The following is a 72089-nucleotide window of genomic DNA, read 5'->3' as shown; positions in this document are numbered from 1 at the left end:
CTGAATCCTTTCCTCCTTCCTTTGGTTAATTGATATCGTCCCTACTCTTTGTTTTGATATGGACTGAGGTTGCTTGGTTAAAACTATTTAGTTGTGTTGAATTGGGAAATAAGCGATAGAAATAGAAGTCTGGAAGTAACTGGAATTTCTTGATCATTTATTTCATAATTTTGTAAATGATAAATGCATACTTACAAGGTATTTGTAAAATTTTAGAAGAGGGAAATTGACAAACTATGACTTGTTAAGCTTCCATGTAGTAGCTTAAGGGGTATATACAAGTTTTGGTTTAAGTTGTTAATTAAAACTTATATACCAAAGGGGTGAAGAGAATTAGTAGGATATTAGTTTCCTTTTTTTCAGTTTAGAGAAAGCTTAATAATGATTGATATGATTTATAATAATTCATGGAAGTATGAGTCAGAAAAAGCATGAGGACATATATATATATATGTATATTAAGAATTATCAACGCGATTTTAATTCGAGTATACTTGCAGTATAATTGAATATGGTCTTGTTAGTGTTGATCAACTTAATAGTGACACCCATTAAGTATTTGGAAATTTTTTTTAATGACTTAAATTTTGACTTATTTGTCAGGATATTAAGGGCATCATTAGAATAGAGGTCAAAGGTTAAGAGAAGTAAGTTTTAGAATCTTTGAGAAACACTCAGGTGAGTGAGTAGCATTCCAATGAATTTCAAGAAATTCTTAATAAAAAAAATCTTTACTTAGATTTTTGTATTAATTCTTTATTGCTTATGTAAATATTCTTATCAATTCTATTTTTATATATAATTGCTTTAGTAATGACGGTATCTTGATTTTTCTAATGATTTATGCTATTGACAAGTAATAATTGAAGTACATATACAACAAATGGTATGACTTTCTAAAACAGCTATTTTTTTTAACTTTATGTTTGATACGCAAACTTTTAGTACAGTAATTCGTGCATGGAGGAAAGGACAAGGAATATGGGAATGGAAAATGACAACCAAATCCTACATTTTAAAAGTGAAAACTTTGAAATTGTTTTCAAATCTCTATGCACGCTTGAGTTTAATTAGGGGAACTGAGTTCAGAACGATGGATGCTAACGACAGTCCTATTAGCCCTTGGCATGCCTTGGTTCACCTAGCTAGCAAAGTGCTGATAGGAGGTGCTAGCCCCATGCGAAGGCTAATGCACGTGGATCGGAGGGATGATATTCGTGAGCGTAGTACTCATACTTGTTTTCATGGGCTTCATGCCTGCGCTTGTTTCGTGGCTTTTGCCACATTTGTTTTGTGGTTTCTAGCCATACTTGATTGGTTATTTACCCTCCTGGACTGTATGTCCATGCTTGTTAATCATTCTGATAAGGCCCTCCTAGAATTAAATTGAAATTTATTATTTTTTATATTAGTCTTTTGAAAGGACCTATCTAATTGTCTAGTATTTGAGCTGATTACATTCTATGAGTTGTACAATTTTTAACAAATCTATACCATTTTATTTGAATTGTTTAATTTCAGAATTTTATTGTTGAACAAGAATTGCTCTTAATCTTTAGTTCAAGTATATGTTTCAATACTGGACGACAATGTTTTTAGACTAAATCTATTTATCCTATCTTTATAGATTTTATGTGTAATTTTTAATGGAACGCTACTCACCAGAAATTTCTTTGTTCTCAGATATAGTAGCTGACCCTGCATCCCCAGCTGACCACTAAGAGTCTTTCTTACTTTTTGCAAAGAGGAAGCACAGGGTGATTATCCTTTTGATGAAACCTTGTAATGTATTTTGTAAATTATAAATTGTTGCTCCGCGTATATCATAGTTAGGTCTTGGTTTTGTTTAGTTATTATGTGAATTGTTGGGATGCTGGTTTGGTCAACAGGTTCTGTTGTGTTGTAAAAATTTCGAGAGGCCCAAGTTACAGGGGAGACTCTGCCGAAATTTCTACAAATATACTTAAAATTTTATGAATTTTTATTATATATATAACTTACGTATATCAATATTTTAATAAAATTTTTGGTTATTAAGGCTTATGGAATATGAATTCTTCTCATATTCTATGCCGATCATACCCTTGGCATCGGGGGTGTGACAATATATATGTCATACCTAATCAATTTTAAATAAATAAAACGTAGCTTTTTTCTAACAGCGATAAAAGTCGCGACTTTTGGATGACTTTAATAGTTTTAAATTAGTTTTACAATTAACAAAATTTATCCTTTTTACACTTATTTTTTCATTCAAAAGCCTTCCAAAAGTATCAACAAAAGTCCAAAAATGCTTCTAATCAAGTCTTGAACTAAAATAACACGAAATTAGGACAAAAATATCAAATCAAAGCTAAGAATACAAATTCAAAATAAAATGTACATTTTCCCAATTTAGTCAATAAAAATATATACAATTGAGCCAAAATATATTAGAATTTAAGGAAGATGTAATGAAATAACATGAAATTTTAGAGATTAACACCAATCATACTCAAAATGACAACCAAACCCTTAATTTCAAACAATACATAAGGGTGTGTCAAATTTAACTAAAATAGAGTTTTGGTCAATTCAACATATTAACCATTACAAATATATCACTTGTACTAGTATCTTAGCCAAGCACACTTATTTAATCATAGTCACTACAAGCTTAGGCAAAGATATGCACACATCCCATAAATTCTCATATAAGTGATAACAAAACAATATAATGCTCCTAAGTTGGTATACAACATGACATATTCATTACAAACCTAAAATAGGAAAGAGAAGAGCTATACACACAATGCTCTTCACTCTTTAGTTGTTCCTCCCCCTTGCCTCTACCGAAGCTCTCTCCTATAAAATATAACTATGGGATGAGATAAACATATCAGTAATAGAAAAATTTACTATTATTAATTAACATGCACAACCAAAAGCAAGTAAAGTCATTATACTTCAAAAATACTCTTTTTATCATATACAACATATCCTTTCCATAAACAGAAGTTATTTACCACTAGCATGATCAATCTACCATCTGAGCCTCCATGTCACCCCAACTGAAACTATAGGCTCTTGGACCAAGTACACCCTTACAATGGTCCGAGCTCACCTTCAGTTGTAGCATTACATGGCCAAAGATGTCCTATTCCATTTTTGAGCTATGGTCTCACCTATCATACATAAATTGAGGTATTGTTACTCCAACACCGCATCACTAATCTTAAGGAGTGTTACTCTCCAACGTCGTATCCTGTATGCATACTAAGGAAATAATCTCTAACATCATGCCTCACTAGACACTAAGGAGATACATGCAATATGGACTTTCACTACTCCTTCTTATGGGTAAACTCCTACCTCTTAACATGATGATGCTCGCACATCTCATACCAAACTTGTGTACATATCCAATTCTGACTACAATTATATAAAACTTTTACAAAACTTCACCATTTTGAAATCATTTCACATGCACAAAAATCATATTTTGTAATATGCAATGTTATCAAATCACCAGTAGTAAACATATATATCTACTCACAAACAATTAAGAAATATAATCAAATAGTGTAAATTATTTCGTTACCTCAACCCTTTGTCACAAAAGGGTTACTGTGGCTCAACGTTAGCTCGATATGTTTTATACGTGTGATAAGGCTCTCAAGTAACACTCAATCTACACAATTGAGCAATGATTATCAATTATCACTTCGACTAATCCTCAAAATCACTAGATTCCAAGTATCCAAACTCTCAAATTCCTTATTTAACAACACCAACCCTTTCAAAACACTCTAACAATCTTATTAAGCATCTAAACATACCAAAATTATCAACTCACTATCCACATTGTCCTAAAACCCTCAAATTATACCTAAGGTTTGTCCAAACCCTTAACAAAAATTATAAATCCAAACTAAACCCATAAACTTAAGGTTATAGGTTTGATTTAACTTCCCAAGACTTTATCTAAGTCAATGGGTTCGGTTTAAATTCAAGAAAACTGAAGTTTTCTTTTGTTATCATATTAATTATATGTTCCCTATGGTAATTGTATCCTTAGATAAACCATAGTAATTGTCTTAAATGTCCCTTGCCGGTCATTTATGAGGGATCATAGATGAAACAATATTAGTATGACTTTAATTAATTATAGAGATATAAATCAAAGTTGTAGGTACTTGAAAGGTTACAAAATGCTGGACCAACTTGTTATGAGAAAGATGCATGGTACAAGTCATAAGTTTATCTTATATGTAACCATGTCACTAAGCTCTTTGACTTGATATCATGATGGATTCCTATATGATGATCATTGAACTTTAACCTAGTCAAAAGTCACATTTTATTGGGTAATTATAAAGGCTATGATTGCGTTTAGTGATATTTATGTAGAGGAATATGAGTGGTCAAGATGGAATTTATTCCTCACATTAATTGAGAGATATTATTGGGCCCCTCGATGAGTAAGCTTGAGAAAATATATGGCCATACTACAATGAAAAGAGTTTTTCCATTGCTATAGTCAGTCCACTCAGAGATTGAGAAAATAACAATTAGGTAAAGGAGAATTACAATTCTATGTCTCACACTTAACTGAAATATCATGTGACAAAAGGGATGTGCTACGGTTATATGATAGGTTATATCAAATAATCAATCCTTATATGAATTGAGTAGTCGTAATGCATTGCTAGAGGCCATTTGTGAATTGTGGACTAGTAACGCTATTGGCCTATTGCTAATTTCATATGGGCCTATAAGATCGCACACAAAAATAGCCTAACTTGAGCTATAATATCCAAGTTTATTGAATTTGGAATATGTCTAGATTCAATGAATATAATACTTTATCTGAGGTGAATGAATTATATGTGTGTGAATATTCAATGATAAATATTTGTATGTGTGTGTGTATATATATATGTATATGAAATATAAAATTCAATATATATATATATTAGTGTATATATAATATAATATATTTAAATTTAATTTTATTAGCTACAAAAACCCTAATCTATATAATATAAAGAAGTGGACAAGTTTTTGAAGTGTGAGTCACTTAACGACAAAATTCTGAGAGCCACGAAAATACCCTAGATAATAAAAGGAGCGTCTGATTGACGGACGGACGAACATTAGATACAAATAGTGTTGGCACGCTATTCTTGTTAGAAAACTTTTCATGTAGATATCGGTAAAGGGAACGGATTTATATTGTTATTTCTTGAGATCCAAATATTTGAAGAAAACATGTGAGAAATTTGAAAATAAAAGGTAACTCTTTTATTTATCTTGACTTAAACAAGTTTGATCGGTTTGCAATTGTGATTGGGGTTTTAAATTTTAATTTTTCGCTGCACCTCCCAATCTAACACTAAAGACTTTATAGCATCAAACTTAACCATGGCGACGATGGCAAAAGCAGTGACTTAGATGTTACGTGAGGAGCACATGGTAAGTTGGGAGAGGATGACGACAATCTATTTAAGGAAAGTTAAGAACGATATATTTGCCTTTGATGGACAAAGTGGCAACATTGTGGGCTTGAGCAGTCATCTTTGGGGGATGAAAATGCCGAGCTAGATGTGAGGCTCGCGAATCTTAGACACCCATTTTTATAGCTTTGCATTTAGACTCTGATAATGTGGGATCTTGTTAGTAAAAGAGGAGGAGGACGGAGAAGAAAAGGATGATGATGAAGAAGGAAGGGCAAAAATGCTCTATTTTTAAAACTTTTAGGGCAAATAAGCTCTAAACATGAAAGTTTAGCATATTCAATGTCTTTGGAGAAAAAGTTTTAGGTCAAATATATCATTTAACTCTTGATCAAATTTTAATTTAATATTTAATATTTTTTATATTTAATAGTAGAGCAAAAATATTTTTTTTTTTAATTTAAGACAAAAATACTCTGAAAAAAATTTAAGGTGTTAGGTGACTAAGAAAAAAGAATTTTAGGCAAATTGCCGTTTAACCCAAAAAAATATTAATTACAAATTAGAGATGAGTTTTAAAACGTTGCACTGATTTATCCATCCCGCCCTAATTTCTCTCCACTCCTGTATGGAAATGCTCTGATTCTCTTACCTTCAGCCTAAGTCGCCGTTCTTCCGCTTGATCTGTGACGCACAACGCCACAACGACGCCGTCGACCAATCACCGTCGTCGTCTCCATCTTCACGCCGTTCGCTATGTCTCTTCCCCTGTTTCGTCAGTTTGTCTCTCGTTCAAGTAGTTTGTCGCTCTGCTCCTCCCTGGTACAGTGGTACTCATTGCTTGCTTAAGGTGTTCTCGAGTGTACTTCTACTTCTTCGCTTAAACTCTATGCGTACCCAAAGGTGGAGACAGACGAAATATAGGGACAAGTTTTGTTTATACTTTATATCCTAACCGAAGCCCATTCTGCCAGTCCCATATGACTAGGTTTTTATTTTTTTTATTTTTTCTGGCTTTATTGTGCTTCACTGTTAAAAATAGTGGATCACTGTATTATTTTGAGTATGGATGACTGTATTTTGAGTTTATGGATGAGTATCTTCTGAGTAGGGATGATTATATTCATCCTGGATGACTATTATTTTTATGTTTCCATGCGGAATCCCTGGATTTAGTATTTGAAGTTGGTTTGAGTCTATAGATGACTGTATTTTGGTTATATATTTTTCGCTTCCAGGTCTGATTTATAGTTATAATTTTTGCTTCATTTTGTTACTTTTTTTATTTTTATTTTTTGCTTCCAAGGTTTGATTTATGGTTACAATCTTTTTTCCTTCCAGGTTTAGATTTTTGCATTGTTTTTAAGATTATTGTTTGCCTTTTCATTTCAATTTTCCAATTCTCTTCCAGGTCCAGTCACAGGTATAGTACATACAGCCTAAATTGGTCCGTTCCCTTCCATTTAGATGATTTTGGTCCAATGGTTTTAGGGCTCAAAGCTTTAAACTTCTTAAAAAAAAAAAAATTCAGAGTCTGGACATACTTATCAACTCAACCTTAAAAATCTCAGGCAATCCTTGGACATGGTAGTGCATCGGCTTAACAAACATGTACCGTTCATTTCAAGGGTTGGGCTTTGGGTTTATTCTCTTATTTGTTCAAAATTTATGTTTGCTTATACCTTAATTTTTTTCCCTTGACACGACTTGCATATTTATTTATTTTTTAGTGAGGGCCAAGGGCTGCTTTTTGCAGCAGCCAGGCAGAGGTGAGAGCTCAGAGAATTACAGAGAGTGATGGAAGCTGCAGACCGCTACAAGTTTCTTCCCATACAAGTTGCTGTGAAATGTATCAATCAAACAGTGAACATAACAGGCATTATAGCTGAGTTTAGCTTGCCAAAGCGAAGTAGGGGCACTGGTAAACTTTCCATTTGAAGGACCTTGCTGCTTGAACGTTGCATATGATGTTACAAATTGCAATTTTGTATCCCCAATGGAGCAAGGACCATTCATATTTCACATTTTTCTTTTTAATTGTTGAAATTTACAAAGTGTTTGGAGGGGGTTTGGTTGGTTTAGACTTAGACTGGCAATGATGAATCAAAGGCCGGACTTATGGCTGCCATTTAGCTTACTGGTAGTAGATTGATGAATTTTTTTGTTAAGGTGTATGTTCTGAGCCAGTTTCATGATTATGTTCTGGTTGATGCCAATTACCAATATGCACTAAAAGTATTCTAATTTTAGTTGGGATGAAGTTCAATGTGATTGAACTGTTGTTAAACTTGGTTGGATTAGGTCTCTAGGAAATTCATTGTGCTGTACTGTTTTCCTTTTCATACTGCTTGTGCTTCTTTGAGCTTGTGTCTTTATGGTCATAACCTTAAAAAGGCTAGACATTTGTTGATGTTTTTAATACCTTGCAACAGTTTTTATATGAATTTCTTGAATTTGGATCCCCAATGGATCAAGAATTATTCGGATTTCACAGTTTTTATAGAACTCGTATTGGACTTTTCAAAGCATTTGGAGATTGGAGTTTGGTTGGTTTAGATTTTAACTCACAATGAAGAATCACAGGCCAGACTTATGGCTGCCATTTAGTTTACTGGCAGTAGATTGACAAATTGTTTTGTTAAGGTACATGTTCTGAGCCAATTTCATGATTATGTTTTGGTTGATGCTAATGTGTACTAAGACTCTTCTATTTTTGCGGGGTAAAGTTCAACATGGATGAACTGTTGTTAAACTTGGTTGTTTTAGGTTTCTTGGAAACCCCCTATGTTGTACAAACTGTTTACATATTTGTGCTTTTCTGAGCTTGTGCCTTTATGGTCATCTTACTTTTATTGAATTCTTACCTTAGAAAGGGTAGTTTTTGGTTTATTATTTTATTTCACGTGGAAAACTGGAAGTTCTTTCTGAGTTAGCATCTTTCTGCCCTTGCTCATTGGCTTACTTGAATAATTTCTGCAGATTACTATTGTACCTTAAGAATAATTGATGAATCATATCAAAAACCTGGGATGCTCGTTAATATTTTTGCTGGAAGCTCGCAACAGCTTCCTAATGTTGTAGAAAGAGGAGACATAGTTCAGCTTTTTAATGTTATGGTAATGATCTTCTTAGGCAGTTCAGCTTTTTAATGTTATGGTAATGATCTTCTTAGGCTTAGATTTGATAGTAGATTCTCTAGAAACATGTTTGCTTTGTTTTTCTAGACTACTGTTGACTATTGAATATTTTTTATGGATTGTTTCTGTCAATAATATTTGTTTCTATGCGCCTACATTTAAGTAAAGTTTAGCAAAATTAGCGGTATACTTGTTTTCTCTGCAGTTCTCATTCTAACTTCAAGGTCTTGTTTTCTCTATAGTTTGCCATTTCATGTGGTTTTTTTGTCATGATTTTCATGTTTGGACTGCATGAGGGGATTTAAGATTTGAAATGAATATGCAGTTAGATAATGATAGCATGAGACTAAGGGGGGAGGTAGTGTAGTTTGACTTTGTGGTGAGAAGGGTCAATGATATGAAGGAAGTTCTTGTAATATTACATGAAGGAAACTTTGGTTTTTCTTAATTCAAGGTTAGGCATTTGGATTTACAAGTTCTATGATATAACACAGGTACTTATCCCTTGTGATGGAAAGATTTTAGTGAAGTTGAGGAGTGGTTTGTTTTACCTGAAAGGAAACAAAAAATGGGACAAAAAATAATAAAAGTAAAAGTAAGAAAGCAACTATGAAAGTCAAGTCATATACTCTTATCAATAGCAACAACAACAACAAGCTTTATCCCACTAGATGGGGTCGGTTACATAAATTGCACGTTGCCATTGTGCTCTATCATTAGCCAAGTTTTTGGAAATATTGTTAACCAAGACATCTTGTTCAACAATTCCCATGAGGGTTTTCTTTCTAGGAGTGGAATGAGAATAGGAATTCACAGTCGCTTTATTAGTTGGCCTAACAAATAAGAAGGTAATATTATCTTATTATTGAATGAATGATTGAATTTCCTTGAATATTATAAATCTAAATATGTATATCTGTTTATATTTTACATTTTACATGTATAGGCTTTAAAAATTTCAGTCAATTTTTGTAACAATTCTTTAAAAAGCCTTATATTATTGGGTTTTATTTCATATAATGCACAAATTTTATCTTATAGAATGAAAATATGTTGAAGATGAAATCAAATTTTGATTGGGTGCTGCATTTAATATATGTTCTCTAATTTTGTAGGTAACAGCACATGGTGATGGTGTAAATGCTGTTTTCAATAAAAAGTTTTCCTCTTTTGCATTATATAATGGGAAAGACACTGATGATTTTGTCCCTTACCAAGTTTCTTCAAAATTTCCTCCTAGAGATAAGGACAAAATGCTCTTAGCTGAGCTTAGAAAATGGCTGCTCAATTCTCAGCTCATTCAAGGTCTAGTAGCATTTAATATGCTTTGAGAGCAGCTGATTCATTTTTAATTGGTTTAGTCCAAACTAGACGTGATGTGCATGCACGTATTGTTCAATGTGCATGGCACACTGTATTCATCATTCAACATTTTTGTTAGTGCGGCACACCTATTGGGCCTTGGGCCAAAAACCCTAAATCAATAACTAGGTTAATTAACCTAGAAGTTAGTGGTGTCTTTGGGTCTGTTAGAATCAGATTCTTTCCTTTTATTTTTCTGTTTCTTTTTATCCTTATAATATCGGCCAGATCCTCTAATCCCTTGAATCTCAGCCTAATCCTCTATTGTGATTAAGGGTCTCTTATATCTATTTATTTAGTTGCTTCTATGAATAAGAGACAAACTTTCATGGCATCACAAACTCATTCATGGTATCAGAGCAACCGTGTTGTAGTTCGGGACTCATGACCTCAACGCAGAAGGCCAGGGTGACTTGAGAAGATTGACAGCAAATACACAATAATTGTCAGCCTTGAACACCTCGGGTCACCAAGCGCCAATCGATGCCAATCCCACCACTATTACTATACACAGACTCAATGGCCATAATCACTTTCAATGGGCAGCTAGTGTTCGCCTATATGTCACAGGCAAGGGCAAACTTGGCTATCTTACTGGTACAGCAACAAAGCCATCTACAGATGACCTTAAATATGCAGCTTAGGAAACTGACAACTCCATGGTCCAAGCATGGTTAGTTAATTCAATGACTATTGAAATTAGTACTCGCGTCTCCGTCTACCAGTGAGCACAAGAAGTATGGGAAGCTGCCAAACATAAGTTTGCTTCACTCAAAAATAAGGCTGCCATGTTAGAGATAGAGAGCTTTCTGCATGATTTCAAAAAAGGTAATCTATTTGTCACAGAATACTACACGAGTTTGGTTGTTAGATGGCAACAACTTGACCTTTATGAGCCACTTGAGTGGAAGTGTCAAGGAGATGCCACACTCTATGCAAAGCTCGAGGAAGAAAAGTGGATATTCAAACTCCTACTTGGCTTATACACTAAATTTGATGAAGTGAGGGGTAGAATAATGAGTCTTGATCCCTTAGCTTTGCTGCGAGAAGTCTTTTTCACTATCAGAAACGAAGAGAGCAAAAAAAGACTAACGTCATCTGAACTCTCACATGTAGCTGACTCTCAGCTAAGTGCATTACTATCTAAAGGTGCCCCTTTCAACGACAGCCAAACTAAAAGGAACCGATGGTGTGACCATTGTAAAAAGTTGGGCCATACTAGAGAGATTTGCTAGAAATTGCATGGCAAGCCTCCTAGGAAGGAAAATCAAGAAAGCCAAGGGTACTCTGGTAGTTTTGAAAATAAGGTAAGGCTTGATTTGAACAAGGAAGAAGTAGAATTGCTCTGAAAGTTATTGGAAAAGCATAACTCTCAAGAACAAACCATTCCGTCTGGGTATATAGCACATATAGGTAAAACAATCCTAGCCTTAAATTCTAATGTATATCACAAAGCTATGTGGAGTGTTGACTTAGGAGCTATAGATCACATGACTGGTAATCCAAATTTACTCATTGATATAAAGCCATGTTCCTTAAATATCTTTATTAGAGTTGCTGATGGAAAGTCTATTAAAGTAGAAGGAATTGGTACTGCACATATTTGTGCAGAAATGATCCTAAGAAATGTTCTTTATGCTCCTGGCCTAAAGTGCAGCCTTTTGTCTGTACGAACAATTACTCAAACTTAAAGGTGTGATGTTCATTTTTCTACTGCTGAATGTGTTTTTCAGGATCTGGAGTTGAAGAAGATGATTGGCACTGCTTAGATCCTAGAAGGCTTGTATTGGTTGGAAAGTCAACCCCTAAATGAGATGAAGCATCATTCTTTCTTTGCTGTGAAGTTTTCCTCTCCTCTTTCAGCTAGGTCTGTGAATAAAGATGTGTTATTATGGCACTATAGATTAGGTCATCTTGGCTTTCGTTACCAATCAAAAATGTTTCCTCATCTTATGAATAAAGATACTTCCCATTTTTCTTGTGATATTTGCTAGTTTTCTGAACATACTAAAGTCTGTTATAAGCCTCATTCTCATCAATTTTCTAAGCCCTTTAACATTGTTCATAGTGACATATGGGGACCATCCCGTTTTGCATCCCTCTCTAATGCTAAATGGTTTGTAACATTCATCGATGACCATACACGATTAACCTGGGTTTTTCTAATGAAAGAAAAATCTGATTTACCTTCAATCTTCATGAATTTCCACAAAATGATTACAACTCAGTTTCAAACCTCTATTCTCATGCTTTGAAGTGACAATGGGAGAGAATACATGAGCTCTACCTTGAAAAACTACCTTAAGGAACATGGGATACTTCACCAAACTAGTTGTGTAAATACACCACAACAAAATGGCACTGCTGAACGCAAAAATAGACATCTTCTAGAGGTAACCTGAGCCCTGATGTTCACTCATAATGTCCCTAAATTTTATTGGGGTGAGGCTGTTCTTGTTGCCACTCATTTGATCAATCGAATGTCCTCCAAAACTTTTAACTTCCAGACTCCTATGGAAATTCTTACTAAGTCCTACCCCAACACTCCTCTTTCTACATCTATTCTTGAGCGGATTCTTGGGTATGTAGCTTATGTCCATAATGATCAAGGGGGAAAACTTGATCCTAGAGCTCTCAAATGTATCTTTTTAGGGTATTCCTCCTCTCAAAAGGGATACAAATGCTACTCTCCAAATCTTCGTAAATTCTTTATCACCATGAATGTCACCTTTGAAGAAGCCTAAGGTTATTACACCAAATCTCCCATTTAGGGGGAGAATGAGAGAGAATGGAAGTTTTTAACAACCCAAATCAGTCCTAAACCAACTCCAATCAGTCCTGAAATATCACCTAAAACTCCACATACAGTTGAAGCTGATCTGCCACAACAAAATACCACTATCCTACCTAAAATTGAGCCTATTAACATTGAACAGGGTCAACCAGAGGAAGACTCTTACAGACCTGCAGATACAGAGGACGAAGAAATTGTAAATCAAGGGGGAGAAGTCAATAACTCATCCACTGGTAGAAGTCCTTCTAGGTCTGTGCAGAATCAAGAGTCTGACTCAACCTCAAAACCTAATGATCTTGGATGGCCGATTGCCTTAAGAAAGGGGGTAAGATAGTGTACTCTACATCCTATAAGTAACTTTGTCACTTATGATGGTTTGTAAGCTTGTATGAGAGGCTTTGTGACTAAACTAGATGAAGAGAAAATTCCTATGACGTTCGAGCAGGCAACTCGGGACTCTAGGTGGAGAGACGCCATCAATGAAGAACTTAGAGCACTGTCTAAAAATCAGACGTGGCAAATAATGAAGCTACCCAAAGGAAAGAAATTAGTAGGCTGTAAATGGGTGTTTACAATCAAATACAACTCAGATGAAACTGTAAACAAGTTCAAAGCTCATTTGGTGGCAAAAGGCTACTCTCAAATAGAAGGGATTGATTCTTACGAGACCTTTGCACCAGTGGCAAAGTTGAACACCATAAGAATACTATTGTCTCTAGTTGCTAATCTTGATTCGCCGCTACATCAATTGGATGTGAAGAACGCATTTCTTAATAGAGCTCTTAAGGAAGAAGTTTACATGAGCATTCCTGAAGGACTTGCAGAATTCAAAACCCCTAGTATGACTTGCAAGTTACACAAATCTCTTTATGGGCTAAAACGATCACCTAGAACATGGTTTGAGAGATTCACAAAGGTGGTAAAAGGCTCAGGTTACACTCAATGTCAAGGGGACGATACACTCTTTGTGAAACACAAGAGCAGAAGTATCTATCTTGATTGTGTATGACGATGACATAGTATTAAATGGAAATGATGTTGAGGAAATAGAGGAACTCAAGAAGACTTTAGCAACAGCCTTTGAGGTCAAAGAACTCGACAATCTTAGATACTTCCTTAGGATGGAAATTGCTAGATCAAAGAAGGGCATCTCTGTTTCCCAACAAAAATATACACTTGATTTGTTGAAGGAAACTAAAATCTTGGGAGCAAAACCATCTGCCACTCTTATGGATCCTTCTGTTAATCTTGAAATGAAGGAAGATGGAGTTCCAGCTGATGTCGAGAGATATAAAAGACTTGTTGGGAAACTCATCTACTTATCTCATACAAGACCAGATATAAGCTATGCAGTTGGAATTGTGAGCCAATTGTCATCTCAACCACAAGAGCAACATATGGAAGCCATATATACTATTTTGAGGTACTTAAAAATGACACCTGGGAGGGGAATATTTTTTTGCAAAAGGATGCTCTAAAGATATATTTATCTACACTGATGCAAACCATAGAAGAAATTGTGTGGATAGAAGATCAATTGGTGGTTACTTCACATTTGTATAGGGTAATCTAGTGACATAGAGAAGTAAGAAGCAAATTGTCATTTCTAAAAGTAGTGCAAAAGCTGAACTTAGAGCTGTGGCTAATGGAGTTTGTGAAGGGATGTGGATAGTATGTGTCCTACAGGACTTGAGAATTGAGGTTAGATCACCTATAAAAATGTGGTGTGATAGTATGGCAGCACTTCAAATGATTCAAAATCCAGTTCATGACAGAACTAAACACGTGGATATTGATCGACATTTTATAAAAGAAAAAAATGGAATCAAGTGTGATTGACTTGACCCACATATGCTCTAGCCAACAAGTTGCTGATGTTTTGACCAAACCATTAGACAGAGGAAAATTTGAATACTTTAGAATCAAGCTGGGCATGGAAGATATCTACTTGCCAGCTCGAGGGGGAGTGTTAGTGCGGCACACCTATTGGGCCTTGGGCCAAAAACCCTAAATCAATAACTCGGTTAATTAACCTAGAAGTCAGTGGCATCTTTGGGTCTGCTAGAATCAGATTCTTTCCTTTTATTTTTCTGTTTCTTTTTATCCCTATAATATCAGCTAGATCCTCTAATCCCTTGAATCTCGGCCTGATCCTCTTTTGTGATTAAGGGTCTCTTGTATCTATTTATTCAGTTGCTTCTATGAATAAGAGACAGACTTTCACGGCATCACAAACTCATTCAATTTTGGTACAGTGCTGCAATGAAAATAATATGAATTTTATAACCTATGAAGCATGGATACTTAAAAAAAAGTAAATGTATCCGTATCTGATATGATATTTATAGAATACTTCAGCATATGTTTCCCATATTCTAACATATGTATCCCATATTCTAACATTTGTAACATGGTTTTTTTCAACAATTTTTTACTGTTACTTAAAAACTTGAAAAAATACTTAATATTTTGATTGATTGTTATAAATATCCTTGTATTCCTTTAGAAATTCTTGTTTAAAAAGTAAAATACCAATACTATATCATCAAATGTTGAAATATATATTATAAATGTCCCTGTACCCATATCCTAAGATTTTGAAAATTTGTTGTATCAATAAAATTTTGAAATTTTTGGTAACAAGTCTTTAAAGAGCCTTATATCTATATATAAGCTATGAATTAACCCTTCAGATGTATTTATAAATTTGTTTAGCTTTAGCTTTTTCAGGAATTACTTACTTCTGAAAGCAATTCTTGTGTGATGTGTCATTGATTTTGTGGTATCTGTAGCTTTTGGTTTTCTACTACTTTCATCTCCTTGCTTGCTTTTTTGGAACTAAGTTCATGTGTGGATATTTATGGTTTGCATATGCTGTGTAGATTCTCATGACTTTCCAATGTTAAGAGAAACCAAGGAAGGCAATTGCTGCAGTTTAGTATGCAAGGTATTTTTCTTGTCATTTTTATATCTGATTATGAAACGCGCCTATGTTCTTATACATCCCTTCCCCCTGTGGTAGCTAAACAAGGGAAAACTATTTACATTATTACCATTATATAGTTCTGATAATCTGATCCTTAATTTTTATTTTTGCACGTTAAGATACTTCTTTTTTGTGAGGCTGCAAATCAAGAACGGATGGTCTTTGTTTGGGATGGTACAGATTTGCCACCAAACAGTATAAGTGCAAAGTGAGTTAATTTCAATTTAGTTCTACATTGCTATTTAACCCTTTTCCCATGTTGATGTTAATTTTGGATAAATCATATGGAAGTCTATGACTGTTATTAGTTCTTGTCATAATGGGCTAATGGATAAAGTAGTCAGTGGAAATGGCTGACCAAGAACTTTAGATGTGAGAATGGAACAAACTATTTTAAGATACTATTCGGAGGAGCAATGAACGTTACTTCCAAATGTGTATATCTACTTAATGCTTAGAGTTATCTGCTCATTGATTTGATTAACATTGAGATAGCTTATATAGGTGTGCCATTTTGAGGTTCATGTTATTTTTTTTGGGGCTCTTAGAACCTTTTACTGATTTAAGTTCCCCAAGTCTGATCCAATTAGTATGATTCTAGATTATTAGGAAAATTAAATTGGTGCCTGCATGTTTGTTAATTACTTGATATCTGTCTAAATAATGTTACATTTTGATGGATTTTCACGATAACAAGATAAAGTCTTTCATAAGATAAGATAACTATAAAATAAGAAGTTAATTTTGGAAATAAAAAAAACTAATTTATATGGGTTGGAGAACAAGTACGGGCCTAATTTTAGAAGTATGTGCATAACACACCCTTTTGGTGGTTCAAAATTGCACTCCAATTAGCTTATCACGTCCTCCAACTCTATTGGTCACTTTAGTCATCCATTGGAGCTTTAATGAGCAAGACTAAGGTCTCATTTGTCTCCTCCGTGTGAATTTTGGTGTCTTGGGGCTTCAGTATGTTGAGATAGCTCCAATAACACTTAGTCACCTCTTGAGTTTTCCTCTTATTATTAGGTGTTCTAATGCTTAGTCCTACTCTAGTTGAGCTAGTTTATACACATTGACAAAGTTGCCCTTTTAGTTGACATCTATGATTCTCTTTCTATTGAACCTCTTTTTTGGTTATATCTTTGTTGTCAAACATTGTACTCTCTATATTGGACGGATGTGCAGCTTGGTTATATGATTATATTATATTGGGATGGTTGCTTTTTTACCCATTTTTTGTCATCTAAGAAGCACAAATACAAGTATTAGTATTCGACATGATACATCATGATATTGTAAATATAACAATTTTTATAATTTTAGGATACTGGTATGAAAATATATATCATTAACATTTATGGAAAATTTCATTTAAAATCCCTTGACTAAATGAAAAAGAATATCCCTTAAATTCTGAAACTTCACTTCAGACCAGGGATATTGAAGTGAAATTAAAATTGAGGGAAATGACAAGATTAACCTTCCTTTAAATTTAAAAAAAAAAAAAATCTTCAGATTCCCTTTTTCTTCACTCTCTTTCCCTAAGAACACTTTCTCACTTTGATTGATACTGGATCTAAGAACTCTATAAGAACTCCTGTAGGTCAACAAGTTTAAACCAACTCTCCTGATTTTCTAAACAGTAAAACCAGATCTAATGATAAGAAAACATTTGGCAAATTTCTTCCTCCTCTTTCTCCTGAGGGATATGATTAATCATTAATGATATACACTGACAATTTCGAGAGTGTAGGAAGCATGGACGTTGCCAACACTAACACATCACCGGAGAAACTGGTGGGCATATTCTGACCAGCTTTTAGCTTTCACTGCAAATAGTTTTTCCCCTGCTCTGGATAATAACAGACAATTCAAACCCAACTAATTCAATCTTTTGCATCTGAAAAAACATGAAAATCCATTCTATTAAGCATTGAAAACAAAAACAAGAGAGAAAAGTTAGAACTTCGACGAATGTTGGTGTGGTGGGATTTACGTTAAACAGGACAGTAATAAAATGGGGGCTTCAAAGAGAAATCTCTTTGATGATCTATTGTAATTATGAACAACTTCATGTAAGGCAATGAACAACTTCAATATGGGTAATGAACAACTTGTTTTGCCATGATTACATCATTTGGAATAAAATCAAGATTTGATAATGGTACAAATAACTCATGTTGGTCAATAAAAAACTTTATGTAGGTAAACAAATAGCTCGATTTACCATGATTGCAATGCGGAATAAAATTGAGATTCAATAATGGCACAAATAATTCTTGTTGGTTAATCAGTTATATATTGTGTAGTATATATTAGTTAGTACAGCAGTTACTGATGGCATTGCACTATCACCAGAGAAAGTTGATGATCTTTCTATAAATTGCAGGCTAGAGGATGAACTGCACAATCATCTTCCATTACATCATGAACTCGTGCCTCTACCAAGAGAGTTATTGTGTGCTTTTCCTACCGTTGGGTCCATCTTGAGAATAGCATATGACCAAAGCATGGAGAAGAGCCATCTAAAACATTTAGAAAATGGCAGGTGGGTTAAATTTGTCAATATGCGTCTTGAAGTGCATGCAGGACTATGGCATGGCGTGTTGACTCCATCTACAAAGCTTCGGTACATACGGAATGATGATGATCTCATAAAACAGCGTGAAAGGTGGTTGTCCACTCTGTTGGCTCATAAAATAATTGGATATAATAGAACAATTAACTGATGTTTCGATTTGTTGTCTTTTGCATTCGCTTGAGATAGTTTGTATGGTGAGCGAATGTCTAAGAACATGAGAAGAATGCCTTTTTGGAGCTTTCCTTGGCCTTCACCTATTACAGGTTTCACATGTGCATTTCATCATTGTTTTTTGTTATTCTTTCAATGTTACAAATATCAAACATTATATATTTTCCTATACAATTTTGTTCCCCCTGACAGTGGTTGATCATGATGATGCCCGATTGAATACTTTAATGGATGTCCTCACCCATTCAGAGGTATCATAATGCATTTCATTCAGCCCTAACTTGCGGAGCTTTGTTTCCATTGCTTACTCTATCTTCAATAATGTTGTCATACAATTTAAAACACTCGGTTATTCTTTTCCTTTTTATTGGTAAGCGTCTATATTGCACGTTAATGTTCTGAATTCTCAAACAAAAGTACCTATTTTATCTTAGACATTTGCATTTGTTGATGTTACATGCTTCTCTATCTATCTATATATATATATATATTGTAGATATATATTGACTTGAATTATAGGTGACGGCGAAATACAAGTGTATTGTTCGAGTAGTAGCAGCAATGCCATGGTCACCCGAAAACTTCCTCTCTGAACATGGGATTTATGTGATGCGCCTGACTCTAGAGGATCCAACAGCTAGAATCCATGCTTTTGTGTATGCTGAGGATGGGGTAATGAATATCTTTAACCGCTTCATCATTGTGTATTCTTGGCAACTTCCTTAAATTCCAAGTTAAATTTTAAGAATCTTACTTGAATTCAAACAATCATGCTTCATTATTTTTTAAGAGGCAATGCTCGTGTTATGAGTCTCACATTAGGGAGCCTCACAAGTGAAGTGGGGCCTATAAGTTTATAGGATTTTTTCACCTAATAAGTTAGTTTTTTAGAAAAAGTTTTCCTTTTTGAGTTGTGCTCATAATATTGGTACTTTCGTTAAGAGATTGGTCTCATCAAGAGGGCTATCCATACAAGATCCTAACTGGTAGGAGGTTCAAGAAGTTCCATGGAATGGAGCCGTTGATGACATTGGCTCTTGAATAGGGTGACGTTGTTATAGGTCCTATGTTAGAGAACCTCGCAAGTAGAGTGAAATTTATAAATTCAAAGAGCTCGTCCAACTAAACTAGTTCTTTTGAGATAAGTTTTTTCTTTAGACTTGTGTTTATAACAATTCGTTTTTAGCATGTATAAAAACAATTGTTGGCTTTTGAATGAGTACTTAGTCAAAGACTTTGTTCTTTCTGTCTGATCATGTCTTTAATCTATTGCCATAATTTATGCAGGAAACCCTATTTGATGGTTATCCTAGCAATGCCATCTTGACACAGAAGATGAACTCGTTACTTGGAGTAATTTTATGTGATGATAGTATAGTACCGAAGTGTGCCTTCAGAAACCCACCATGGGTTCAGGTGTGTCTCAAGTCTTACTACACTTCTAAACATGACATCTGGGGCAGTAGACAATATAGAATATTTGACACCAAAATTGTGCCAAGAGTGTGATATCATATTAGAAAGGTTTTTGTTTTCACTAGATTGTAAACATGGTATGACGTGCATTTAGGTGAATAGAGTTTCAGAGACTTTATCATGACACATGTTTTTCTTTTTGACAAGCAAGGAATGTTGCTTGGACAGAATGTGCATGTATGGAAGGGTATGAAGATGCCTACATGTGTCAAATTTTCATGTATGTATATGACATACACTTATGCTATGACACACAATTTAAATGTACGTATATGAACGTGCTGCTTATTCTGTAAATTTTGGTTGGGTTAAAAGCTGTTGATTTTGTTTATTGACGTGGCATTCCTCCATGTTCAAAAGAACCTGTGCTATGTTCTTCCTCTTTTGTAGGGTTGTTCTTTTTGGATTTACATGTTAATATATAATTTTTTTTAATAATCTTCTGTCAAATATTGGATGAAAGGTAGAGGGATATTAAACCAACTTTAAACCTGAGGAAACTCTTGACTACTCTAAGCTAGCTAATCTACAAAAGCATTTCCCTTATGCAACTCATGCATGGTGTGTCAATCTATGATTCCTCAATTTGGTAACATTAACATATAGTGAAAGAGGAGGGTTGTGTTAGGTCGTCAACCATCAACATAAAACTTTGTTGAATCACACATGGATATAGACAATAGACCTATTTGTGCTAATGCTAGCTTGTTGTTCGTAAGTAACGCACTGTATGGCTCGAGTGCATTGATAAGTGAGTTAGGGTTGCTACATTGAAGCTCGAATGTAGTGTTAAATGAGCAAAGGCTATTGCGTTATTCTGGATGAGCGCGGCAAAGAAGTTAGTCCATGTGAGCAAGATCAGACTTAGTATTTGGAATGTTGGGACCTTGATTGGTAAATCTATGAAGATTGTAGGAGTTATGATTCAGAGAAAAATTAATATCTTGTGCCTATAGGAGACTAAATAGATTAGTGAACAAGCTAAGGGTATTTAAGGTTTTAAACTCTAGTATACTAGGAAAGTAAACACATGCAATGGGGTGGGTATCATTGTCGATAGAGAGTGGAAGAAAAATGTTGTAGAAGTTAATAGAATTGGGCACAGAATTATGTCCTTAAAATTGATCATCGGATGGGAGACTATCAATATTGTTAGTGCTTATGCACCTTAAGTTTGGACAGAAGTCAGTCTTAAAGAATTATTTTGTAAAGACTTAGAGGGGTTGATTGAAAGCATACCACATAATGAAAAGATCTTTATTGGAGGAGATTTTAATGGACATGTCGGGAGGGAGGCAAGTCATTATACGAGGGTGCATGGTGGTTTGGGTTTTAGAGAACTAAATAATGAAGGGCAACATATCCTTGATTTCTCTTTGGCATATGATTTCAAGATTTCTAATACCTGTTTCAAGAAGAGGAATGAGCATTTCATCACTTATAAAAACGAAGCTTTAAGGTCACAAATTGGTTTCTTTTGGGTAAGGAACGTGGATAGTAGACTTCATAAAAATTGTAAGGTGATTTTTGGGGATGTTATTATGACACAACAGAAGGTCCTTGTCCTTGATGTATGTGTTATGAGTAAAAACCAAAAGTGTCGATAAGTAATAATTTCAAAGATTAGGTGGTGCCAATTAAAAGATGAAAAGAGAGAAATTTTCGAGAGAAATCTCTTGATCGAAGGAATTTGAGAGTCACGAGGAAATGCTAATACTTTGTGGGAAGGCTTGGCTATGAAGGTAAGGAAGGTTACAAAAGTTTTGGGAAAATCAAGAGGTTTTAGTTCGAGAGATAAAGAGTCTTGGTGGTAGAATGATAGTGTACAGAAAAAAATCAAGTATAAGGAGTGTTTCAAAGCCATTCCATTTGTGCAATAGCGATAGAAATTGTGAAAAGCATCATATGGCTAAAAGGAAAATTAAGAGGGCCATGAGTGAAGCTTGCTTTCATTTTTGGCATAATTAAAATCCAAGGGGATTGATTGTCTTAACATTCCCAAGAATCTTGCATCACTTAACTATGCTTACTATTAAAAAATAGAGTCCCCCCTCATAGAGACCTAAATTAATCAAGCAGTACCAATTCAATGCAACTATCAATTTAGAAACAAAAGGGTCTCTTTCTTAAAGCCAAGTATTGATATCTAAGAATAGCTACACACATCATTGTTACAGGATCAATCCTAACTCATCATGTTCATATTTAACTACAAACAGCTTTATTGAAATCTTAGTTATTATTTAGTTATCAATTACACCTACATAGGTTACCATGCCAACTAAGGTAGTTCCAACTCAAATTCAATTAATTCCTATCTAGTATAATGCTTTTCTAAATAAGTACAGTTAAGTAACCTTGATAGTGTATATAAGGCTTAAACAAAATGGTAAGCAATGTAAATCTACTAAAAATTATTGGAGGCTAACACCAATCCAACTATTGAGACTCACAACTCATAAAGTTCATTGGAGCTTGCACAACCATTGATATATAGGTTCGTCAATAAATAATCTATTAAACTCATGAATATAGTCGTTAGAGTCATTTCTGAGTTTCTCCAGAAATGAGGCAATGACACAATGCTTTACAGTGAAGTTTTCTCTCTCATAGCAAAGTTTTCTCTCTCACGACAAAGTTAGGTGAGAGTTTATTTTAGAAGAGCGAAGGCTATTCAGAAATAAGGATTTTAGAATAATCAAGAAGTGTTTAATCCAATTTGAAGTTGTGTTTAAAAGGTTTCTAAGATGCAAAGAGAGTTAACAGAACTTATGGAAAGTGAAAGGAATGTGTATGCAATGAGATTTGAAGAGACAGAGATAACCTAAAAAAAACAAAGCAATATCCTTCATACATATTCCAAAATAAAGAGGTTTGTTCAAGAAAATTCAAGAACATTTCAATTAAAGCCACAGAGTTGACTCTTTTGAAATAGCTCTCATGTATCGGAATAAGTTTATGTAGGCAGTAATCTACGGAGCTTTATTTGAGAATAAAAGAGCTATTCTCAAACATGGGAATTGATATTCCTGAAGAAGGAACATATTTTAGAATAAGGCATTTTGTTCCTAAATGAGTACATCATTCCAAAATAATGTATGGGGAATTAACTTCTAAGAAGCAACCACTATATCAAAATAAACAAACCTATTTCAGAATAAAGAAGGGAGAATGATAAAGAAATCCTAAAAAGATCAATTAATTTAAGTTCGGTCCTAAGTGTCAAATTTTAAAAATTTACAAGTTTATTTTTCAATTTTGTAATTGTGTTGTGATGAATTTGTAACTTATTTTTTAAATTTTAATATGGTTGAAGAATAAAAAAATTATTTTTCTTGTTAAAATTTGCAAAATTACAAGTTGTAAAATTGAGAGATTGAATTGTAAATTTCTAAAATTTGGCACTTGAGATCTAACTTGAATTAATTGATTCTTTTAGGACCTCTTTATCATTCTCCCAATAAAGAATTCTTGAAGATGAAAAAGGTTGATTGCTTCAAAATAAGGTGGGTATACACAAATAAGTTATTCCAAAATAAAAGGTGCTATTGTGGAATAAGGACCTTAGAAATGAAAAACACATAGAAGCTTTCAAACTTTGAATTTTTTTGATTCTGAAATCAGTTGAAATACTTCTTAGATAATAGGAATGGTCCTTAAGAGATTAAAATCAAATCAAATACTTAAACTTTATAATGCAACTCAATTAGATTTAACTGGAAATAAGATTTGAGTTTCTTGGCTATTTGGGAATAAGGACACTATTTGAGAATATGACCTTAAGTTAGTTTTTAGAACAAATATACCATTTTTCCTTACAAGCCATTATCCTTAATAATAATAATAATTCCCTTAAATTCACAAATTTCTCTCATTTTTTGATCATCAAAGCCATGGTTTAACAAAACAAAGAGGAAGAAACAGAATGAAGAGATAGAGAGAACCAAAATAGAGAGTAGAAACAAAATCTGGATAGTGCTAATTCGTTACATCAGTAGGCTAGTTACAAATGAGAAGGCATCCTAATATTTATAAGACTCTAAGAGATGCTGATTGAAATCACCAAAAGATAGCTAAATGACCTAATTACCCTTAACAATCAATAACTATCTAATCATTACATCAGTAGGTTAGTTGCAAATGAGGAGGCATACTAATATTTATAAGACTCTTGAGAGATGTTGATTAAGATCACTAAAAAACAGCTAAATGACCTAACTACCTTCAATAGTCAGTAACTATCTAAAAGACATATACATTTATTATTTTCGTATGAGAGTCCAAAACAAGGGTGGGCTAACAACAGGAGTTTTATTAAGCTTACAATGAAAAGATATGCTATGTCCATTGTGAAAGAGTTTAATAAAGCTATTGAGAATAGAGATTCTTCATAGGGGCAATTAAGGCATGCACTTTGTTTTATTGATGATGAATGGAAATTTAACATTAATCATGGGTTTTATGGAAGGTAACATGTATGTAAATTGGTTAGCAAAGTTAATTAGGAACAGGATAAAAAATTGAGTTTGCTCATGGAGCCTCTTACGAAGCTCTTGCCTGGGACGTATCCATATCCCAAGGGATTATTTACCCTTGTGTAATTTTGGGTGAATAATTTAGTTTGGGTTTTTGCCTTGTTTTCAATTAAAGAAATGATATATAAAAAATTCACACGTCTTAATTTAATTAAAACTAAGCATCTTAAGTATATAATAAGACTAAGTATATAAATTTTTTTCTTATTATAATTATCTTTTAGATTCAATTAAGATTTTATTTATATTATCTTGTTATTTGTTTTTAGTTTATTTATAATTATAGTATTAATATCTTTAATGGTAATTATAAATATAACCATACACATAAATACATGATTAATCTCTATCCCTCTACCCCACACACACATGCAAATCCACCGTAAGATGTAATTAATTAATGTATCCTCTAAGAAAATTATAATCACACAAATTTAGTCAAAATCTCTCTCCCTCTCTCTCTGAGGAAATTATAATCACACAAATTTAATCAAAATCTCTCTCTCTCACTCTGTGAGAGAGAGAGAGAGAGAGAGAGTCCCATCTCCCTCACTTACATAATCAATTTTGATGCTCTCCAAATTTAACATAATTTTGTTCTTGATAATTTTTTTGTTTTCATAGATATAGAATTTAAAATAAAGATAATCTTTACTTGTGTTGCTATGTTAGATAATAATTTTTACATAAAAAGTTATAAGTTAAAAATTTTAAATTTTGACCATTTAAATGAATTTTTGATGGTTCAGATTTCATGACTATAATGATAAATATGAAACTCATCCCATCTTTCAAACTCAAATACATATCTTAAATCAATTTTTGATTTGTCTTCCTATTCTCCCCTCTCACAAACACCATTATTTATCTCACATATCTCTCAAACGCAACATTGTAGCTTGTTAATATAATATTTATATCAAATTGCCTTAATAACATACATTTGTTACATAAATATGATATTTTTTTAAAAAATAGTCAATAAAAATTGTAAAAAATAGACTTTTAGGGGCTGATTGTATTAAATTTAGGAGCGACTCTTCAATGTTGCTACTAAAATCAAACACTAAGTGGCGATCCATTGATGTCATTGTTGAAATTCTTCTACAATGATCAAGAGTTGTCACTTGAGTTATGACATTTAGCAGCAACTATAAAGTCGTTGTTTATTGATTTGATATTTAATGGTGATTTTATAATGTTGCTGCTAATACCATATCTTTTAACAACTAGTGACTTTCTTTGTCATTGCAAAAAGATACTTTCAATAATAATATTTTCTTGTTTTATTAACAGTCACACTTTCATCAACAACTTGATTGATCTTCATTAAAAGTGTGGCTATTAGTAATGACTTTTTTAATTATAATTTAATTTAAAGTTAATATTTTTTTTTTTGTAGTGACAATAAATTGTGAGGTTAACTTCATTTATAATATAACTCATTCAAAAACTAGTGTTATTGTAAATAAATAACATCCACCATTAGTCTATATGTAAGTAGAAGAACAACACACTTTAGACAACCACAAAGAAATAATTCAGTACAAATTCTCCATAACAAAATGTTTGATTTGCATTGCTGTTTCTCTAATGCTCTGTCTGAAAAACTCCATTTGATACAAATGCTTTGAGTTCAGCATCAGAAACTCTCTGATAACAAAAGGCATTAAAGCAAGCTAGTTAGAAGAAAAATGATTTTCAGCAAATAGAAAAGAAAGCATGCATAGATCAGTTAGGACATATCAAGAAAAAAAAAAAAACAAATTAGATCCATTCTCGTGGTAGAGGAAAGAAAAAAGAGAAAGGTGTGAGTAATTAATTATATTACTTTTGGCCCAAAAAAAAATTAATTATGTTACTGTAGCTGAAGTGATTGGAAAAATAGACAAAGGACTCACTCTTGGCATGTGCGTCTCGCAGAAGTGTAGCACACAATTTCTTTTTTTGTTTTTTAAACTTCTTCTAGAGTCCATTTAAGGGATAGTCAACTAATAGTTACTGTAGATCCCACATATCTTTTTATAAGGTCGTCCATTCTGTCTCATGACCAGGAGAATCCTAGTCACAAATGTGCAGCACCTACCTTTTTGTTTTTTAAAAAAGGTACATACAAGTCCTATATTAAAAAATTAATTATTATGAAATTCATTAACAATTTACATAAAGTAATTTACAACACATTGAAACTTCAACATAATTCTTCCCTTTTTTTTTTTTTACCAATATATAGTACCTACTACAAAAGACGTTTTTTGAAGCCTTTCTTTTCATGTTCTTGGAGTGTTTTGTAAATGTTTTGAAAGTAAATATTTTTTATATATATAATAATTGTAGGAAAAACCTATTAGAACATTTTCTGGTTGAAAAGCTCCTGTAGGTATCTCCTATAGGAAAAGCTTGAGTAGGTATCCTCTATAGTGTGATATTTACTTACTACAAGTAGTTTATAAGTTCACTTAGGTAAATGGCAACTTGTCAATCGTTGCTATTTTAAAAATTAAATTTAACATATCAAAATTTTAGAATGTTATTCAATATTTAAATGTCACCTTTTTTTTAATGAAACTAACAGTGATATAATTAAAAGATCAAAAAAATATTTTATAAAATTAAATGTTTAAAATGAGACTTTTTTGTAAAATTAAAGGATCAAAGGTTGTATCTTTTGTTAGAAAAGAGCCTTTGTTTTTTAATAATTGAAAAGTGCCATAAATGAAATGGGATATCCCATTTATAAGTTGGTATCACTTCCGATATTGATTTTATGGTTTTCAATATAATGACTTGTGATGAGAATCTAAAATCTAAGTGAAATGATTTTGCTTCAAATATGAATAATAAGAGGAAGGATAACTTTAATGGGATCTAATATAATTTTAATGTATATATGCTTATTATCCTTATATTGGCTGGAGACCAAAGTAATAAAATATAATAGTTAGATCTGTAACATCCTAATTTTTAGATAAAAAAATTTATGAAATTTAAGTTTTATTAAAAAAATTGATGATAATAATAGGAATTTATATTATTTGAGGTTATTTGAAAATAATAATATGGTTAGGCATTTAATTATGAATTAAAAACTTAGGTTTAAAATTATATAAGAAATATTTTGTTAAGATATAATTTTAAGATTTAAAAAAAAATTATGTGTGTGTGAGTTAAAAAAAAAAGAAAAGAAAAGAAAGTAAAAAAAAAGGGGGGGTTTAGTCCCACATCGGTTAGATGTAGAAATGAAAGGCGCCTCCTCATGTATAAAAGGAGGAGGCGCATTGTGGAGAAAGCATGAAGAAATTTTTATTGTAATTTATGAAAATTGCAACTAAGGACTCAAGATGCAATTTGTGAAAATTACAAGTAATGGCCCAAAGGTTTGAATAATTAAATTCAAACCTATAGTTTTTTTAATATAATTTTAGGATCCACAATCTCATTTTTATATTATTTTTCTCTCTTCCTCTCACATTGCTTGGCGTTTTCTCGCAAGGGGGGATTATTTTCTTTTTCTTCAGGTATACTCCAACTTTCCTGTTTAGATTAGCATTTAAAAAATTATTTAATTACAAAATTAATTTTATAATTATTTTCTAAATAGTATTTGCTTTCTAGTGATATGATTATTTTGTAAAATAGAGCAAATATTCTGATTAGGATTTTTCTATAGGATAGTTAATCTGATGATATGATGGATTAAAAATATAGGTTTAAGCTCTTAGGGATATAATAAATATTATAGAATATTTTCTTGAGATTGAAACTCATGTTTAAGAATTTTTGAGTTAAAATCTAGATCTATATGATTGAATTTATGTGAAATCTGAGATGTAGGGATGAACCTCTGATTATTAGATATTTATTTAAGTATGAATAGATATTTTTGAGGTTATAGAAAGGTGATTTGAGGCTTAAATATGATTTATTAAGGTATGAGAATTTTAGAAAAAGAATTTGGGAAGTTAAATGAGGTATAAATCTTAAATTAGTGTTAATATGGATTTTAGACCTAAGACTTTCTAACTCTTTAATTTAGAGTTATTTATTAATTTTAATGTAAAATTAATATATAGTATTGTGAAATAATTATGTAGATTATATTGACAAAGATAGTGGTGAAAGAGTTGTTGTGAAAGGGAACTTGTTATTCAAGACACAAGGTAACCATTATTAATGTGTTGTGATGAGTGTGTTTGTGAATGGTTATGTGTTATCTTATTGTTTGGAAAATTTATGAATTATTAAAAATAAATACTGTTATATACTTGTTTGAAATCATTGCCAAGTGGGTTAAAAATTTATTTTTATTTATCATGATGAGATATTATTTTTCGAATATATTTCTGTTTAGATATTTGAATGATGCATGACTTGTCAAGGTATTTTAATATATGATGTTAATGGGAATTTTTATTCGGTTAATTATTACCACGTGGTAAGCCCTCATTGGACCCAATGAGTGGCGTGTCGCTTAGTCCAACTCACCTTTGGCCGGGTGATTTGGCGTCCGAGCATGGCGAAAGGAGGATATAAGGCGCAGTCATGCAATTAAATACTTGTTCGGTTTGTTTGAAAATATTATTCGGTTAAATGTTTTGTGTGCCCACTTAGCAATCGCATGATTAGTTACATCTGCATGCATCATTACATATTAATTTTTGGTTACTGAGACTTTTAAGTCTCATTCCCCGTGGTTAACATTTTTACAAGAGCGAGTCCAGCCGAGAAAGCACTAGAGGCGTAACTTTGGTGTATGAGATACCATCTTTTACATTGCCTCTCATTTTGTATTATGCAATGTATCTTGTGCCAACCTAGGACATTTTTTATTTTGACAACATGTAAACTCTAATCCTTTTTATTAAATGCATTTATATGATCAAGAGGGTTATGTTTATCCCTCTTGATTCATGACCTGATTTAAATATCATGTCATGAGGATCCTATTTGTCCCTCATGGTTCTAATTGTTTTTTTTTGAGATATTTTAAGACCTGTGGTATATTGTCAATTTCTACCATGATAAGAGTATGATAAGGGTTCAATGAAAAAAAATGATTTATTGAATTAATAATTTGTGAAAAATTAATTTGTAAATTTGAGGGTGTTACAAGATCTCAAAAGCTATGATTAATGACAATTAATTAAGTTCCCAACAAAATTTTTGAAAAATAAGTTGAAATGTCAATTGAAACAATTGAGGATTCAAAAATTTTAATTGAAAATAAGGCATGTAAGTTTCAAATGTCACTCTCATGTGTTGGGATTTATTTGTAATTGTTTGAATTAATATTTACAACTTATTTTTTAAATTTTTTTTAAAAAACTAACTATTGTTAATTTTGTCTCTTGAGACCTAACTGTCATTTTTTTAAATCTTTCTTGGACTGAAAATTAAATCATTAATATGTGTCTTCTAATATATGCAACAATATTTCCCAGGCATTGTTATACGCAGGAAAGAACCTTAGATCACGTTGCTATTATTTACCTTTTTCTGCTCAGCCAATGCTTTAAAACTCCAAAATATGGCATCAATTCGTTCATCTTCAAGCTCGTAACCCAACTGAAACAATAGAGATCAATATACTTGAGTGAGACAGTATGATATATGTATATATATAATGTTTGCATAGACATTTTGACCTCTTCAAGTCGCTTTCTCAACCCATGGCGTCCACTGCAACGAATGAAGAATAAATGTAAATGTTAAGTGATGATAATTAAATGAGAAAGCACATTAATTTCACAATAACTATTTGACAGTATTAACTGTGTATATTGAATAAGTCAACATTTGTCTAAGCTTTTGGATGAGTTTGAGAAAAACTGGAGTTTGGGCTTGAGATATGAAATGGAGATCCACCTGATTTTTTTTTTTGTCACGTATTTTTTATACTATATACTTTCTTCTATTTTATTATAAGTCATTTTTAACATATTTTGTCCCAAAATAAAAAAAATAAAATTCATTTACTTTCTCCAAAAATTTAATAAGTTTTTAATTTTATCTTTATTAAATATAAATGTTAATAAGGTAACTCTCTCGATCTCAACATTTAGATGAGAAAAAAATAAAGAAAAAATAAAATTGGAAGGGAAAATTCTTTAAAATAATAAAATAAATACTAATTTTAGAAATTTCTCCTCCTGATTTTTTCTCCTCTCTATTTTCTTCTCACGTTTCCCTTTATCTAAACCAAGCATTAACGGGGTAAAAAGACAAATTTATAATTAGGATTAAAGATCCTTCTCTCTATTTATCCAAAAAAAAAAATTCCTTCTCTCTATCTTAAAATGGGACCGGAGAGAGCAAATTTATAGATGATCAATAACAAAATTCAAAAATCAAATTATTGATGTTCATTTTCAAACTGCAATATTGACTTAAATTCCTTGATATGGTACCTAAGACAACAGGCAAATATTGATTTCAAAACATTTTATCGATTGAAAATAAAATTTAGCTTTTTTTAAGATATATTTCAAAATGTATAACGTCTACCTAAGAAATTACTAGCACCCCCATAAAGGAAGGCAGGTATATATTGAAATAAAATGATAGAAATAAAAATATCAAAATTAAATAAGAAAAAAATGAATTATTCAAACAAGATATATATAATAAAAAGGTAGGAAACTGAAGAAAAATGCACACCTAAGCTTCCCCAGTACAATTCCATCTGCATCGGATCTTTCAAAGCCAATATCCTCAGGACATATAATTTCATAAGTACCTTTGTATTTTAGCATTCCATCCTACAAAACAGATAAATGTAAGATTTGTTTATTTTTGGTAGAAAAGTAATAATTGAATTGAGTAACTAATCATTCAGTTCATCAATCAGGCTTCGAAAGGAAAAATCAATCAGTTCATTAGCATAATTTAAGAATTTAATGAATAACTAAATCTCAAAGTATCATGGAGTTTAAGCATCCAAGAATATTCATGAATGATGAAGAGAACAACTCTCATTCACGCTCTCCCCCTCTCCCTCCCACACTCTCAATGTCAACAAATTATGAGAGTAAACTACAACTATGGTGTATTTGGATTAATGGGGATTTGGATTTAGATTTGCATTTGAACTAAATCTCTCACTTAGATACACAAAAATTTATGGATTTAGATTTGAAATCTATTTGAAATTCTAATTCTAATTCCTTTGTAATTTCAAATTTCCTTTACATCCTAGTCACTTGAAATTCTAATCACTCAAATATTTTATTTACTTCACATTTTCACTATCAATACCTTTATAATTCTCATATCTTTTTATCATATCTTGTCAATTAAAAATAAAAATAAACTCATCTTTTTTAATTTTTCATTTTCATTTTAAATATTAATTCATCTCTCTTGTCATTTGAAACTTTTTAAACTATTCAAACAAAGCATTTTAAATAAACAGATTTGAAACCCAAGATTTTAAATTTAACATCTAAATCCAAGTTCTACCTTAATGTCAAATTGGTTGCCTAACAAATTAATACTTGTTCAAAATTATATATGTGGGTCCAATTTCGTTTAAAGCATGAGTTTCATTGCTTGTATTTTATCAATAGCTTGACTTTTGCTATAAATTTTACATTCGATATTGGAGGGTGAAAAAAAAAAGTATCATGGATGTCATACGAATGCAAGTGTTGATTTTATGGATTAAGTTGTTTATGTTAGCTTGGGAGCCATGAATTTTGTTTATGTTGAAATGATGTTGCATGCTCCTTTTGATGAAATATTAGGGTTTCGATAGTCAAACTGTGATTTAAAGTGTTCTTGTTAAAAGTGATTAGTTGAACATATTTATTGGAATCCATTGAGTATGGTTCAAAGCTTGTTGTGAATTTGTAGCTTATGACAATGAGTTCGGACACCTTGGATGTTAGTTACATGTGAAAAGAGGTTGTTTGGATTATGGGTGTCCAACTTTGTGATATGATATTGTTTTAAAATAAAACCTTTGTTATTATCTAGATTATCAAATAAGCTATGTGTGAGTGCTTAAATCACCTAAATCAAACATCAATGACACAGAGACTTATATAGCTCAGATTATCAACAAGGTAGGGATTGTGGTAATTATGATTAAGGGTGTGTTAATGTTAGGAGACATTATATTTTGGTATTAGATTCTTGAGCTTTGAGATTTGATCTTCTTCTTGTTTTTGTTTGGTACATTGAGCATGTAAATGTTGGAAATATGTATATTCACTACATATTTACTTCCCCTTTTATATAGTTTCTAATCTAACATTATATGTACCTTCTTTTGTAGTTACTTCTATATGTCTTTAGGAGGGGAGAATAGGCAGAGGGAAGAAAGCCGCCATAGCTAACAACCCACCGTCATAACCTCCTGAAGACAATGAATCCTAAGGAACTAAGGGATATGGTCATTCAAATCAATGATATTGTGCAAAGGCACAAGGTAGAGTTGAGAAATAGAAGACAAGAGGAAAGTCACGGGAACCCTAACATGGAGAATCATTCCAAAAACAAAAGTGTGGATAATGATATGGAGGATTGTTTGGGGACTCCAAGTATGTCAGAGGGAGCCAAGGGCAATGGCACTCAATGCATCAATACTGAGGTGTCCATTGACAAAGTTTGGAAGAGCTTCTCCATCAAGCTTTGACACAAGAGCAAGGGAGGTGGAGAAGTTGGTGGACTACTTAAAGACCATGTTCTTTGTCATTACTTGCTTCTTTGAGAAGAGAGTTCTCTTGACCTCAGTGGTGCTGGTTGATGTGGCCAAACAATAGTGGGAGAGTTCAAGATTGTCTTAGGGGTCCCCCACTAAATTGGGAGGAATTCAAGTAAAGATTTTCAACCATTACTTCCCGACCACCTTTAGAGGCGGGAAAGAAGAGAAGTGTCATGACCTCGAGCAAGGGACCATGGATGAAGAAGAATTTGTTAATAATTCATCAAGCTAGCAAAACATTCCACCTATCTCCACAAGATGAATGATAGTCCATGGAAAGTGGAGAGACTACTTGAGAAGGCTTGATCCGATTACCACCAAAAGCTAGCTCCATTAGAATCTTTTGATGAGACATGCAGCAAACTGAAGAACATGGATAGAAGGGGAAGAGACCTGCAAGCTAAGAGAAGGAATAACCAAGGAAGATTCTCATCATTTATGAGCCATACTTGTAGGATTGATAAGAAGTTAGGCTATAACTCATGAAGCTTTGGGAGCTACAATAAGAACAAGGGAAACTTTAGGAAAGGAGTCTCAATCTCAAGATTCGTTTTAGAAGAGTGGTAGGCTAAGGAACAATGTTGGGGCCCCTAAACTTCACTTCAAGCTTTATTTATACCTACTTCTACTCTTAGCACTATCAGAACCACATTGTGCCCAAAATGTGAGAGGCACCACACATGGAAGTGTTAGGTTTGTTACAAATGTGGCAAGATAGGATACATTGCACAGTATTGTGATGAGGGCAAGTCAAGTGCACCAAAGTAGAGGTCTACAATCCCTAGCTAGACATGTGTTTGTCATGACATAGGAGGATTCTGATGTGTCTTCTAATTTGATTAGAGCTAAAACACTACTTCTTGATCAAGAAATTGATATGTTTGATTTAAGTGCCACTCACTCTTTTGTGTTTGATAATTGTGTTGTGAGACCAAAACTACATGCATATAAATTATTGTATGACATGAATGTATCTATGCTAGCAAGGGAGAGTTTGTTAAAGTCAATCCTATGAGACATTATTGAGAATAAAATAATAATATAATTTTTTGGGTTGGAGAGCAAAAAATATCCAAGAACTTTTTTTTAGGAGCATCTAATATTCTAAAGTGAAGGACAATGCAAAAATACCCATGAACTTTTCCTTCACAATCACTGCCACGTGTCTCTTAGTGTACCCTAAATTACTACGAAGCCCGGAGCCATCGAATTTATCAAAGGGAAGCACCTTGATTTCGGCAAGCATATCTTGAAGCTAGATTGAAAACTCATAACTTTAATCCCAAAAGCAGAATCCACTTGAAAATCTAACCAAAAGGATGAAGCAAGAAGTTGAAACCCGAAAAAGCAAATGAAAGAAAGAAAAAGAAACCTACTTAGATTGAGCGGAGAAAAAGAGGGGGGAAAAAAAACGAGTGAAGAAGCTTCTACATTGTCTGAAATCGCAATCCTCTTCCTACTAAGCCTCAAACCAAAACGCTCAAGCTTCTATAAATTCTAGTCATTTCTAAACTGAGACACAAAATAATAAAACACTATTAATTGTTAGAATTCAAACCAAGTAACGAGACTGGAATCTAATTTCGGTGAGAAATTAATGAATTCCCCAAAACACTTAAATTTTTCTAGAGAAAGAATGAAAAGGAAATCAATGAGACGAACTCATTTTGGAATATAGGTCATCATCTCCTGGATTCAAGAGAGAGATCCAAGTTCTACTTGCTGCGAGAAGGGAAATTGGAATCGCCTTATAAGCTACACAACTTGATTTCAAGAGAGAGGGCGTCAGAGCTGTGGTTTAGGGAGAGGGCAAGTAGAAGTGCAGGCAGAGGGAAGAAGAGAAAGTGAGTCATCAAGATAAATGCCAGCAAGGATAAGCTTGGTCAACTTACTCACTCCACATCAGTAAAATTAGTCAACTGTATGCTTACATGACAGTTAAACGGTCGACTTAATGATTTTAGGATGGTTGTACTTGTTAAATTAAAGTTATGAGTACTTTTATACCATCTTCATTTAAGAATACTGAATACTCTTGAAAAAAAAGTTCATTATATTTTTACTTTTTGATCCAATTTTTTTATATCAAGGTGAGAGAGAGTTTTCTCTTCCCCTAGTTCTTAAGCCAAGAGACCTCGAAGACCTCACCCCTCCAATCTCCGTCACACATGCACTTAACGAAAACGAAGAAAACTCCAAACAATTCCTATGCAGACACAGAGAAAAGGAAAAATGCCCAATCACAACTTTTCTGTAGTTCATGTGGTAAATCAACACAATCTAACGTTTTAACAAGAAAATAAAACTAAAGAAAATTAATCATTTGATACTTTTATATTGGACTCAATCATAACTCAACTTTTAAATTTTAACCTAATAAAATTCAATCCTTATAATATAAATTAATTATAATAATTCACTATTACAAAAATAGAATTTAATAACAGTATTTTATAGCAATAAAAAATAAAACACTACTAAAATTGAAGCTGAAAGTCCTTGGGTGCAATTTTTTATTTCAAATGCCACCACATATCAATTATTTTTTATTCATAATTTTATGAAAATAACAAGAGGTGACATTTTTTACATGAAATGCCATAACTTATTGTTACTGAAAAATTAAGTAGAATTTCAATAAACAAAATGCCACCTAACAAATATAATAATAATTATATATCTAAATATTACTGACTATGAAATTAAAAATAATTGGTAATAATTATATATCAAAAAATTGTAAACCTTTAGGTACCTATTCTTATGGTATATTTTTTATTTAATTATTAATTATGATTATTATAAAAAAATTTGAAATAAAATACCTTAAGTGGCATTTCTCAAGAAAGGAAACACAGGATTTCACCTTGTCTATAAAAATAATTCAAAATAAGATTGCTTAGGTGGCATTTCCTTTTATTCCACAATGTGTAAAAGTAATAATTTTAAGCGAAATATCTTAGGCGGCGTTTTCCAAGACTTACCCCATCAATGCAAACATAAAACACAGTAGGAGCCACACATTTTACCATAAAATAGTGTATTTCTTCTCTAGTTGCATGCAACTCATTTATTTCTTGATTTTCGTTTAATTCATCAATGCAAACATAAAACGTATTAAGATCTATTTGTGAAACATGTGAATACTTTGGGTATGTGTAAAATATAATGTATTGAACTTATCTCATGAATAAAATTATACATACGCTTAACACACATATGCAATGTTGTACAATATTTAATGTGTCGTACATGTTCGAGACGTTAACTCTCTCAAGAGTAAAACTGCCTTCTATGCTTATAAGAGGCAAAGGAACTGGTAAATAATGTGATCACCAGGCCCCCAACTTAAAGAGAATGGTGAAATAGTTGAGAAGAAAACATAACACATGTCGTCTCAAGAAGTAATATCAAGATGAGATCTAAAATCTAAAATTTGGATCAAATCATGGATAGCCACAATCCATGATACTTGTATAGCGAGACAAAAAATTCCTAACTAATGACGTCATCATGAGTGGTATGATTCATGGAATTCTGGTCCAAGTGCTATATGTACCCCATGATCATGAGTGATTCAATATAATGGGTCAACACTTAATTGATATCCAATGACTCTTAAGTACACATTTGTGCTAGTATCTAAGGCATGTTCCTTATAGGTTATGTGAATAACTTCTAAGTGCAAGTACTAAGTATATGAGAAGAAACTCTCAATTAAAGATAATTAATTAGAGAGGGGTTAGACATGCCATGAGTAATGTGTATAGGTAATCTTTGGGTATTTGAGAAACTTATAATTGCAATGCAGGTACATAAATGAATGTCTTTGTGTGTTGATCCTGTTATATAAGATTTCTAGTATCAAAACATCCAAATTGAGGATGTCATGCCCACACGATCACAGGAAAGCACCAAGTATAAAGCAAGAGAGATGTAGTGAGCGCATAATGGTAATCCTATTAAGCATGAGTGGGAAATCTTGAAATTACATATATGCCCTTAATGGGAATCGATATAATATATCATATTGATTAGTAATAATTCCATTTATTCAGGTTTAATGAGAGTTGACCAGAAATTAGGAATTAATTCCTGATTGAATCAATTCAAGAAGTTTTTCTCTTCATAACTGCATTAATATTGAACATTCCATCTCAATTTATGAGACAAATTTATGTCAATTGGAATTTACTTTTCTATGACTGTCTCCCGCACTATAAACATACCTCTTCATAATATTCGTTCTACTCCCCATCTCGTTCTCTCATCTGTATATCTTCTATGCACTATATATATAAAAGTCTCTAGTAGTCATTGAGGAATGCAAGGGGCCGGGGCAAGGGGGTGCTCTCCACTATTTTTTTTAAAATAATGTGTTTTGCAGAAAATGTAAAATTTAGTTTTGTCCTCCCATATTCTTGATGGTTTTAAATTCCCCCCCCCCAAAAAAAAACTCCCAACAAAAAAAAATTAATGTAGGTGAATCTAGATTCGTCACTGCTAATAGTCCTACCTTAGTGTGGGTTTATAAGGTAGATAAGTTTGCAATGCTCAGGTCTAATAATACTCTAACCCGAGCTTATTTATTTTTAGATATTTCATTTGATCATATTATCCTTCATGAAAAGTTATCTAAACGTATAATTCTAATGTACAGTGGCAAAATAGTTTTTAGACCAACCTGGTGAATCCCACTTTCATGAGAAAACGCATTGGCCCCTACAATTGCCTTGTTTGACTGAACATGCAAACCAGTATACTCTTCAACCTATTGAAAAATAACATGAAAATCAGTACGGCGTATTATAATAAGATCAATTAATAAAAGAGAGAACAAAAATCAAAACTATATTTTAAATATCAAACCATTTTGCTGGTCCTAAATATTTGTCGTGTGTTTATCCTTGTATAGAGTCCGCCAAGCACATGATGCGCACCGCATTTCAAGATCATCACAACCTTAAGAGAAAAGGGAATTAATTAATTAGGCACAGATTTGGACCACTATATATAGAAATGAAGACCTATACATTTTTGGAACTCTTAATTATGCAATTTATTTTTTTATTGGGTTAAAGGAAAATTTAGCTTCTAAATTATAGTTCTATGAGTATTTGAGACCCTAAACTCATTTTGTATGCAATGTCTTCAACTTTTAAAAATAGTTCAATGTAATCTTATCATTGGCAAAAGTTAATTTTGATTATTAGATGATTAAGAAAATTATATTATAGTGAAGGATCAAAAAAATTATAAAAAATGACCAAAAATTATAATTAAGGACTCAAAAAATTAAATTTCTATGTTCTTTTATGTAATTTTTAATGTTATTTTTTTATCATTTTTTGGTCAATTAACTATAGTCAGAGTTCATTTTTATTAATAGTAAGAGTTACATTACATTATTTTCAAAAGTTAAGGGAGAATATTATATAAAAAATGAGTTTAGGGTTTGAGATAATCCTAGAGTTAAGTTTAGGTATCAAATTACTGTTAAACCTTTTTTATCTTTTAGGGAAATTTATTCCAATTTTAAAAAAATAAAAAGGAAGGTTGTGAAATGTCACAAAGATTCAAGAGACATCTAATTAATTTATTGGAGCTTTTATCATTGTTGAATGGTCAAAATTTTTTGCCCTTGTTATTTAGTCTTTCAATTAAGTTAAATTTGAACAATATATTGTGATCATGTGCTCTATCAACGTGTAAAGGGACAACCTAAATAATGTTGATAAAACCATTATATATTGAGTATTCTTGAATATATGATTATGTTAATAGAAGATGATGATTTACATAATTATATTTACCTCTTCTAAAGATGCATTACCAGCCCTTTCACCAATCCCATTTATTGTTACTTCCAATTGCCTTGCACCGCTACATACACCCTGAAAACAACCAATATTATATATTAAGTTCAAGTTTTTGTTGGGTGTGGTTAAATAAATCTGTCATCATGCATGAATTGATCTTTTGCCATTCATGACGTGGCGCATTGTCAATTTATTTGTCACATGCATGAACAAGTAAATATGTCGCAAATTAATTGAATTTTTTTCACAAATGAACCAAATTAAATATTGTTTGAACTTTTGCCTTATTTTTTAGGAATTTTAACTACTACTCTCAATTTAATAAAGGGTATAATCGAAATAATGAAATTAATGCATCAAATAGAAGTCTTTTATCTGTTATAATTATATTCAAACGAAAACAAATCTCCCAAAATTCTCTTTTATATATACCATTTTAGAGAAGCGTTAAACGGCAATTTGCTCCTCAATTATTCGCTCAAAAGCATCAAGTATCCTAAACTTATATATGTGGTGCAGTTTTTCTTTTCAACTTTTGAAAATTGTTCATTTAATACCTTGTCATTAAAAAAGTTAGTTTTGAAGGTTAATTAACTTAGAAATGGAAGAAAAGGATCCAAAAATTACATATAAATACCCCATATGAAAATCAATACTCCTTTTGGACCAATATATAGGGTATTGGTACCAATTCATGATTTTTAAAAAATATTAATTAAAACTTTAATTTCTTAAAAAATTATATCTTTTCAATTTTACCCTCATTAAATACCCTATATAAATACTTTGATAATGATAATTAAAATTTTAATTTATCATTTTTTTTAAAAAAGAGTAATAAATGAAGTAGGGGTAGTTGAAAAAATAATTATAAAAATTACCTAATGTCCTATATCTTGGACCAAATAAAATTTTTAGAAGATACCCTATATTGGAGGGAGTACCAATTAAGTACCATCAATTGATATTAATTTTCTTATAGGGTATTTATTTGTAATTTAATTTTATAAGTCATTGTCTATAATTTTTTTACCTAACCGTCAAAATTAATTTTTTTTAATGATAAGTTGTCTAGTGCACCATTTCAAAATCTTAAAAGGAGAAATTTTATCACATGTAAATTTAGTTGATAGTTGTGGGATAAAAATGCACTTTAACCTTTTTACAAAATCTTATTTTGATATATATACCTCTATGGTGTTAGCAGTGGCGAGGCCAAGATCATTGTGGCAATGCGAAGCAATAATAGCATTTTGAATCCCAGGCGTATTGGCTTTGATATCAGCAATCAATTTGCCATACTCACTTGGCATGCTTATGCCCACAGTGTCTGCAACGATCACAGTTGTTGCCCCAGCTCTTATAACTTGTCCAAATATTTCATAAAGAAACTCCCTCTTCGATCTGTGTACGTTGAGATCAATTCAATCCTAATGATGAGGAGATAGATTTATATTATAATAATAATAATTGTTTTTGATTATATATGAGCTGGTGAATTTCATGAAAAAACAACGTATATAGCTTAGCAAAGACCAAAGGCGAAAAGGAAAATGACGTTCTATGACTCGTAAGTAAGTTTTAAAGTTAATCCCAATACATATAGTTACAGACAAAAAGGTTATATCATTTTTTTTATTGGTGACAACGTAACTCAACTTTTTAAATATTATAATTATTGAGCATCCATTGTCACTTAATCTGTTACTGATTACGACGACTTCCTCTTCATATTTTGAAGATTCCGTCTGCACTAAAGTTATATGCTATAGTAATATTCATTAGTTCTTCGTTGAATCAATATCAATCAATCATTATATATAATACAAAATCTATTACAGGCTACACTTTACATAATTTATAAAAAAATATATTTATCTTGGTATATATAGACAGGAAAATATGTTCAATTAATGTCATTTTCAAGTTCTGCTACACCCTCAACAAAATATGCCAAGTATATTCACTTAATCACCAAATTTTGGTTTCAATCGAGTCCATCTAAATGTAGAAAATATCTATGGAAGGGCTATATATCTTCAATTAGATACAACAATGATCAACTAATACTAGATAAATATAGATATATTAAAAAAATATTACAAATTGAATGTTGTTCTTGAAGCTTTATTTATATAAAGAGTACACGAATTTGAACTTAAAAAAAGAAATGATTTTTTTACGTGTTATTGATTAGGTTTTACTTGTCTCTATATTCTTTATAATCACTTTTATAATTAATTGGTTCTGTACGTATTTGCGTTTCACGAAGGAAAGGGGTGGGGGGGGGATCACTTTTATTGGTTTTGATCTTTCAGGTCTTTGAAACCGAACGAACATTTACTTTTACTAGAAGATGCACCCTGAGTCATGAAGGGCTAGGGGTCTCTAATGTGCCCTTATCTAATGTCCCTTGTAATGTTCCAACTTCCCAATTTCATTTTTCATTTTTTTTGGATCATTGGCTTCTACATAAAATAAGAGACATTTGGATATTTTGATATCCCAAAATGGTGAAGATTTGTATTTTTTATAATTTTTTAAAGAAAAATATCACAAATACACCCTTTTATTTTTGAAAAATCATAAAAAATACAAATCTTCATCATTTTGGGACATCAAGATATCCAAATGTTTCTTATTTTATTTAGAAGCCAATGATTCAAAGAAAAATAAAAAATGAAATTGAAAAGTTGGGACATTACAAAAGGCATTAGAATTGGCACATTAGAGACCCCTAGCCCGAGTCATGAATGGGTGCGTATTGTAGCTTAATTAGCTTTCAGCCAAAGATCTAGTTTGTCAAACAATTAGACGAAGCTGGATTAAAAAATTATAACTAACAAAGCAAAATAATTCAGAAGGAAGAAATTAAAATTAAACCTGGCAGCATCTTCAGCACAAAACCCTATATCATGGCAGCCCAAGCTCCGAGCAAAGTTCACCATTCTCCGAGCAGTCTCAACTACCTCCTCTTTCGTCTTCTTCAACTTATACTTCATATGAATCTCACTGGTCGCTATAAACGTCTGAATCCTTGGCCTCTTCGCATACTTCACTGCGTCCCATGCACTCCTAATATCATTCTCAGTACATCTACAAGCTCCTGATATCACCGGCACGTGCCCGTCGTCGTCCACGGCATTGCCGACCTCCTGAGCTATGATCTTCACAGCGTGGAAGTCGTCTTTTGAAGACGCAGGGAACCCGGCATCAATGACATCGACACCGAGCTTGGCGAGCTGCCGTGCGATCTCCAGCTTCTGCTTCGAGTTCATCGAAGCTCCAGCGGATTGCTCGCCGTCGCGGAGGGTGGTATCGAGGATTCGAACGTAGAAGGGGTCAGGAATGTGGTTGGGAATGTAAGGATTTGGGGATTGAGAAGAAGAAACAATGGAACTCATTGGAGTAGGATTTGTGGCTTGAGAAATGATGGAGGGTCTTGGAGGTAGAGGAGCGAATTAATGTGTAAAGGAAGTAAGGTCTATATAGAACCAATTTCTTGAATTTTATATTATATCTACTTTAATGAAAGATTAATTTGTATATAACTCATTGGAACTTCAGATTGTCTATATATACAAGTTCTTATTTCATTTTTAAATTTTGATATAATTAATTAAATTCTCTTAATTTTTTAAGTTAAAAATATATTTTTTTATTGCTCAATGTTTTCTGAAGTAGATTAGTTATTTGATTGTTTAGTTACCCATAATATTTTTCATCTTTTGATTATGTTCATAGTAGTGGACAGACCTAATGAACTCAGCGCAGGGGCAATATTTTTTAGTTTTTTTTTTAAAAAAAGTATTGATAACTATTATATAAAAATATATTTGAATGTTATATTATTATATTTAAATGTTATAAAATTTATAATCTTACTGAAATCATTTTTATTAACTTTTAACTAATTACAAACAACTAAATGATCATGAACTCATACTCCATTCAGTCTATAATATAAAGTATTGATAATTATTTTATAATTTTTAAATAGGATAAAAGTGTATTTTTATTCCTAAAGTTTTTTCGAAGAAAAACTCAATACTCTAAATTATTTCACGTAACATTCTTGCCCTTTAAATAATTAAGTCAGAGCAACGAGTACCCTGATGCTAAATCTTCCAAACATCCGTTACATTTCTTGTGGGCCCCATTTGTGTGACAAGTGTGAGAGAACAAGAACAACGAATTCAAACTTGAACATTTCAGAGTTGCTATACGATAGTCTAGGGTTTGCGATTCCAAAAATGAGAAGACACGGTTTCATTATTTCATTCTCGTTATTCTTCTCTTCTTTTCATTCCTGATGTTATTTTCTTTATTGTTTGAATTAATGAAAATTTTCTGTTTTCATAGTCCCTTCGCACACTTAAGACTTATATATCGCCATTAAACTAAATTTCATGGATGTTCTGCTAGTTATAACATATACGGTTAAGACATACTCCCCAGCACATGTGATATATTTGCAGCTTCTTTCGCTGTTTTTATAGGTTTACTTGGTTTATCTCTGTTTTATGTCTCATAAAATAGAGTTAAATAGGGAGAGATATTCCCCTGCACATGTGACGTTAAGCAAGAAGTTCAACAGCCAAAACTGTTGAAGATAGTGTCACCGACCTTGGTGCCATGGACGTGATCGAAGGTAAAGCCATTGAAAAGAGAGACGCCCACACGTCTAGAAGGACATCCTTGGCTGCTCATTGCCGAGGTGCGATTTAGGAAGCTTGTTTCTTTTTTGATTTCGCATAAAGTATTACTGTGTTTACTTCTGCTATTGTACTGTATAGTTCAAGAACTAGGAAGACATATACTTTATTCAATCATTATTAAAGTTAGTTATATTATATTAGATAAGTTTTTGTAGAATCAGTTTTATTATTCATCAGTTGGTACACGTCAGTTAAGTTGTTACAATTCCTGCCAGCTAGTGCCAAGTTATTTAGCTGTGTATATAGACAATATATACTTGTAAGAATTGGAGTATCTCTTAAATGAGCTTTTATGCTTGTCTTCCCTATCTCTCCTTCTCTATAACTCTATGGATATATATATATATATATATATATATAGTGCAAGTGCTAGAAGATATAGTGAAGACGTTAGGGAAGAAGGATTAGGATTTCGAGGTAGATACATGTAGCGGAGAACATGGACGATGAACAACTAATCTTGTTCATGGCGAAGAAAATAATGTCACCTATGTTCATGGGAACAATATAATGTTTTCTCTATTGCAAATGGTGGCGTTGCTATTCAGGCTGAAGACGATGAACAAGTTCAAGAAGCATGTGGGTTTTGTTGTTGATGAAGAGAGAGAGAAGTTCTTTTTTTTTTTTTATTTTCCATGCAGATGCCATCTAAACATTAACATGGGTCCCACACTACCCAAATTAACAGCCATTTGCTCTCAATGAGAAGGGGGAAATTGCTTCAATGTAATTACTTAAAAAGAAAAAATATTACGCGAAATATTTTAAAGTATTGGATGCTCCTCTTCAAAAAATTTGATCACTAATTAAATGGTATTTTCAGAAATTGAAGAAGCATCAACCCATCCTCACTTGAAAGTTGGTCTGCCACTATAATTATATCTTACACTTTGGGTAGATAAATCTTATATATGTTTTTTTGTTTTTGGGAATCAATCTTATATATGTTATTATTTGATTGATTATTTCATTATTTCTTTTCACAGACATAATATAACATGTCATGTAGAGATTAATTTACATATGGCCCAAACCTTAACTCCCTGTATTGGTCGGAGGGAAATAAAGAAGATGGAAGATTTTAATGAGTTTATTTAAAATAAATGAATGAGTGGGATCATAAAATTTTAATTAAGAGAAAATGTTATAAGATAAAAGAGCTAGGAAAATTAATTAAAAGCTTTCAACCCCACGCGTCCAAATTTTTTATATATATTGAACTTATAAATAACTCCCCCCCCCCTCTCTTCTATTTCCTTCCAAACCAAATACACCATGAAAGATTGCAAGTAATTTAAAATTTAAAAGGGTTACATGTAAAAAATTAAAATAGTAATTGAATCATGGAATTGGAAATGTTGTTTTGCTCTTCAGTAACTAATTTATTAAAGGTTAAATTGTACTAACAGGCATCGGTTCACAATGTGTTACATTATTTTTAAGCATAATGACATAGGATCTTCTAGTTTATTTGGTTCAATCAAGTCCAGAATAATTAGTTTTAAGTTTGGAAAGTATTAGGTTTAGCAGTCCACCCTTGGAGGATCAAGGTTTAGCTCAAACCTGAGGCAACATTGTAGAATGGTGGCTGTCAAAGTTGATTTAAAGAAAGCGTATGGCAGAATGAAATGGAAGAGAGCATCATAGTCGTTCTAATTGAATTGGGTATTGAAGAGCAACTTTGTAAGGTGATTATGGCTTGCATTGGAAGTTCTAATATGAGCGTCAACCAACATCAATTAAATTAACTAAGATAGGAAAAGATATCATTACTACAAAGAGCTCATAAATATCCACATACAACTATTGACTTAAGAATACTTAACAGTCCTGACAATGACCTATTCCAAGAGATTTATGTTACGTTCTTCAAAAAAAATAAAATGATGATGATGATGATGAGATGGTTTGGGTATTTTCAGTCTTGCCATACTTTGTTTACTAGTTAAGGTCAGTCATGTCTATTAAATCAACAAAAATGCTAGAATCTTCAAAATTAGTACAAGAAAATAGAAAATGGCCGACAAATTTCAGTTACCTCACTAGTAAGGAATCACATTACAAAATAATCTAACTGCTAAGAATAATACAGATTAATCGTATGCTTTATGTTTCCAGTCCTCTCCGATTATGGACAAGGGCAACAATACAAGTAACGCTGCTGCAGAAATTCTGGAAGTACACTGCCTCCATCCAGAAGCTCCAAAACACTCAACAATCAGAAGAATCACAACTTTCATTGACTCTTCAAATCCACCAAAGTAGACCACGCATTGAAACTACAACTGCAGCAACTTTTGCTTTCAATCCATCAAATTGGACGTTCCCAACTGGTGGCAGCTTATCACTCAGTAGTGCCATCTTCGCTGGGCAGGCCGAATATTCGAAGATTACGGTCCATCGATCCGACTGCTACATATTTTGCATCTGGACCGAATTTAACACAGGTGGCTTTTCCTGTGAAAGAATTACGTGTATGCATCTTAGTAACTACAGAACATGACAAACTAGGAAAGAAAAGCCTGAGGGCAAAAATAACGAACCTGTTCCAGACAAATCAGGGAAAGTTTTAATGCAGTTCCATTCAGATTTCACATTTGCAACTTGGTAAATCCTGCACAAGTAACCAGCCACCACAGGTAAGTCTAACAACAAATAAAATTAAGAGAGAGCGTTCAGCATAATGAAGAGGATGCAAAAGCTGATCTTAGGCCCCCCGTTCAAGCAGATCAGAGCCATTGAACATTCAACAGGGTCATTTTCAGGTTTTCCCCCATGGTAACATAGATCTTTGCATGACCAGAAATTTTCCCCATGGTAACATAAGATCTTTGCATGACCAGAATTCAATTTTAAGTTAATTTTTACTCCAACCCTCCACCTTATCATTTCAAGAATTTTTTTTTTTTTTCAATGTTATATGGGTTTACAAATTTCAGGCCTTTACAGTGCAAAATACTTTTATGGTTTCGTTATAGTTCAAGTAAATGATGTCATTAGCCCCTAGGTAGACTATGAATCAAGGATAAACACCACTACAAAATTAAGAATTGGAGGTTAAATCTTGAGGGTGAATTCCATATGTCCTGATACTCTTAGCCCTTGCAACTCTAGGTTATACAATCTCACATAAGCTGCACTATTCATAAGCTGTGAACAATGACTCATTTTCCAAATTTTGAGCAATACATAGGACCCCCACTATGAAATTGTGGGAAACAGTGATTGAACATAAGTTGAGCTTAGAAATAGTATTTTTGAGAATCAATTTGGTTCCATGCCAAAAGGAGCAACACCATAACTGATATATTTAGGAATTAATGGAAAAGTATCAAAGCAAAAATAGAAATTACACATGATTTTTATTGATTTGGAAAAAGCTTATGATTATATACTAAGAAAAGTACTTTGGAAAGCCTCAAAAAAGAAAGGAGTTCGGGTTGCTTAAATCAAATATGTAAAAGATATGTATGAGAGGGCAGCAACTAGTATAAGAACATTTGGTTAGACAAAGCACTTTCCTATAAGATCATCTTTGAGTCCTCACTTGTTTTACATGGTTTTAGATGCTCTGACTGAACATATTCAAGAGAAAACCCCCAATTGTATGCCTTTTGCAAATAACATAGTTCTAATTGCAATTGTATGCCTTTTGCAAATAACATAGTTCTAATTGCGAAGTCAAGAGGAGATTTACTCCAAACTTAAGTCATGTAGAAGGACCTTAGAGTCGAAGGGCTTCTGCTTGAGGAGTAAGATAAAATATATGCATTGTAATTTTGATAAGAAGTCAATTAGTAGTAATTTAAAAGTGAGACAGAGAAATCAAATCATACCACAAGTAAAAAGTTTAGATATTTAGGAACAATAATTCAAAATGCTGGTGAAATTCATACGAATGTTACACATAAAATACAAGCTAGTTGGCTCAAATTGAAAAAGGCTACAAGAATTATTTGTGACTGGAAAGTCTTATCGAACAGCTATAATACCAATCAGGTTATATGATAGTAAATCTTAGGCTTTAAAAAGACGAGGAAACAAAGTTGGAATAACAAAATGAGAATGATAAAATGGATGTGAGTGTACACAAGATAAAATTTGCAATGAGCAAATACGAGAAAAAATAAATGTAGCAAATATTGAGAAGATAATAGAAAATCATTTGAGATGATTTGAACATATACATACAAGGCCTTGGAGGGCACTAGTAAGGAGTTGAACGGATAGTCTTGAACCATGAAGAGGGTCAAAGGAAGACTAAAGAAAACACTCAAGCAAATTGTTTAACCAAACCTCTAGTTAACAATATATCCAAAGGCTTGGTCATTGATAAAGCACAATGACATCATGCACTCTATGCAGCTGATACCCACCTAGTTAAACAAGACTCATATAGAGGATCCACAATATCCTCTATTGTTAAGTAATCATGACTATATTGACTTATGATGCTAATTAGTTATAATCAACAAACAAATATATATCCATGAAGACAAGCATGATTAGGCTTCTAGTTATTAATAATGAAGACAGTAAAGATACTAAATGCATGGTAACCTTTCACAGATAGGGAAAGGAAAACATAAATTTGAGTCCCCGCATTTTGCTCTCATTTTGCTATTGGTCTTTACACTTTTTTTTTTTGTGTTTTAGGTCCCTGCACTTTTGTTTTTTTTGGTGTTCTGGATTAGGGACCTAGAATATTAAAAAAAAAAATACAAAGACCAATAACAAAACACGAGCAAAGTGCAAGAACCTAAAATTATGCTTTTCCAAAGGAAAATAAACAAATAACTCAGCAATGTCCTAATGATGAAGAATGAATCTGTAGACATGATCATAGAAATTATAAGATTTGGTTACTTTCGGCTCGGATAACCGAAGGACTGCTATAATGACAGTTTATTATTCAGTGCTGATAACGAAACTAGTGGAACTTAGAGAAAACAAACAAGAAATGTTTTCAGCTCTTCAAAATGGAGAGGGTAAAACTGCCAACGTTCTAATGGCCACTTGATGCCTTATTGAACATGTGAAGAGAATAGTGCCCAAGAAAGTAAGCAAGCAGTGCAGAATGCTGAATTCTTCAAATTGGAGTAAGAATTCAGGTATAGTTAAATAATGATGTTGACATAAAGTTTCAGAAAACTGCATATCAAATTAAAATTTTGGCTTTTGAAACACAATGCCTTGTAAACTCCAAAATTTTAAATTTTTTTCAATTGATGTTTTTACAACCAACTCCGCCTATGTTTATAGCCGGTCCCAAGCCCGGGTAAAGGAGGAGGGTTGTGTTAGGCCATCAACAGCCAATGTAAAAATTTGTTGAATCTATCATGAACATGGACAATAGACGTTATAATGTTAATGCTAGGTCGTTGCCCGTAAGTAACGCGCTGTATGGCTCGAGTACAGTGATAAATGAGTTAGAGCCGCTGCATCGGCGCCCGGATGTAGTGTTAAATGAGCAAGGGCTACCGCGTCATTCTGGACGCACGCGGCTAAAGAAGTTAGTCCATAAGAGCAAAATTAGATTTGGTACTTGGAATGTTGGGACATTAAATTGTAAATCTGTAGAGGTTGTAGGAGTTATGATTCAAAGAAAAATAATATCCTTTGCTTGCAAGAAACAAAATGGCGTGGAGAAGGAGCTAAGGATATTCAAGGTTTCAAACTTTGGTATACAGGAAAAGTAAGTGCACGCAATGGAGTAGGCATCATTATAGAGGAGTGGAAGAAGAACGTTGTAGAAGTCAGCAGAATTGGAGACAGAATTATTTCTTTAAAAATGATAATTGGACGTGAGACTGTTAATATTGTTAGCGCTTATGCGCCGCAAGTCGGGACAAAAGCCAGTCTTAAGAATTATTTTGGGAGGATCTGGAGGGGTTGATTCAACACATACCACAGAGTGAAAAGATTTTTATTGGAGGAGACTTTAATGCGCATATCGGGAGGGAAGCTGGTCAGTATGCGAGGGTGCATGGTGGTTTTGGTTTTGGAGAGCTAAACAATGAAGGGCAAACTCTTCTTGATTTCTCATTGGCGTATGATTTTAAGATTGCCAACACTTGTTTCAAGAAGAGAGATGAGCATCTCATCACTTACAAAAGTAGAGCCTCAAGGTCGCAGATTGATTTTCTTTTGGTTAGGAACACAGATAGAAAACTTTGTAAAAATTATAAGGTGATCCCTGGAGATGCTGTAACGACACAACATAGGGTCCTAGTCCTTGATGTGTGTATTATGAGTAAAATCCAAAAACAAAACAACAACAACAACAACAACAACAAGCCTTTATCCCACTAGGTGGGGTCGGCTACATGGATTGCAAGACGCCATTGTGCTCTATCATTTATTAAGCTTTTAGAAATATTATTAATTAAGAGATCACGTTCAACAACTTCCAAGAGTGTTCTCTTAGGCCTTCCTCTACCTCTCTTAATCGGACTTAAAGTTATAGGTTCCACTCTTCTCACTGGTGCTTCCCTTGGTCTTCTTTGTACATGCCCAAACCATCTCAACCGATTTTCTACCATTTTTTCCTCAATAGGTGCCACCCTCACTTTTTCACGTATGTGCTCATTTCGAATTTTATCTTTACGTGTATGTCCGCACATCCATCGTAACATTCTCATCTCTGCTACTCCAACTTTATGCTCTTGCTGTCCCGTTAGAGCCCAGCATTCACTACTATATAACATTGCCGGTCTGATAGCAGTACGATAAAACTTTCCTTTAAGTTTATTAGGCACCTTACGGTCACAAATAACTCCTTTAGCTTTTCTCCAATTAAACCACCCAGCTTGAATTCTATGTGAAATATCTCCACTGATTTCGCCATCATTTTGAATAATGGCTCCTAAATATCTAAACTTTTCCACTTGAGGTATAATTTGATCTCCCAATTTCACTTCCAAATTATTTTCGAATAGTCCTTTATCAAATTTACAATATAAATATTCCGTCTTACTTCTACTCAGACGGAAACCTTTCGACTCCAATGTCCTCCTCCATAACTCAAGTTTGCAATTAACCTCTTCTCTTGTCTCTGCTATAAGAACTATATCATCCGCAAAGAGCATACATTTCGGGATTTCCTCTTGAATATGTTCCGTCAAAACATTTAAAATCAAGTTGAACAAATAAGGACTCAGAGATGATCCCTGATGTAGTCCAATCTTTATAGAAAAATCCTTTGTTTGACCACTAGGCGTTCTTATACTAGTTTTTACCCCCTCATACATATCTTGTATGGCTTTAATATAAGCAATCCGTACTCCCTTTTTTTCCAACGCTTTCCAAAGCACTTCTCTTGGTATACGGTCATAAGCTTTTTCCAAATCAATAAAAACCATGTGTAGATCTTTATCTTTACAACGATACTTTTCCATTAATCCCCTTAGTAGATAAATCGCCTCTGTAGTTGATCTACCTAGCATAAAACCAAATTGATTCTCAGAAATACTTGTCTCCAATCTCAACCTGTGCTCAATTACTTTCTCCCACAATTTCATTGTGTGGCTCATGAGTTTAATCCCTCTATAGTTAGTACAATTCTGAATATCTCCTTTATTTTTATAAATAGGAATTAATGTACTTCTCCTCCACTCATCAGGCATTTTCTTGGACCGTAAAATCACATTAAATAACTTAGTTAACCATTCACCCCTTCTTCACCTAAACATTTCCACGCTTCGATAGATATACAATCAGGTCCGTTAGCTCTACCATTTGCCATTTTCTTAAGAGCTTCTTTACCTCCTTATCACGTATTTTTCGATAGAATTTTGTTCTCCTTCACCAGTTACTAAATCCTCCAAGTTACTAGATGAATCCTCTCCATCATTGAAAAGTTTAGAAAAATAAGTCTCCCATCTAGTTTTAATTTCATCATCTGTAACTAAAATTCTTCCCTCTTCATCCTTAATACACCTTACCTGTTCTAGATCTCTTGATTTTCTTTCCCTACTCTTGGCAATCTTATAAATATTTTGCTCTCCTTCCTTCGTCTCAAGGTTCTTATAAAATTCTTCAAAAGCTTTAGAACGAGCTTCACCCACAGCTTTCTTAGTTTCCTTCTTAGCCATACGGTACCTCTCCCAATTTTCCTCATTGTTACACAAATGTATGGCTTTAAAACAGTTCTTTTATACTTGATTTTGTCCTGTACACTATTATTCCACCACCAAGACTCCTTATCTCTCGGACCAGAACCTTTCGATTCTCCCAAAACTACTTTTGCAACCTCCCGTATCTTTTTAGCCATATCCTCCCATATGATGTTAGCACTTCCCTGAGAATCCCAAATTCCTTTATCCAAAAGATTTCGCTTGAAAATATCTTGCTTCTCACCTTTTAATTGCCACCACCTAATCCTTGGTGTTACTACTTGTCGACGTTTTTGGATTTTACTCATAATACACACATCAAGGACTAGGACCCTATGTTGTGTCGTTACAGCATCTCCAGGGATCACCTTACAATTTTTACAAAGTTTTCTATCTGTGTTCCTAACCAAAAGAAAATCAATCTGCGATCTTGAGGCTCCACTTTTGTAGGTGATGAGATGCTCATCTCTCTTCTTGAAACAAGTGTTGGCAATCTTAAAATCATACGCCAATGAGAAATCAAGAAAGTTTGCCCTTCATTGTTTAGCTCTCCAAAACCAAAACCACCATGCACCCTCGCATACTGACCAGCTTCCCTCCCGACATGCCCATTAAAGTCTCCTCCAATAAAAATCTTTTCACTCTGTGGTATGTGTCGAATCAACCCCTCCAGATCCTCCCAAAATAATTCCTTAAGACTGGCTTCTGTCCCGACTTGCGGCGCATAAGCGCTAACAATATTAACAGTCTCACGTCCAATTATCATTTTTAAAGAAATAATTCTGTCTCCAATTCTGCTGACTTCTACAACGTTCTTCTTCCACTCCTTATCTATAATGATGCCTACTCCATTGCGTGCACTTACTTTTCCTGTATACCAAAGTTTGAAACCTTGAATATCCTTAGCTTCTTCTCCACGCCATTTTGTTTCTTGCAAGCAAAGGATATTGATTTTCCTTTAAATCATAACCCCTACAACCTCTACAGATTTACAATTTAATGTCCCAACATTCCAAGTACCAAATCTAATTTTGCTCTTATGGACTAACTTCTTTAGCCGCGTGCGTCCAGAATGACGTGGTAGCCCTTGCTCATTTAACACTACATCCGGGCGCCGATGCAGCGGCTCTAACTCACTTATCACTGTACTCGAGCCATGCAACGCGTTACTTACGGGCAACGACCTAGCATTAACATTATAACGTCTATTGTCCATGTTCATGATAGATTCAACAAATTTTTACATTGGCTGTTGATGGCCTAACACAACCCTCCTCCTTTACCCGGGCTTGGGACCGGCTATAAACATAGGCGGAGTTGAGTAAAATCCAAAAACGTCGACAAGTAATAACACCAAGGATTAGGTGGTGGCAATTAAAAGGTGAGAAGCAAGATATTTTCAAGCGAAATCTTTTGTATAAAGGAATTTGGGATTCTCAGGGAAGTGCTAACATCATATGGGAGGATATGGCTAAAAAGATACGGGAGGTTGCAAAAGTAGTTTTGGGAGAATCGAAAGGTTTTGGTCCGAGAGATAAGGAGTCTTGATGGTGGAATAATAGTGTACAGGACAAAATCAAGTATAAGAAGAACTGTTTTAAAGCCATACATTTGTGTAACAATGAGGAAAATTGGGAGAGGTACCGTATGGCTAAGAAGGAAACTAAGAGAGCTGTGGGTGAAGCTCGTTCCAAAGCTTTTGAAGAATTTTATAAGAACCTTCAGACGAAGGAAGGAGAGCAAAATATTTATAAGATTGCCAAGAGTAGGGAAAGAAAATCAAGAGATCTAGAACAGGTAAGGTGTATTAAGGATGAAGAGGGAAGAATTTTAGTTACAGATGATGAAATTAAAAATAGATGGGAGACTTATTTTTCTAAACTTTTCAATGATGGAGAGGATTCATCTAGTAACTTGGAGGATTTAGTAACTGGTGAAGGAGAACAAAATTTGTCATTCTATCGAAAAATACGTGATAAGGAGGTAAAGGAAGCTCTTAAGAAAATGGCAAATGGTAGAGCTAACGAACCTGATTGTATATCTATCGAAGCGTGGAAATGTTTAGGTGAAGAAGGGGTGAGATGGTTAACTAAGTTATTTAATGTGATTTTACGGTCCAAGAAAATGCCTGATGAGTGGAGGAGAAGTACATTAATTCCTATTTATAAAAATAAAGGAGATATTCAGAATTGTACTAACTATAGAGGGATTAAACTCATGAGCCACACAATGAAATTGTGGGAGAAAGTAATTGAGCACAGGTTGAGATTGGAGACAAGTATTTCTGAGAATCAATTTGGTTTTATGCCAGGTAGATCAACTACAGAGGCGATTTATCTACTAAGGGGATTAATGGAAAAGTATCGTTGTAAAGATAAAGATCTACACATGGTTTTTATTGATTTGGAAAAAGCTTATGACCGTATACCAAGAGAAGTGCTTTGGAAAGCGTTGGAAAAAAAGGGAGTACGGATTGCTTATATTAAAGCCATACAAGATATGTATGAGGGGGTAAAAACTAGTATAAGAACGCCTAGTGGTCAAACAAAGGATTTTCCTATAAAGATTGGACTACATCAGGGATCATCTCTGAGTCCTTATTTGTTCAACTTGATTTTAAATGTTTTGACGGAACATATTCAAGAGGAAATCCCGAAATGTATGCTCTTTGCGGATGATATAGTTCTTATAGCAGAGACAAGAGAAGAGGTTAATTGCAAACTTGAGTTATGGAGGAGGACATTGGAGTCGAAAGGTTTTCGTCTGAGTAGAAGTAAGACGGAATATTTATATTGTAAATTTGGTAAAGGACTATTCGAAAATAATTTGGAAGTGAAATTGGGAGATCAAATTATACCTCAAGTGGAAAAGTTTAGATATTTCGGAGCCATTATTCAAAATGATGGCGAAATCAGTGGAGATATTTCACATAGAATTCAAGCTGGGTGGTTTAATTGGAGAAAAGCTAAAGGAGTTATTTGTGACCGTAAGGTGCCTAATAAACTTAAAGGAAAGTTTTATCGTACTGCTATCAGACCGGCAATGTTATATAGTAGTGAATGCTGGGCTCTAACGGGACAGCAAGAGCATAAAGTTGGAGTAGCAGAGATGAGAATGTTACGATGGATGTGCGGACATACACGTAAAGATAAAATTCGAAATGAGCACATACGTGAAAAAGTGAGGGTGGCACCTATTGAGGAAAAAATGGTAGAAAATCGGTTGAGATGGTTTGGGCATGTACAAAGAAGACCAAGGGAGGCACCAGTGAGAAGAGTGGAACATATAACTTTGAGTCCGATTAAGAGAGGTAGAGGAAGGCCTAAGAGAACACTCTTGGAAGTTGTTGAACGTGATCTCTTAATTAATAATATTTCTAAAAGCTTAATAAATGATAGAGCACAATGGCGTCTTGCAATCCATGTAGCCGACCCCACCTAGTAGGATAAAGGCTTGTTGTTGTTGTTGTTGTTGTTGATGTTTTTACAACCACCTCCCCAATGCTTTCTTCAAATAAATGCATATCAAGCCCGTCGTCTTATTTAAACTATTTCTCCCTTTAAAAAGTCAAAAGTTCTCTTTTTAAAAGAAAGGACAATGCATTATGAAAAGGGTTTTTTTTTTTTTGGGGGGGGGGGAATAAGTATTATTGTACGAATAAATTCGTCACTATTGTCTTGTTCAATTCGTTACTCTTTATTCTGCTAGTCGGGCAACTTTATAGAGTGAAGCCAACAAGCCTTCCATCTCTAGCTAGGTAGCCTAGGGTAAATCATTTTATTTGATTCAGATAATTTCAAACAGATTCTATCCTAAAAAATTACAAATAAAACAGAAGAATAAAAACAGAAAAAATACTCAAAAAAAATAAAACCCAATAATCAGCAATAGGTGCTAAACACGAGAGCCCATAATGGACTAGATTTGCATCGCAAAACCAAAAAGATAAGTGCATCAATACATCAATCTTCAACATTTTATTTAAAGTGCACTAAAAGTGTAACTAAAGATTCTGAATTTCCAATATATATTCAGATCTTTGAATTAGTTTTTATTCTCCCGGCAGGATTTAGGATATCTTATCCCAAAGTAAGGTTTTGGTTGAATTGTCTTATTAGATAAACTAGACAAGAAAAATTTGTGCTTGAGATAAATTTAAGAGGTTGCTTGATTGCCTACCTATGTTAGGGTACACCCTTTATTATTGAATTATAATTAGATTATTTCGTTTAATCATGGGTTTGGATCTCACTCAGTCATTACACTTCAACAGCAGTTTTCCAATAACCATCATTTACCTTACATCAGATCCTGAAACTGCAAGGTAGGAACCGCTATGGTCGAATTCCACTGCATGCATCAAACACAAGCACATGAAAATCTTTCAAAATATGTATACCTTTATCAACGCGCATACATGCCTATCAAAAAGGAATGATATGGAAATGAATACCCGAATTTGTTGGAGTGTCTGGATCATATGGAGTAAAAGTCCGGAAGTTTTTCAGTTTTCGTAGATCCCATAGTTTGACACCATCATGAGCTGCAGTCTGTCAAATTTAGGAGCATAATAAGAATACTATGAACAACCATCCTGCCTTTTTGTGTTACATTATGTCACCTACCGCGAGGAAGTAACCATTCTCAGAAAAGGATATAGCAGTCACAGCCCCTACATGTCCATCAAATCTAGCAACATTTGCCTGCAAGAACATAAAGTAAAAATAAATATATATAGAAACTATCACCCAGGAACGTTACAGATACCAATATTAGAATATAAGAAATGAGACTACCTACCTGACTTTTTACATCCCAGATCTTAACAAGAGCTTCTACAGTGCCAGTTCCAAGAATGAGACCATCAGGATGAAAAGCTGCAGATGTATAGCCTCCAGAAGATCCAGAAGAGTCTGAAACCTGCAAAATTTATCATGACTTGTCTTTCTAATTGAACATATCAAGAAATTCAGAAAATTCAGTCTTCAGAAAACCCTACCAAATCCAAAGAGAGGATTACAGTGATAACAAAAAAAGAAAAAGTATATCTTGCCCAATGCATATCAATATCGGAGAGATTATTTACTGAAGATTAAAATCTTGAGTGCCTTGCCTTCATTGCTTGTCTGTAAAACTGATCATACCTGATTCAGACATGTCCCTGAAGAAAGCTCATAAAAGCACCACGTGTTGTCAAGGGAAGCAGTGACGAAGTAATTGTTGGTAGCATGGACAGTGACTGCTTGCACCTGAAACATTGAAAAGGCATGTCATTGTTACATTACGTAGCAGCTAAATGAGACAACCATAATAAAGTGTAAATCATAAAATAGAAGACCTCAGGTACAGAACAGTATGAAGTCCTTTTACAGGAGCAAAGAACATGCAACTTCACATGCAGCAAATTTTCAAGAATTTTGTGAGTTTTAGAAACAATTTTTTCATCAATTCATAGTGATTAGTGATACTATTTATCATACAGAAATCTAGCTCATGAAATTCCTCTGCTGAAGATCCCAGGAATGCCCTACAGACTTGTGAAAATTGATGAACCAAGCAAGAAAAACAGGGAAATCAGTAATCAGGTAAAATGAAAAATTGGACAAGAAACCCACAAAGCTTAAATTTGTGAACTAATAATTATAGGACAAGCATGTCTATTAAATGGAGATCACACACGAACAATTTCAACTGCTAACACCTATCTTTCAATAGAGACTAGCCATGGATTGTGATTTACTGCAATAAATTTCATTTACCTCAGCTGTGTGATCCTTCAATACATGTCTGCAGACATAGTTACCATCATCTGAGCTTTGCCACAAACGAACTGTCTGCAATATGAATAAAGAATCCTTCATCAATATGGAAGACAGTTAATAAAAACGACAGACTGGTAATAGAATTTGCACTCTCGGTAAAACTTGCATTCAACTACTTAATTATATATTTCATGAAGTGCTCAGAGCATCAGAGCAAGCTGCAAAGAGAATACAGAATAAACAAACAGAAAGGAGGTATATCTTGAAGAACACTTGAGGGGGGAAGCACAAGAACATCAATCCACTAAAATAATGCAGTAATAGTAACCGTGCATATCATAGGAAAAAATTTGCAGGCAAAACTATTCTCCACCTTTAAAGTCAATTCATTGTCACAATTGTAGTCATATAAATACCCTTTTTAGTTTATAAATAGCAACTGATAGTTAACTATATGACTTCTTAAAAACAAAAATGCAAGGCTAATACAACCTACTACAGACTGAAAGATGGAGAATGAATTAACGCAGCACAATCTTGATTACGTGCTGTTGTGCCAAAAATTTATGCGAAAGATCAGGGAAGAATTTTACCTAGAGGAAAGAATACTAACATATTAATTACAAACGAACAGCAATTTACCTTGTCTGCTGAACCGGTTAAAAACTGATCACCCTGAGCTACAAATTTCACACTTGTAACCTACCCAAAAAAATGGTTAATCAGATGAATGATTTTTGGGAAAGAAAATTCAAGCAAGTTATTATTTTGCCCCCCTATTTTTTGGGAGTGGGGGGATAAGAGAAACCTTTTTTGAGTGACCACTGAGTGTGGATAATATCTGCCCTGATGGCCGGTCAAAAATTACAGCATTCGTATCTAGCCCTCCAGTAGCAATTAAGTCCTGTTAACCAAGCAAGAAATAATCATTTATCAGTACCCAGTAATTGTCAAGTTCAAAGAATGCTCAAGAGGTCCAGTAAACATCCTAAGCAGGTCATTCAAAAGTTATGGGCCCACCAAGGAAATTAAAATGTAAAAAAAAAAAACATAGCACCAATTAGAGAAAGGTTATGGTCAAGATAACACATAAAAGACTATAAGAATAAAAAGACAAATGCCATCCTTCAAAATGCAGACCAGATAAGGAAGCATAAATAGCTAAATTGCCAAATACTATTATGAAAATCAGCGTGCTATACAATTTAAATAGCCAAATACAACCCTTTTCATACATCAATAAACATACTAAAATGTCAAGGCTGCACTTATCTTTCTTTCTACTGCTAATCAAGCTTCATTAGGACATCAAAAGAGCTTATCAAAACATTAATTGCACCTTATTCTATTGTTCCACCGAATTAGATATTGAATTCCATACCTTAGAATAAAGGATATCCATAGATACAATTCCTGGTTTGCTCGTTTTGTGAAAGGGATGACTGGATATTTGGGTATATCCCTCTAAAGCCTCAACAGGAGCCAAAGTTGCAGGAATCTGAATAAACAAGAAAACAAAAACATAATAACCATGTGCATACAGCCAACTCAAAATCAGAAAAGTAAAGAAGAATGCTTGACTTGCACATGAAAAAGTCAAAATATTTTGCCAGATGACAGTTAAAAAACAAATCTCATTTTCACCAGAAGCACACCAATATTACTTCAATTTAACCAGACCAGATAGGTAGGATAGAACATGTAAGTTGAATAAACAATTCAAAAAGGAAAAAAAAAATTATTAGATTCAGACAAGCCTGAAAACTTTAATCATGCAGAGCTAAGACCATTAAAAATAAAACAAGACCACAAAAATTGAGAAAGCATGGGAAATTCAATGCTGAATGAATTTTTATATTAGCATACCTGCCGCTTTTTCCTCTGCTGTGACAGAGATGCATTACACTCAGTCAGCTCATCAATTATGGCAGTGGTGATTCCAGTATGTATTTTCTTCCCACCAGGGGCCAGTTCCTCATCTTCAGCAGCTAAAACACAAAGAACACTTCAAGTTAGTATTGCAGACATTAAAAACCCGATTACAACAGATATCATCTCTACAACCGTTCCACAGTAGAGTATTAAAAAAAAATATTATGAAAACAGGACTGGCAATTGAATAAGTCAAAACACTAGTTCACAGTTCAATGGTTGGATTGTGGTCAAACCAATCATATTTAAATTAATATATTTTAATTTCAATGACATATTAGTTAAAAAATTTATATAATTATCTAAATATATACAAACACACAAGAAACTATAGCATTAATTAATAATACATTTGATCATTCATATCTTAATATTCAAATTAAAGTAAAAAGTACTGAATAATCAATTACCATGATATTAAGGTTAAATTCATTAAATTCTAATGGATTAATACTTATTACCATGTGTCTGTCTATATATGATATCAGGTAAGAAAGCTTTGTTGGTAGAATCTATATATGATATCATTAATTTTTCTTGTTTGACTGATTTTGTAAGAAGCCTGTTGTGTGCCTCCTCCAGGGCCAGTCTGATGCTGGTCCATTCTGATTTTCTCAACATTGAAAAAAGATAAAGAGGAACAAGTAAAATTGACCCCAAAAAAAAAAACCTCTTTTCCCATTGCTGAGAGCAACAGCATTTGCTGTCATTGTATTTGGTGCGGAAACAGGGAACTGCCTTTCTGCTTGTGCAAGTAATGACCTTGCTTCATCCCTTTCCTTTTTAAGCCTTGCAATCACTCGGCAAGCAGCATCATGCTATAGATTAAACTAATTAAGTGCCATTCTAGCATTGCAAATAAAGTAACTCAAACTAAATTCAATATTAAACAATCATGTAAACAAAAATGGAAAAATGACTGGAATCGAACAAAAAATTAATAACAAAACCAGATTACCAGAGCAGTATTCTCCAGAAAATAAACACAAAACAGTTGTAACAAACTATTGTTGATATGACACAGAATCTAAAAAAATTTACTATATCAATTTTTATCTATATACAATAAAACAAACAATTAACTTGCACAAGCTGTAGTTGATAATTAATAAAAACTAAAACTTTTAATTAAAAAGAACAAATGAAATTATGTGTTTTTCATGCATAAGACAGCTTCAAGAGTTAAAATGTTAAAATCTTCTGAAATTTTCCTTTATCACACACAACTACAACACTTCATCTAATGAATCAATAAATCAATTGCACATTCAAATATATCAATAGAAAGCAAATTTCAAATTGACCATTACTGGAACAACAGAACATAGAAGCATGAATCACTTCCAGTCAACAAACTTCCACAAATCTATAAAGACTGGAAATTTTATCATGCATCACAACATCAAGAGTTATCTTTAAAATCCTCTGGAAATGAGCCATCTATTAGACACAATTATAACGCATACTCTAATGAATCAATAAACCACTTGCACTTTCAAATATAACAATGGAAGGCGCAATTTAAGTTGACCATTCTCAATTGCCAGAATAAAGAAGCATAAATCACTTCCAGTCAACAAACTCCCACAACTCTATAAAGGCATGAAACTTTATAGTCATATCACATGACTTTGTTGGTCTTACTTGATATAAAGCATGACTTAGCTCTTGCCTTGCTGTGTGTAATTGCTGCTCCAATGCAAAATTAGACAGCATCAGTCCATCCCATTCCTACAAGTTGAAAAACCAACTCACCATAAGTGGCAGACTACATAAAGAAGCACATGCTAAGCAAACTAATTTTAAATTTTTATGATTTCTTTCAAAATCTTGTGCAGTAAAACTATAAGCCAAGCCAAGCATGATAAAGTGATGAAAAGGATATAAAAAGATAGGACAGCTTCACAAGATTAGCTGTTAGAAAAACACTTCAGAAACTAAGATCAAATACATTGAGACAAGCAAGAATTTGAGTTAGGATCAAACAAACAACAGGTACAGGCAAAAATGAAAGCTGCATAACTAATTAGAAGCACTTAAAAGATCTCAACTGATAGATGTCACTTCAAACAATTCAGTCAAAAATCCTGAATAAATGCACCCCAACAAGCCAATAACAAGATGCATATCACTCCAACTTAAAAGTGCAATCTTTACATGTAATCATGTAGATCAAAATCCCCCACACAGAGTTTTTTAGGTATACTGGCAGGAAAAGGTGTCTACATTGCCATTCAATTTGACAAAAGCAGGATTTTGTGGTATGTTATAATCTACTTCTGCAGAATCTCTAGAAATCTGGTTATGTTTAGAAAATCAAATGGATGTGTTCATTAGATTTAATGTTAAAAGTGAAAATTCCTTGGCCAATCACAGTATTTAGTTCTAGGCTATGTTCCATCCAACAATATAAACACTGTAAGTTTACCATCCTGACTTTTGACCAATCAAAGCTATATGCAACAGAAATCCTCGTTAGGTGAATAATGCCTCTCATTCAAGTATTTTTTTCATAGGTGTTATACCATGAAAAAAGCCTAATAACCCAATTTTTAGCTCTAATTTTTGCTTTCAATGACAACAGGTCTTTCTTATCTCTAATAATAACTAAGCCTTTACTTTTCACAAGACCACTCAAACAATATGCCTCTCCCAACCGTTCAGGCATGACCATACAAGAGACTAATCCCGAATGGCCACATGCAGAAATCCAGGGCTAATGATCCTCTAAATTTATTTTATTAAAACAAGAGTAACCTACTACTCCAAGCCCAACTAAAAGGCATTAATCTAAAAATAGGACATTCTCATCAAAATCTAAACAGAAGACTTCAAATAATTTAAAAACAAAAAGAAGCTTCTAAAATAAACAAATAAACCTTAATTAAAACAAAATAAATAAGAACAACTCAATTACAATAATTACATCATGTTGCATTCTCCATCACTCTCCCTGAAGCTAGGTAGTGTCAACTTGACATTATTCTTCAAGTGTAGACAATCATCATTTCTAGATGGTTTTTTTCCTTTTCTTCCTTCTCTTAAAAAAAAAAATTGCCGTTTCCTTCTTACCTCAGAATATTCACTGGCTCAGCATGATTATGTCGTATGGTAGTAGAAAGAATAGAGAAAGAGGAGAAATAGAGAGAGACGAGAGAGACTTCTTAATAGTATTCTGAATATTAGCTAAGAATATAGTTTCAGATTACAGCACCCTCTATATACATAGATGCTGACCTGATCCTTTTTATTCTTCTAAAGGTCACTAACTACTAACTAACTATCTTCATTACTTAACTTTACAAATTACAAATCAACACCACCTTCAAAAACCCTTGACCTCACGGGTCTGTTACAATGAAAGCTGGATGCTGTTACTGCAACTGAAAAAGGGAAACCAGCTGGTTTCCTCATCCAGAAGGCCTTTCCATTGCACCAGCACTTCAGTTATGATTCTGCCTTCGCACCTTCCCATTCTTTAGTTTAAAACCTCCTCTGGAACTAAGTTGGATTGGCAGATGCGTCTGCTTAAAAGATGGATCAGGGCATAACTTCAACACAGAAATATGGAAAGTAGGATGAATTGTTGAGTCTGGGGGTAATTCTAACTTGTTAGCAACTAATCCTACCATCTGAATGATTCTGTATGGTCCAAAGTACCATGGAGCCAATTTCTAAGAGCTCCTAGGAGCTGCAGAAATTTGCCCATACAGCTGTGGCTTGAGACAAACCCATTGACCCACTTCAAACTCTCCATGAATCCTATGCAGGCCTGCCTTCTGCTTCATGCTGTTCACAGTCCTATGTATCTCCACGAAGGAGTGGCTCTGATACCACTGACATATAGGAAAGTAGGGAAGAGGGATAAAGAAGGGAAAACAGGGGAGAGAAAGAGAAGGAAGAGGAAGACGACAGATAGTAGAGACGGGGGAAGAGAGAACAGAGAGTGAAGGAATCTGTTATCACTCATAAGCCTAAAATGCATACAACTTAACCCCGAATCCCCTCTATTTATAGCCTAATACCCAAAATCCCTAACTAGCTAATCTTAACCACCAAACACCCCTTAACTAATATTCTTTTATCACATAACAGATTAACATGCCGATTATTTGAGGCTGCACTGCATAGAAGAAAATTTCCCCAATCTTGGCATACTTATGATGCGCATAATAATGCAATCTCCAACATAGTAAAATGAGAAAAGATACCAGAACTACAATAAAATGATTAGACTTCAAACTAATTGAGTTTTCCCTCTGTCGTATACAGCACAGAATTGAAAAAAACCAGAGATATAATATAGGTTTCTATGTCAAGATGAATTACATTTATATGAAATACTAAAAAAAAAGAAACTCAATTGACAGAAGATTCAAACTCTGAGTGTTATTATCATCCAAGAAACAAAAAGACCTGTTAGAAAGAAACAATTTAACAGTCAAGCACTAGACCTTTCTAGCCACTGAACAGGCAACAACGTTTAGAGTTCCAACACAGAAAATAATGAAAGCACATAAATATACAAGTTTACAAACGTTCTGCAGCAAATATATCATATATCAAAACAGTAAAATGTCCTAAAGCCTTAAAAGCCATACATTTTGGAACATTCCAAGCATGCCTGGGATACTTGCTGCCTGTACAGGCCGGGGCCTCACTATCTGCAACACAAATTATCCAGATTAAACTGCCTAATAATTGAATGTTGAAAAGCAAAGAGCCACAAAGCATGAGAAGGTTAGTCCAGTTATAGGCTCAATATAAAGTTTTATTACCAATACCAGTACAACCATACCTTGCCTGTTTTTACTGGAACTATGTCATCCGAAGCAAGAGGTTCTCCAGTAATTGGACACTTTCCATAGTCCTACGCAATTTATTAACAAAATTAAAAAACCTTCAGAAAACAATAGTGATGAGAGCATCCATTGCTATACAACTCACGAATAACCAATCACCTCAAGGACTCTACAAACTAGTTGATTTAACTAGCCATATTCCTCAATTCAGATACTAAATGTCAGAGGAAACCTGATAGGGAGAAAAATCTCACGCAATTATGCACTCCAATTTCCAAGGCGGAGCTAAAACCCAAAATATCATGTTCTCGCCTCTTTTACTTTTTGACTTAAAAAAACATGGTATTTAAAATCATCTACTCTTTTCATTAATTTTTCGCCCTAACCTATACTTGACCCAATTTCAAATTGTTTCAGCAAGCTCAACATGGCAGAGCAGAAATGCAGGAGAACAAGACTGAGAAAGAGAAAAAGGTACCGCAATGTGCCTCTCAATTAAACGCCTCTCATAGAGTAACCCAGACTTCTTCGACACTACTGGCTCTTCGGGCACCTCGCCGGAGACTGCAGGGACGGTGAAGAACAACGAGAAGAGATGAAGATCAGCAGAAATGAAAACTTAACATGAACCCACGAATGCAGAGTTAAATCAACACAAGAGAAACACAAAGAAAATATTGAGAGAAAGAGATTTACTGCAGCAGTTCATGATGGCTGAACCGAAAACTAGGTTTTTGGGTTTTGCACCCCGCAAACCCTTGAGATTTTACGAGCTGCAATAAAACTTCTTATGGCGGAGATACCGCAGTGTAGTGGACGCCTTCGAGGAAGTGAGGAAAAATAGGTATTCCATCAACCAAACAGGCATTAATTGGGGCGGCTTGCAGAGAGATGGGGAAGATCCGCTCCAATACAGTAGGCCCATAAAGATCAACGCCCACAATGTGTCTTTGTTTAGGCCCATCGTGAACATTGGTCAACGCCTATAATGTGTGTTTGAACTTTAAACAAAGATAGGATTGCGCATATCGTGTATCATGAAAGTTTTGATACTAGAATTTGTAATGGCCCACTTTTACCTTCTGTTTGGCTGGAGGAAAGGGAGAATTTTCTTTCCCCTTTTTGGATGAGCTTGTTTGGTAATATTAAAAAACTTTCGAACTTCTATTGCATCTTCAAAGTTTTGATGCCAAAATTTGGAATGACCCATTTTTACCTCTATTTGGCTTAGAGGAGAGGAGAGAGAGATTTGCATAAAATTTTCCTTCCCTTTGTTTGGCAATATGAAGGGGAGAAGAGGGGACTATCCAAAAACTGATAAACTTCTATTATACCTTATATTTAATTGAGTTTTTGTAAAAAAATTTGTTTAAATTGAAAATTTTCTTAACATTCAATGCACCCCATTTGGGTGTAATTGCATAATCTAACAAAAAATAATTGGATTTTAATTATTTTTATAGACATTCTATTATAAATTTCATTTGGGTTTAAAATTTACAAGTATAAGTTCAAATATTGATAAGTCATGGTTCAAAATTTATAAGTTCAGATATTCACAAGTTAAGGTTCTTAAATGACAAGTAACAATCCATATTTTTATAATTATAGATTTAAAAATTGGCAACTTTAATTTCATATATTAACAAATAATTATTCGTTATTTGACAACTTCATATCTTTTCAAGAAGTCAAACTCTTTATCCAACATGTAAATGTAAATGGGATTAGGATGACTCTAGAATTGTGTCGATGTTGTCATAAATAGCTTTTTTTGTTAGTAATGTCAAATGTTAATTATAAGACAAATATGGTGGTGCATTTTTTTTTACAAGTTACTTAGATAAAATTTACAATAAAATGTCTGCAAATAGCAATTAAGGTCTTATTGTTTACAACAAAATGTTCACTCATGTGGTTTTAACAAGTAAACATTTGTGTTACACAAGTATCAAGTAAAAGTTCATATTTTTACAATTAGAATTAAGACATTGACAAGTAAAAGTTTTTAGGGCAACTTTTATTTCCAACATATTCCAAACCAAAATTTCATCAGTTTGTAAATTTATAACTACAATTAGTGTTTTTACAACACCACATTATGGTTTTAACATCACAAAATTCATTTCTAACTCATGGGCAATTTTAGATCCCAACATTTGCCTTGTGCAAAACTCAACTACAATCACTTAGATTTATCAGCAACCTAAGCTAGTAGGAGATTCAAATACTAGAATGTCTAAGTTCAAATAATCAAACTAGTAGCTCAAAGTACACTCATATTTGATGGTTCCTAACCCCCCCACAAGGATATGAAAACTTGCATATGGACAACCAGATATGGAGAATGAGGATGCATGGATCACAAGCTGATTCAAGGGAAAATTTCAGTTAGGGACCCTTGATTGAACTTAATAAAAAAGAGAATTTCTATTAAAGGACTCATACAGAATTTCTGTTGAATTTGTAACGAAAATGACAAAAGTGCCCTCATTTAAATGAACAACATAAATGACTTGCTCATTCTCTTAATATATATTATTCATTTACTTACAGAATATTATTCATTTTTTTACTTCACATGTTTTATAGACTTACTTTCACCTGATTTCATTTAAAAGGTCATAACAAGTGAAGCAAAGAAATGAATAATATTTTATAAGTAAATAAATAACATACAATATGAGAACGAAAAATCGTCTTATTATGAATGAACACAGAATGAAATCAAGTGAAACTAAGCCTATAAACAAGTAAAATAAGAAAACGAACAACATTTTTAAGTAAATGAACAACATACATGATGGGAACGAACAAGTTATTTATGTTATTTATTTAAATAAGGGCAATTTTGTCATGTCGATCATAAATTTGAGAAAAATTATGTATGGGTCCTTCAGTAAAATTTCAAAAATTATGGGGTCCACTTTTTGATTAAGTTCAGTCAAGGATCCCTGACTGAAATTTTCCCCTAATTCAAAGCCCTAACCAATTTCTTTTTACGCAATTTGGTCACATTTTCCTCTTTAGTGCCGCATAAAATAGAGAACGAAATGTCCATCAATTTGAATAATAGACTAATGTTTAAGGAGGGAATCAATGCAAGAAGAGGAAGAAAAGAAGGAAGAGTGAGGAAGAAAATGTAGAGTTGAATAGTAGTTGTTTATTTGAGGGGTAATTTGGTGATTTTAGTGGAAAATAGAGTTGCAGATCAGGCCCTTGAGTTGAAAGAAAAATATCAAAATATATTAGGCCTTCTATGTAAATATTTTCTTTCCAAGGGCCCTATGTGATTCTCCCTTTAATGTAGTATTTACATTTTTATTAATTGTTTATGAAATTCTATTTCTTGAAAAATTATTTAGAAGACATAAACTAATTATATAAATTTTGAATTATAAAAAATTACTCCCTCCATTTAAAAATGTAAGGTATTTTTTGAAGAGTTAGGTGTTCAAAAATATAAAGCATTTTTAGTCTTTTGAGGTGTAATTATTGCCTTTATGGATAATGACTTTATATTTATTGTAGAGTATTTAATAAAAATAAATATGGAAAGACAAGGTTAATTTAAAAATAAGTAATTGCTTTATTGGAGGATGAGATTCAGTTAAAAATATCTTACATTTTTTAATAGAGGGAGTATGTAATTAATTCTAAAGTTGCATAATCTTTTAATAAAAATATAAAAGTTTTTAATTTTATTATTTAAAAGGAAAGAATAAAGAATTTTAATCTTTAAGGATTAACATATTTAATCAATTAAATTATAAGGGTTTGATTAAAAAAAATTACAAGGTCCTAATTCAAAATTGATGCAAACTATAAGAGCCTACAAATTAATTTTTCAAAAAAAAAAATTAACTCAAGTAAGAATTTTGATTACCTTGAGAGTGATTAGATTCACAACCCACAAGACCTCCTTAGCTTTACAAAAAGAATACTCTCTCTGATCCTATTTGTAAAATACCTTCTAAAAATAATTTTTTATTCAAAATATATAACACATTGTAATAATTAAATTATTTTTTTCAATTGTACTCTTTCTTAATTAACGTAAAATATTTAATGTGGTTATACCATGATTTTAAATTAAAGATAAAAATAAAAGTATATCTCATTTTTTATAAAATCAAGAGAAAAAATTAATTTTTCTTAAAATACATAAAGTAATTAAAAATATCCTTCAATAAAGATCAAAAGAGGTATATAGCTTGAGAGTACAATAAAGTAGATGGAGAGAATAAATTATAAAAGACTTTGTGTGTGTTTGGATATAGTTCAAAATCAATTTTTTGGATAAAAAAAAATTGATTCTTTACAAAATTATCCAAACACCCAACATTTTGGTTAATCAATTTTTGGGCCAAAAATTAATTTTTCTTGGAAGCTGAGAATTTGAACATTTGCAGAAAAGCTTGCCAAAAAGCATTGGAAAAAATTATAAAGAAGGGTCCAAGAAAAAATTATAAAAAAAGTGCATAATTTAACAAAAATAAAACCAAACTCTCTTCTTTTCTTTTTTTTTTCTTAATGAAATTCAAACTTTGTATCATCAAAAAAATTAATATTTGGTATTTAAAAATTTAAATCTTTCTCTTTTATTAAATTTATTTAAACTAAGATATATTGAGATATTTATTTACATAAATTAAGTTATTAATATTAATATAATTTAAATTTTTATAATTAATTAGATATGTAATTTAAATAATATATTTTACTTCTTAAATAAAATTTAAAAAATTTAATAATATTAGATACAAATATATTAATAATTTAATTTTGAAAAGTAATGTCCTTTATAGTAATTTATATAGCTAAAATTAATTTTAATTAAATTATCCAAACATCTTTAATTTTGTTAAAATTAATTTAAAAAAAAAGTATCTAAATAGATTGCAATATAACATAATCAATTATGATTAAAATTTATTACTTAATTAATTATTTTCATAATTTATTATATCCAACTAAAATCCAAACTGGTACTTTGAGATGTTAAACATTTTGAAGTTTAGGTTAGTTACCACTTAATTAAGTATAATTAGTTAATTAACTAACTCTCCCATGAGCTATCTTACTCAATTAGCTTTGTGGTAAAGATAAAACTGACAGTTAAAGGGTTATAGGTTGAGCTTTTATCCAATAAACTTGCTTATATAGTTCACCTATTATGATCAATACAAGAACAAAAAGAGTGTTTCTAGGCTTAATAACTAACCAAAATTAATTACTTAAGCTCATAATTAATTAATGCAGCCACAATTCATAAAATATATTCCCATAGCACATGGATTTCGACATATGAAAGCATGACGTAATGACATTGTGTGTACACATAAACATTGATTTATGGCTATTAATTTCATTTAAAACGAGATTGATAATTTTTCGGAGGTTAGCTCGCCACAAGTCAAGGATTGTTTAGACATACTTAACTAATTGAGTTGAAAAATGATAATGGCATCAGTAGACGGGTTAACTAAATTGAATATTTTAAATATATATTTTTTATCATTTTTCTAAAATTAAATTTATTTTTTCCATATTTTATTGAGAGTAAAAATAATAATATAAATCAATTTAACATAAATATCAAAACTTTTTAGTCTAAAGGTTTTCAGCCTTTTAAACCCTAAACCTTTGGGTATTAAGTCTACCCTAATTTGGCCAAATTCAATTGTTTTAATTGAGTTTTCAAATTTTCAATTATTTTTCCCATTTTTGTGTATTTTTCTAGATTTGAGTTTTGCGCTTTGTTTTTTGTCTTGATTGCTTTTCTTAGTTTTTTTTTTTCCTGTTTTAAGTTGTTCTTAATGAGGCTTAGTTCCATGCTTTATTGATGGCTTGGTTTGATTACAATGCTCATTTCAACTCTTACCCTCATCATCCTCATCCATTTGAAAATCATGATCAAATCAACCCTTATCATTATCATCCCCATCCCTTTAAAAATCATGCTCAATTTAATCCTTATTCTCACCATCCTCATCCATTTGAAAGTTTTGATTATCCTTTCGAGCCTCCCCCAATTTAATATTAAGAGAACTTTATGTGTGACAATGTTGATGACAGGTCTCAAAGTATTACAATGAATGACATGATGACTTTTAAGAGTGACATGGAAGCTTGGATGAATGAAAAGCTTGGTGTAATTGGTAATGTGTTGACCCAATATGAGTTGAAGATAATGAATGCCTAACATCTAACATTTGAATTTTTTAAGCTGGAATTAATTGCTAATTAAAGATAAAATTAGTTAAAAAATAATTGATTAATTTAATCATGTTTTTGAGTTGTTAATTGACTTTTTAGATCATATATGGCTTTCTAGATTGGGCTAAGCTGGAAGTTGGATGGGATCGAGGGAATAAAAGTGAGATTTTGTTTTTTGCATTGTGTGTCGTGGAATATGTGCCATGCGCTACGACGCATGGCATGCCAGATAGTATAAAACACAAAAATCATCAGAAAAACTAGAATTTGTTTGGGAAAAACATTGAACGCAAAGGAGAAGAATTTGACCTCTGCTCAGGCTTCAATTTGGGTGATTTGAGAAGCTAAATTAGACTTTCAAACTTCTAGGTAAGCTTCCTACTTCTCTCAAAGTAGGTAGATTTGATCTAAATCGATGAAGCTATAAGTTTATATTTTAAGATTTCTTGTGACTCTAAAAGTTGATTTAAATTTCTTAATCTTGAATAAGTGTTAATTTGAAGCTTGAGTGTGAGAACCTTGGGTTTAGATAAACCTTAAGTGAATTTGGGATTTGCTGAAATTGTTTTGACCTATGTTAAAGTGTGGGACAGCTCTTAAAATGCTATATGAAGTTATTAAAGGTTAGTTCGAGCTACTACAATCTTAAGTATAAAAGTTATGAGTTGTGAGTAGCTAAATTAAGTTAAATTTAGTTAAAGAGTATATATGTTAAGTTAAAAAATTAACAAAAGATATCTATTATTGTAAATTGAGGTGTGTGGAACCTCATTAAAGGTTTAAATGGTGATAGATGAGATTTAATACCATGGATAATCTTTTTAGTAACAAAATAGTTGAGATAACTAGATAATTGATATTATTTATTAGCTTACAAAAGTTATTCTCGAGTTGATTTTGTATGATTAGATATATATATATATATATATATAATATTGTAAAAACTAAGTATTTTAGAAAAAAGGTAGAGTAGTGATTTTTTTTAAAACTTCATGCTTTTGAAATAAGTGGTAAAAGTGTTTATTATACTTGTTTAGAATTTAATATGCATGGTTTAGTAGAGATATACAGTGAAATATAGCACATTAATAAGTAGGAGTTCACCTTAGTAGATATGGTAGAGAAAGTCCACATGGCATTGCTAGTACCTCAAGATGCTAGGTGCAACTTACATTTCTCCTTAGTGCCTAAAAATGTATGGTGTTAGAGAATTACCATCCTTAGTACTCAGAAAGGTGTAGAGTTGGAAACTATACTCTTTATGTTGGATTAGGAGGCATGGCAAAAAATTAAAATTTAAATCCCAAATACGATTGTGGACCTATTGAATTCGTTTAAGTTAATATGGATAGAAAAGTTACCTTTTAGGCATCAAATACATGTTTCCTTCAAGTATTTTAGACTTTAGGAGCTGACAAGATAGATCGGCTCCCTCTACCAGTATCCACATGAATAGCTTTCCAATACGAACAACATGTCAGCGCTTCCAACAATCAATCGTCCATCAATCAAATACTCCTTTATTTTCTAGGATATTTT

The 72089-nt window shown here is 32.8% G+C and overlaps 3 protein-coding genes and 1 non-coding gene across 9 annotated transcripts; 2 read left to right on the top strand and 2 right to left on the bottom strand.

Annotated features, from left to right (window-relative positions):
• The first annotated feature begins 6048 nt into the window (after positions 1-6048).
• Positions 6049-20276, top strand: LOC129320204 (protection of telomeres protein 1b-like). Of its 6 annotated transcripts, none has more exons than XM_054965491.1 (12): positions 6049-6257; positions 7166-7356; positions 8415-8551; positions 9688-9877; positions 15611-15675; positions 15834-15922; positions 18107-18388; positions 18485-18561; positions 18662-18720; positions 18989-19141; positions 19757-19885; positions 20093-20276. In XM_054965491.1, exons 2-12 carry the CDS (start codon positions 7233-7235, stop codon positions 20219-20221), a joined length of 1434 nt encoding a protein of 477 aa, XP_054821466.1. In that variant the 5' UTR covers positions 6049-6257; positions 7166-7232; the 3' UTR covers positions 20222-20276. The 6 variants fall into 6 exon arrangements, with proteins under 6 accessions (XP_054821466.1, XP_054821467.1, XP_054821465.1 ...); XM_054965492.1 differs by having other exon boundaries at positions 6049-6265; XM_054965490.1 differs by having other exon boundaries at positions 6049-6423.
• On the top strand, positions 7526-7622 carry LOC129321160 (small nucleolar RNA snoR113). Its single transcript, XR_008595948.1, has one exon. It is a non-coding gene; the product is annotated as a small nucleolar RNA snoR113 (small nucleolar RNA).
• A 5794-nt stretch (positions 20277-26070) lies between the features above and the next one.
• Positions 26071-42407, bottom strand: LOC129320378 (2-isopropylmalate synthase 1, chloroplastic-like). Its single transcript, XM_054965804.1, has 9 exons — positions 41887-42407; positions 40194-40407; positions 38998-39078; positions 38054-38146; positions 37869-37955; positions 31138-31238; positions 30126-30159; positions 29971-30045; positions 26071-26133 (listed from the first exon to the last, which is right to left on the bottom strand). The coding sequence occupies exons 1-9, from the start codon at positions 42405-42407 to the stop codon at positions 26071-26073; spliced, it is 1269 nt and encodes a 422-aa protein (XP_054821779.1).
• Positions 42408-45685: 3278 nt separating this feature from the next.
• Positions 45686-65184, bottom strand: LOC129319805 (pre-mRNA-processing factor 19 homolog 1-like). Its single transcript, XM_054964878.1, has 18 exons — positions 65028-65184; positions 64810-64895; positions 64328-64399; positions 64131-64193; positions 61174-61260; positions 60200-60347; positions 59464-59585; positions 58979-59095; positions 58406-58501; positions 58240-58299; positions 57595-57669; positions 56980-57084; positions 56636-56755; positions 56461-56538; positions 56289-56385; positions 56134-56185; positions 46265-46335; positions 45686-46178 (listed from the first exon to the last, which is right to left on the bottom strand). The coding sequence occupies exons 1-18, from the start codon at positions 65038-65040 to the stop codon at positions 46066-46068; spliced, it is 1575 nt and encodes a 524-aa protein (XP_054820853.1). The 5' UTR covers positions 65041-65184; the 3' UTR covers positions 45686-46065.
• Positions 65185-72089: the final 6905 nt, after the last annotated feature.

The sequence above is a fragment of the Prosopis cineraria genome, unplaced genomic scaffold (genome assembly GCF_029017545.1).
Source record: "Prosopis cineraria cultivar Desert tree isolate PC_DT_omini unplaced genomic scaffold, ASM2901754v1 PC9, whole genome shotgun sequence".
NCBI lineage: Eukaryota > Viridiplantae > Streptophyta > Magnoliopsida > Fabales > Fabaceae > Prosopis > Prosopis cineraria.
This window is presented reverse-complemented; position numbering and strand designations above follow the sequence as displayed.

Excerpts from the sequence above, each read along its gene's own strand:
- LOC129320204 (XM_054965491.1), top strand. The coding sequence starts at position 7,233 with ATGGAAGCTGCAGACCGCTACAAGTTTCTTCCCATACAAGTTGCTGTG. Across the intron at positions 15,676-15,833 it reads GCTGCAGTTTAGTATGCAAG|ATACTTCTTTTTTGTGAGGC; the intron begins GTATTTTTCTTG and ends TTGCACGTTAAG. Across the intron at positions 18,721-18,988 it reads ATGTCCTCACCCATTCAGAG|GTGACGGCGAAATACAAGTG; the intron begins GTATCATAATGC and ends CTTGAATTATAG.
- LOC129320378 (XM_054965804.1), bottom strand. The coding sequence starts at position 42,407 with ATGAGTTCCATTGTTTCTTCTTCTCAATCCCCAAATCCTTACATTCCC. Across the intron at positions 37,956-38,053 it reads TATTTAGGACCAGCAAAATG|GTTGAAGAGTATACTGGTTT; the intron begins GTTTGATATTTA and ends ATTTTTCAATAG. Across the intron at positions 26,134-29,970 it reads CATTGGCTGAGCAGAAAAAG|AGAGTTTCTGATGCTGAACT; the intron begins GTAAATAATAGC and ends TTTTGTTATCAG.
- LOC129319805 (XM_054964878.1), bottom strand. Across the intron at positions 61,261-64,130 it reads TGCTTGGAATGTTCCAAAAT|GAATGGGATGGACTGATGCT; the intron begins GTATGGCTTTTA and ends TTCAACTTGTAG. Across the intron at positions 56,186-56,288 it reads AGACACTCCAACAAATTCGG|TGGAATTCGACCATAGCGGT; the intron begins GTATTCATTTCC and ends TGATGCATGCAG.